The following is a 68,892-nucleotide window of genomic DNA, read 5'->3' on the forward strand; positions in this document are numbered from 1 at the left end:
CTTAATGCATTTTTTGGTGGGTTTTGATCAAGAGGAGTGACTTTTACAGAGTTGAGCGTTGATTCTCAGCAATGCCAGTTTTGCCTGAATAGTCAGATTCAGCTTTTGCTTGATGCGCCTACCAACACTTCTCAGATGACGGGACGGGTCCAGATAAGATTGCCCACATCAGTGGACCCCCGGACCGCTGCGAGCACGCTGCCCAGATCATCAGCGACCTGCTGCAAAGCATCAGGGTCAGGGAGGAGGGACAAGGGGTATGGATCACTTCCTCTCATACTGTCAACTGCTGGTGATTGGTTTTCAATCAAAATAAACGGCCATTGAAACTTTGTCTCTTGCGTCCACAGGGGCCTCCAGGTCCTCCAGGCATGCCGGCAGGCAACAGGGGTCGAGGCGGGGGACAGGGTAGCTGGGGTCCCCCTGGAGGGGAAATGACTTTCTCTATACCCGCCCACAAATGTGGGCTTGTGATTGGCCGGGGAGGGGAGAACGTCAAGGCCATCAACCAACAGACCGGGGCGTTTGTGGAAATCTCTCGACAGCCGCCCCCCAATGGGGACCCGAACTTCAAGCTGTTCATCATCCGAGGGTCGCCACAGCAGATTGACCACGCCAAACAGCTCATTGAGGAGAAGATTGAGGCACGTGCCTGTTTTTTTGTTTTGTTTTGTTTTAGTATTCAAGTATTCTCGTAAAAAGTGGCAGTTCTAGTTATTTCCAGGACAAAATGACATAAACTCCATTTGTTATTTTTAGAGATACGTGCTACTGTGTGTGTGTTTACTATCTCCACAAGTGCTGCAGCCGGTTAACCAGACGAATTGTTCCTCGGTGTAAATCCACTTGTACAACCGTGTGATGTGCTATTGTGTTGGTGTGTTTCAGGCTCCTCTGTGTCCCGTTGGTCCAGGGCCAGGTGGACCAGGTCCCGTAGGACCAATGGGTCCCTATAACCCAAACCCCTATCCTCCGGGCCCACCAGGCGCTCCGGGTCCACCACAGTGAGTCGAACAAAGACCACGTTTGAAAATAAAGCTCTCATTCATTGAAATTGCTAATGCATTAATATGGTCAAGTTTCTAACAGTGGACAACTTGTTTTACATCTTCCTCCTCAGCGGTGGACCTCCAGGTCCTCCCCAGTACACCCCTCAGGGCTGGAGCAACACCTACCAGCAGTGGCAGCCCCAGCCGCCCCACGAGCAGAGTGAGTCGCTCTCGACGTCACTGCCTCTGCTGAATCTGAGCCATAAATCTTCATCAGTCTTCATTCTAACGTTATCAAACACATTCGACTCAGCACTTATCTCAAACTGCACGTCTGCCGTACCTCCATGGAGTTATTCCTGATGAGTAATAACATGATTTTCTAAATCTGGAAAGGCCAGCAGGAGTACTGATGGAAGTGTTGTTGTGAGATGTATGTTTTGCAGCTTTGGCTAACCCTCTTTCTGTTTCCCCCCCTGGTCTCCAAGCCCGGTCTCCAGGCCAGTAGCAGGGGCTCACCCTCACCCTATGAGGACCTCACCCCTCCACCCTGCGTCTTTTCTAGGCAAGGCAGCAGCCAATGACCCCAATGCAGCCTGGGCGGCCTACTACGCTCAGTACTACCAGCAGCCGTCTGCGGGCGCTGTGCCATCCCAGTACCCCGCAAACCCAGCTGGAGGTGCTCAGACGTCTGGGGACCAGACCCAGCCTGCACAGGCTCCCGGGGGTCAGCCAGACTACACCAAGGCCTGGGAGGAGTACTACAAGAAGATGGGTGAGGCCCCAAAAGAAGAGGGAAAAAAAACCCTCTGATATACAATACCCATACAATACCAATGATTAATGATTTGAACAATTAAAAACAAATGTTTTTATTATGAGTCGTGAGCTATGACATTCTGAGTATTATATTGCCTATGAAAATGTACTTTGTTTATTTATACTGATTTAAAAATGTCATAAAGTCAAAATGTAAAAGGAAGTTAGTCTTGAAAATATCTGCATGAACATCCAGCAGTAAAAACATTTCATATCAAAATATTTTAGTGCAAAACTTTCCAGTTATACATCACTTTGCTGTTCAATTATTTGTTTTTGTTTGATTCTAAAAACCTAATGGTAAAATATGAAAGAATGTGATTTATTCACTGCATTAGAGGATATTTAGTTTACGTTCCCTGGTGTTTTGCTCCAATCTTGGAGTTCCAAATTCACGTTGCTGTTTATTGTCACTTCCAGGGCAGACAGGCGGCTCTGTGCCTGGACCGGCAGCCGGAGCCCCCGGAGCCTCGGCGGCAGCAGCAGGCTCAGCGTCCACAGCGGGGGGCCAGCCGGATTACAGCGCGGCCTGGGCCGAGTACTACAGGCAGCAGGCGGTGTACTATGGACAGACGGGACAGGCCCCTGGTCAGCCTGCAGCCGCTGCCCAGCAGGGACAGGTTGGTACAGAGCCTGCGTCGTGTGGCTTCAATCGGCCTGCAGGATTTCACACTTTTTCACAACTTTCTCCAACTGCTTGTGTTGTAGGCGCCGTGAGAGGATGTTGTGATCAAAGACGAGGACACTGAACTCTCAGCCAGGATCCAGCCATCATTTTTCATTTTTATTAATTTTTTTGTTCCAAGAAGAAAGAACATCCTTACCACTGAACAGCTGGAGGATTTGAACTGAAATGTCAATTGAACCAGTGCTTTGCTGCTGAGCGGAGGAAGAAGACTGAGAGACGCACACTAAGCTTCTCGATGCCTCTGCGTACATTTCTATTGACATGGACGCCTTGAATCGCTTACTTCGTTGACCAGGTTGCCCATGCATCCGTCTCATCTTTATTATCTTCCCACTTTAAAGCACTTACCTTCATATCGCCAGTATTATCGTATCAACTAAATTGCACAGAGCTTTTAGGATATAATCATTACTTTTTTTTTAAGGTGTTAAGCTTTTTCTTTTTTTTCGTTGGGGGGGGGGGGGGTAATTTAAAAGTCTGTGTGTTTGGATAGTTTGAACTTCTGAATGTGGGAGACGGTTATAAGTGTACAAATGTGATACTGCAGTTTTTGATTCATGCATGTGGGACGATGAGCAACCGTTGCAGTTTGTCGGGGTAGATGGGTCGAAGAATAAAGCAGAAATAAAGAGCAGGGCTGCCCTGCATTCTCCAGAGCAGCGTCCTTCAGGCTTCTAGTGATTAGTAATGTATGCTTTTGTTTCTGTGACGTCTAGGAAAGATCTACGAGTCTGGATGTGGCTACAAGTTTAGAATGAACGTGTGGTTCATGTGGCTATAATTTCAAAACTTCCTGCAGCTTATTTTAAATGATTGTCTGTCTATGCACTATACTCACCTTTTTCCAGTGTTTGAAATGTATTTTCCGCAGTGCGTTTGCGACCTTGAACTTTTGGCTTTATGGGGTTAAAAAAAAAACGTCTTGGTTTGGATGAAAGATTAAAAAGAAGAAAAGGGAATTTGTACTCATTTTGAAACTGGTTATCAGATTTTTTTTTTGAAAATTCTTACAGTACAAAACAACGTTGAACTCCTCAGGATGAAGGTGTATTCGTCTTTTTTTTTAAAGCTTGTTTTTCCATTAATGATAACATCAAGTTTTGCCATTCCAGTCATATTTGTTATGCAAACTAACGTCTTCCAACATGTCCCACTGGAGCAGATACTGTGTATATACATATATTCAGCAATATAAGGCTTTTTCTTTTAAAATCGCGGAGATTGTTTCGGGTGTGATTCATGTATTCTGATCGGCAGCTGTGAGTCTTGCCTTTGGCAGCAATGTTGATATTATTAATAGATGACCACCAGCAGCAATACTCAGAATAAATAAAACAAACAAACACTAATGTGAATTACTGTAAAACTGGTGTTGTATGATTTTGTGTTGCATAAACATAAAACTCAGGTTGTTGTGTGATAGATCCACCACTAGATGTCGCCCGTAATCCCATTCAGAGTGTAAAGATAAAATTCAGTCATACAAACCTCTTCAAGCATCCATGAATTAGTCCCTGAAATGAAATCCAGTTTCATTGGATGATCCATCCAGTTATTGTTGCAGGAAAATGTTCTGATATTGTGAGAAAATAGCATTGATTTTTATTACTTAAGGTAAAATTACATTAGAATAGAAAATTTGCTTGTAAAAAATCTAAATAAATGCAAAAATTCACTATGGACTATATATTTACATGGAAAAATGTAACCTTTCAATCTTTATAGGTCAAATCCAATGCTGCTAATGTAGAGCAATGACTCAGAATGTAGTAGATTCAATTGTTTTGTACGCATATACACTTGCAAGACATAGGCTTTTCTTTATTGTATCGTGGATTTGAGGCACGTCTCAACAGACAAGAGTTTATAACCTTTAGAAGTAATGATTTTTATTTTTTTTAATTGAAAGTATGAATCTGTCAATTTATATCAGTTAATATTTGGACAAAATATTTGAATAAAATCATAAATTGAACCATGACTAAAGTGTGCGGAGTGTCAGTTTAAAAAGTGTTTGTGCGAGTGAGTTGAAACAATGTCTATTGATGCATAACAGTGAATCCTGTGGCTTAACATAATCTAACTAATTTGATGTAGAAAAGGAGCAATAGCGGCCTAAAGGATGGAGGAGCAAGCTTGTGTTCGCAAGTTCGAATCCCGCTGCCGCATGAGTGTGGCAAACAAAGCCTTATATTTTCTAACCTTCATATATGTCTTTGTGGTAACAAAAATGACTATATTTGACATGAGCTTTTATTCATTTTATTTTATTTGTTTTCTTTTGCTGTTTACCATTTTACCATCTACTTTCATTTTTACCGTTTTGGGGCCTTTATTGCTCTCCCCATTAAATCGCATGTGTTTTTTTGTTTATCTATGAAGCTCGAATTGCAGTTAATAGTCTGAAAGTTGCTGTATAAATACAGATTGATGGGCTCATTGTTCATGGTCAAATTCAACAACATAGCTTTAGATTTAAATTTTCCTAATTACAGATGACAGTCTTATTTTGAATACTACAAAGGTAGTGGTAATAAGTTGGAATTAAGTTGACTAAAACAGTCACACAGCATTGAGTGATGCTTTTACACACACTTCAAATCTATCTTTCCGTTTTTGCAAAAATGAGCCCCACCACAAGGAACCTGTGTTTGTTCACGGCACAAACAAGCTGCCTTCTGGTGAACTGACATGTTGAAGGCGTTTGTGGTTCCTTGCTGCTACAGAAGCGGTAACAGGCTCGTGTGTGTGTGTGTGTGTGTGTGTGTGTGTGTGTGTCTCAGAGGGGAACGCAGGATGCCACAGTCTGTTTACCAACCATTTTTAGATAGTGTTCAATACGAAGATGATGAATTTCAATAGGCAGGTGTGTGTGTGTGTGTGTGTGTGCGCGTGTGTTAGTGTGTGTGTGAGTGTGTGTGTGTGTGTGTGAGAGAGTGTGTGTTTTCAGTTCATATCTGCGAGGCAAAGAAATCTACAAGACTTGATGCGAGCGCAATTTTAAAAATTACTTTAATTTATATCTTTAAAATTAAAAACATCTGAATTGCATTCTACCACCTCCAAAGGCACAGTCATACTTACAGCAGACCAAATTCATAAAACACTGCCACCGAACATCTTTTTTTTTTTCTTCTCAATTTCTTTTGTACATAAGAAACAACGCACTATAAAAATGACTGAACATTTTTTTTTTTTTTACTGGGTAAACAATGGCCATTCTGTAAGCTGTAGATCGTTAAAAGACTGGAGTGATATGTATTCAGCTGTGGTAGCATTAGACTCCATATAAAGGATGATGTGCTGGTTTGTTTAAAAATTGCACACTGCAGCTATTCAAAGACACAGAATTCAAATATTCATTCATGAAATGTTTACAATAATCAATCTGGACAAACAGTGTTTCAGAATATGAATGTCTGAAGCAAAACAAAGCCATTGGCAAGAGGATGGGAATGCAGTGAGATGAGTATTGGTGGAGGACTGTGCAGAAAGAAAAAAGCCTTCAGATCTCCCACCTTCCAAAATCTGGCACCTCCACCTGACCATTAAAAAAAAAAAGCATACCTTCAAAGGGAAATGAACAAAAATAAAAAGCCATTTCCGAAAAATTCAGAATTTTAAAGACAATAGTCAACATGTGCAAAGAGGCAGGGCCTTAGCCTGTTTGTGGAAAAAGTCATCAGATATGACGGAGGATAGAAAACTGAACGTACAATCACAAATCAATAATGCACACAGAGGTTGGTTACAATGTGTGACAACACAACACCATACACTGCACAAGAGGTTCACTTAGTGACAACAAAATTCAAAATAGTGGATAAATATACAGCAGAATATAAGTATATCACTGTTCTTACTCAGGCACAGTCCTCCCGAAAACATAGAAAGGGAATGTAAAAACAACAGGATCTGTGTTTAAAACATGTCGGTTTGGCACACACATGGAAAAAATATTCAGAAATAAGGCGAGAAAATAACACGTTAAAGGATAAGATGTGAGGCAACAAAGGAACGTATTACAGGTAGAGGAGTGAAGCACTTTGAACATAACATATGACACATAACGGTACCTCTCGTGGAACCAGATGTTCAGGAAAAGAGGATTTTTTGCAGCAACTAATGGGAGTCCCGATACCACAGACTTAGCTTCATCTTTACAAGTGTGAGCAGCAGCTGTGTTCCAGCCGGTTCAGGAGCACACTGACAATTCATTTACAAGTGGACTGAATCAAACTGGAAATTTACATACATCTCCCAGATCCCAGAAAAATCTGACCGCTTTGGAAAATATCTACAGAACAACACTTGGTTTTACATTCACACAATCAGACGCGCACAACAATCGGAAAGGGTGTTCAATCAGACTCCGGGAATAACAGCAGAGCCGTGTGACCACAGTGCTCGTACAAGCGGACAGAAAACACACACACAGACGCGCACACACAACACAAACCGAGCTAAATGTCCCCACCACCCCTTTGTATTCAACGGCTCTCGCTGACAGTTTCAACAGTTTTGCCCGAGCATTAGTAACTATCCCCAGCAGCCGTTCTTTGTAAAAAGCCCACTTTGCAGCCGCTTCCTGCAGACGTTACCTTTACACACGCGTCACAGTATTCTGAAGATCACTTAAATACGGCAGTGACAGTCTTAGGAGGATCTAGGGTGAAGACAGCAAAGCTACAGGTTGAAATGCAATGAAAGAAATTAAACATGCCCGGCTTCACTTTGTTTTGATTTTTTTTTTTTTTTTTTTTTTACAAATTCATACAACTTAAGGTTAAAATGCTATTTTTGGAGTAAGAAATAGTTGGTTTGATTTTTCAAGCCACATCTGTTTGCAATGTTAGTGATTGCAGCTTTGATCAATGATGCCATCAGGTGTTTATGCCATCTAGGCAGCAGCAGTGTCTGACAGAGTGTGCTTTGTGTGTGTGTGTGTGTGTGTGTGTGTGTGTGTGTGTGTGTGTGTGTGTGTGTGTGTACAACACACATTCAAAAGAGTATGCAGCAATGTGTGTGCACTCGCAGATTGACAAGATCTATATACATGTGTCAGGTGTAGTGTGTGTGTGTGTGTGTGTGTGTGTGTGTGTGTGTGTGTGTGTGTGTGTGTGTGTGTGTGTGTGTGTGTGTGTGTGTGTGGGAGTGAGATCAATGTGATCAGCCCACATCTGTTTTTTTTTAATCTGTGGTTAGTTGTCACCCGACTCGGTGGTGAAGAGGACCCTCTGGTCAGTTCTGGCCAGCTTGGCAGGAGGCTCCAGAGACTCTTCTCCGAGCACGACTGCGTCCGGAGGAAGAGTCAGCTCCTGGCCTTCGTCGTCACTCTCCTCCTCTTCCTCTTCTTCTTCCTCTGCCATGGAAAGGTGAACGAAAGGTTACAAACAATGCTTGGGGCATGACTGTCAGTGAGAGATAACAGAGTAAAGCAGCGCAGACCTTTGTCGGGGTCCAGCTGGTTCAAGCCTCGGCCTAAACTGGCAAACTGATGATAAGAAAGGAAGAGGTTAGTATTATAAATAAAGCCTAATATCATAGCATCAGTTTATTAATGAGAGTTTATTCAGGGTCATACCTCCCCCATAACAGCAATTGGAGTTTCTCCTTTAGCCTGGGCGACCCTGTGCTCTATAAGGTAGTACATGTACTCATCGTACAGCAGGCGGATTAGGTGAAAGGATCCAAAACTGGCCGCACTCCTCAGGGTAAGGTCTCTGATCACCATGGAGCTGGACAGCAGAACACGGTGGATAAGCCACATTTAAAAACACATAAATCATATTTCTCTTGGAAGTACAGTTTACCACTGTCTACAGATAGATGCAGATAAAATCCTCCTTTATCTCAGCTAAACTCATAGTGAGTGGTTCCTCATTCGGAAGAAAGCAGAACAAAAAAGAGGAGGCTGTATTCTAGTTTTGTGTTCACGATGAACCAAAAGGTACATGGATGAATAGTGGATCATTTCTGCAATAATGTGATTCAGGGACTTTTCGGTTGGTGTTTCCACAGGCTGTTTTATGAATGATTGAACGTATCAATGAAGCAACACCTTTCTTTTGAACCAAGGTGTAAAACAAAAAAAAGGAGTAATAAGAAGTGACCCTAATGCATTCCTGTCTGTATTTTTTACTTTTCTATTATCTTAAATCGGTATACGTACACATAGGTATACACTGGAAAACCATCCTTCAACCCAGAATTCCACATTCACAAATACAATTCATATAAAAGTGGAAAGCCCACTTTAGTAAGTCCCACTTTAACTAGAAACATTTACATAAGGAGGGAAATTGAAACAGCTCAACCCATTTTTCTGCTTTAACAATTTGTCTAAATGTTGTTTATAGCTAGTTTTTTACTTTTCTAATTGTACTTACTGTTTTCAATACAATGATCTTTTAGCAAGTTCTTGCTTGTCTGCATAAAGTATTTTGAGTTGTCTTGCTGATGAAATGTGCTATCGAAATGACGCTATTCAAGCTGCACTTGTACAAACGACCCATTGACAGCTTCATGATCGCACCTGTAAAAAGACCACTTCAGAAGAAAGAGCTTGGCGGCCTTTGGGAAGGCGGAGCTGTGTTGGTAGGGCTTTAGGACCTGGGAGACGACCCCGTCGAGCCACGCTGCCCACTGCTCCAACGAGTTCTGCTGCTGCAGGGTCAGCTTAAAGTCCTGCTCCAGCCGCTGAACAACTCTGTCTTCACAGCGGCACACCCATGAGGCCTGCTCCTGAAGACACAAGGCGTGATGAGATTAAAAATGTGGATCAGTCTGTTGCACCTGGATTTCGGTACATCAGTACAAGGCAGAAGGCTGACTTCATGCTTACACACATTTAACCTAATTAAAAACTCACCTTGCCAGGTAAAGAGTTGCCAAGAGTGCTAACCACCATACAACCATGCAGCTTATGACTCAATCACTCCCAAATTTCATACGACATTACATGAACACTGCCCGGGCTAATGGTCACGGGTTTGACCAACCTGGACGTTTGCAAAGTCAACACGGTTAAGGTCGGACAGCATCTGGTTGATCTGGGCTGTGTTCTGGAGGACGGCGCGGGCAGCCTGTGCTAGATGATTCAGACTGGTGTAGCGACGGAGGGTCTGAGCAAACGCATTAGCTGATGTGACCTGCGAGCACAAGGAGGAGCAGAGTGACTTGATTAGTCCAACTGTGGGAGAATAACCTCCATAAACACATAAGTTCACCGAACATTGCCACAATCTCGACAGTCGTAGTCCATTTGGCATGCCCATTATCTAAAAACGGTATGATGAGACAAGTTGTTCATAATAGGCGGTTTTCCGATGAGTGATTAGATTTAATATATTGCTGGGTTAATTATACAAACACCTGCAATGACTAGCACAGACACATCAACTGTGACCTAACAGAAGGGGATTGTACCTTGATGCGGACCATTTCCTCAGGGATGTTCATCATGGCGTTGGTCAGCCAGCTCTCAAGACTCTTGGCAAAGTTTCGGATGGCTTGTGTTAAGGCACCTGCGGGGAGCAGTGAGGGCAAAAGTCATTGCAGAGAACATTATCACTTTATTAGCCTCTGACATTTTCAAATCAAACACCAATCTAAATGTCATAATCTTTGCTTGAGGAACAGATTTCTTGATCATATATTTGATCATTAGATTTCCAGGTTGTCCAAATTAATTGGAAGTGTAAAACAGTCTGAAAATCATGTATTTGGCAGCATTGTGGAAGACTGAAAACCCCAACGATTCTAAAATAGAATAATGCAAGCTCTGACAAAAAACGTAATAGAAAGAGAAAGACAGAAGTGCAACTGCCAGTGATGGGCCAGAGCAGAACACTTTGTTACTACGGAGCTTGAATAAACCAGTAGAGAACCATAACAACAACAAAAATGATGAATTATTTGTAATATCAGGATGATTAATGTGCTTCTGTAGGTCAGTTCTGAATCTAACTAATTCTGGATAGAAAAACAGTTTCAGATTATCTATCCTTGTTTTTACAATTGGAAAAATATCCATTTTAACTCCTCATGATTCTTGTCAGAATATCACTGTAAATTTACTAAGCAGCCATTCTTCTTACTGGGAATGGGTCTGAGGACATCAGGGATAAGGATCTCCACCAGACCCTGGTACAGGCTGTTGTCACAGTCGCGGCTCCAGCGCAGCACAGGCTCATATTTGCACAGCAACACCAGGCAGGATTTAGGGAGTCGCTTCTCTGACTCATCATGCCTGCAAACAAAGAGAAGGTCTGAATGGAAATAGTACTGTTACAGCTATTGGGAGGACTTTCTGGCAATGTATGGGACCAGTCTGAATTTTGAATCTTTAAATTGAACCACTCACACGGCCAGTGTTGCATCTCCGCTCTGACTTTGGCTAAACCTCCAGAAGGTCTTCCAGAGAGTCTCCACCAGGGTAAATTGCAGGTTGACCATCACATCCAGTATAGCCTGAAAAAACATAGGAAAAGCTTTTCTTTTTTTTTCTATCTGGTTTCAGTAAACATTATCATATTCATAGATTGTCAGTGCAAGATAATCCTGCAACTTTTTCACTTACAACTGAAGGGTAAAACCCAGGTAATTACCTCACAGTGTTCTCTGTAAAGCAGCTGAAAGCTCTTTATGTGCTCGAGCTCAATGCCCTCTGGCAAAGACTTCCCTTGGAGATCGATGTCTGGGAACTCTGGGAGAGCTCGGGATGCATCTAGACACAGGACACCAGAACACTTAAATAAATTACATTCACATTTGAAATGCGCATGAGCTTTGAATATAAATAGTGTTTTCAGAGACACGAGTGTCTCTATTCTTTACACGTCCAAATAATAAACTGAATCAACATATTTTCATGCCGGTCATATATACGTACATCTACGACTTCTTGAGTGATTATTTTTCACTTTTACATTCTGTTTGATCATTGTTTACTGAGCTCACCGAGGAACTGCTGGTACTGCTGAACCTGGGTGCTGATGTCCACATGTCCTGACCCCTGCTGCTGCTGCTGCTGCTGCGCTGTCCCCGACGCCGTGCCATTGGTCATTCCTTCCACTTTATGCACAGGCTTCAACCTGATTGGAAGAGAGGCAAAAATGTGCATTAAACATTTAGGACTAGACAAAGGCAATAAATAATACAGTGAAATAAAATGGTCACTCGGGCTCATCATAGGCCTGGCAGGTGCCTGGAGCCACGGCAGGACGAAAAGAACATGTGTAGTGCGGAAGGGGGAAGGAGGAAAAATAAACTGTCTAGGACAAAACAATATGGAGGGCATTGATTGAAATGAGAAGAAAGAATAAATGCTGCAGTGGTATGATGATAGAGGAGGTGTGTGTGTGTGCGTGTGTGTGTGTGGGTATATACCTTTGTTTCTGTGAAAACGGCTGTTGCCTCATGGCCAGATGTTGTTGGTCCTCCATCAGACGGAGGAGTGAAGAGCCTGCCTTGATTCTCAGCCCATAATAGTGGTATTTAGAATTGCCCCTGGTGGGAACAAATAAAACGTGTTATTACAAAATCCTTTACCTGTATTAGCAAGCACGCAAACAATTTTAATCAAAGCAGAGGAGCGTTAATGTTCTCACTCCACAAATCCTACAAGTGCTAATAAAATATATTATATTCATTTAAAAAAAAAAAAAAGAAAAGCTCAATGGCATGTTATCTTTAAAACTATCTCATTTAAATCAATTTTAATTCTAAAAAGTTGTTTTTTGACTTGCTTGCTCTACCGTCCTTTGTCAAACTATCTCACCCACACACATGCTGTCCGTCTTTAGCTCTACCCACATATTTTCCTACACGAGGCGAACATGCTGCAATGCTCCAGAGAACGCTATAGATGCTCAGAGAAATATCAAATTATTCTTCAGCTGAAACTTTGGCTGAATCTGCATGCACAATTGATGATCACACATCCAGAGGATACTTGCCATGAAGAATGGCGGAACACACAGCTTGTAAACCATGTAGCATCTCTAGGGCAATCTTATTGTAGGAAGGGAGATTGATTTTCAGATGTGTCTTTTTACTGTTACCAGGCTAGTTAGGGATACCGCTTTAATTTCTATTTACCCATGTAGATACAAATTAAGCACACTCAATGCACAAAGCAGAGTAACGTGAACATGCAGATGGACTGAGTACTTTTAACCAGCTATTTTTCCAGGGGCATCAATAGTTTTATTGTGTCCTACTGTTTGTCATTTGTTTTCTTTTTTTTAATGGATCAGATTTTTGGCTGTCTTGTAGTTAAAGTTCTATAGAAATCACAAAGACAGGATTCATGGTTTGATAGCGTACACCGAGGTATCCATACATTATGTGCACGATCAAGTATCTATATGACCCATTGGATTTCCGATAACTGTGTTTGGCTGTGTGAATAACCAATCTTACCGTGTGCCCAGGCGACGAGTGCGCAGCCCCATGAACACAGATCTAATGAGCTTCCCAAAAGATGCAGCGTTCACAGGCTCCAGCTTCTGCTCCTGGCAGTGCAGCAGGTAGTGACAGTAAAGGGTTGAACGCGGCAGACTCACTCCTTCAGCTGTTTCATAGTTGTCCAGCAACCACTGTACCTGACACACAGGCAATGAAAACAAGAAAATAGCTGGTGCAGTTAGCAAAGCCAACACGTACAGAAACCAAGAAAAGACACCATGGTGTAGGCGCACACAAATGTACGCACAATTAGCAAACACATCACACACATATTCCATTTATTAACCAGTGCATGCACAAACATCTGCCTCATCGTTAAACCATACAAGCACAAACCCATTCATTGTCGGAATCTGTCGATCATTCTGACATGAAAAGACAAATACATTTGTTTGCGTGCCGTGGCATACAACTTTGGTATGCAATGAATCAATGACCTGGAGTACTGATGGGATGTCTGCCAAACACATTTTGGTCATCATTATCATATGAGATTCAATATGATGAATTTGGGATGAATAATATCGTGTTGGGACATTTCAGGCAAATTAAAAATGCCCCTCATCACATGCACTGCAATGATATGGAACTGATGAGGTCATGGTTTGTTTTCCTTAAGAAGGAAATCACAGTTAAAAATAAATACTGTGTCCTACAAGTTGGATAGCGAACAAGTAAGATTTTACATGATCTGTTCCTCATACAAACGTCCAGATTTTTTTAATTGTGCTTTCCACTTGCAAAGAACAAAACAAACTATGACATCATCACTGTGCGCCACCAAGAGGTTACGTGAATGAAAACAAAAGGAGAAGAAATTCCTGCGCTTGGCGCCTCTGCATACCTTCTTGTCTGCCGACGGCACGCTACTCTCCTCGCCTTCTGTAATACTCACAGTGGCTGGGGAGGCGCGGGCGGTGTGTGAGTAGTTCTGACTGTTGCCAGCTGCCCCTCCACTGCTACTACTGCCGAGCATGTAACCCCCCTGGATCACATAGCTGCCTGCCGCGCCACCGTTGGTGCCCCCCCCATCCCCTGACCCGTTGGTGGTACCACCTGCGGTCACCACGGTGGCCCCTCCCCCTGCTGCACTAGTTGGCTGTGCCACAAACATGGACACACCCCCCGTGGTGCCAGTGGTCACTGAGACGGTCAGAGGTGTGCCAGGGGTGGACGGCTGTGAGCCTGAGGTTGGCTGACCTTCGTAGTACTGGGCAGCAGTGGTCTGGGTGTACAGAGGGGTTTCGGTGTACGGGAAAGTGCCGGATCTACTGGATGAGAGACACAGGAAGTTGTGTTAGAGGGCAAGAAAACTGTTGGGGGAAACTCAACAGTAGAAGCAATGTTTTAGAAAACCATTGACATGATTGTATTCTAACATGGTGCTGGTGGTGTAGTTGCTGTCTCCTCCTTCAACATATTGCACTTGGTTGGTGTACACATGTTGCACCGGCACAGTTGTGAGCTGCTGGACCTGAGGAGTGAGCACACAAAAAAAAAAACTTAAACAAAATTTTTAAATTTCTTTTTCAAAATGGTATTCAATGTATCTGACAAGAATTACATACATTTCCTTTCCACTGGTGTTCTGTTCTCTCATCTTTAGAAAAGCAGTTTCTCGTGTAAAGCTGACCTACTTGGAAGGCGTCAGTTGAAGTTAGCTGAGGTAGCTGATCAGGGTATGACACGATAGCTGGAGAAAAGCCTCCTGTGTCTTTCTCAACTTGCATACACGCATACCCTGACTGAAGGGGATCGAAGAAGACGTAGAATGGATTGCTGCAGTGATCAACTACGTAGTTTCTGGGTGCCTGGCTTTCTGCCTGATCTGTCTCATGTAGCTGCAGCTGTTCTTCTAGTCTCATATCCCTCACTAACCTGGCCTCCTCAGTTCTTAGGGGAAGCTGAAATGTAGCAAGTTTGATCAGAAACATAGAAAGCTGACTCGTACTAAGCCAAAGGACAATAAAGTTGTAAAGTCTTCTTTGTGTTAGAGGTCACAGTGACAAGATATTGTATTTTGAGACACAAAAATCTGCAGATTTTAACTCAAGTACGACTGTTAAATTCCATTAATGCATTCAAATTACAAGTCAAAGTGCTGTTGTGGAAAAAAAATACCCAAGTAAACTGCAAAGTATTCTTTCCAAAAATCACCTTCAAACTAAATGTAATCACTTTGTCAATTGCAGCCATTCAAGCAAAATGTACCTGCATAAAATATCTGCATTCAGAGCACATCTGTTATACAAACAATAAAGTCCATAACAATTACTCTAAAGTGATTTGTTTTGCTTACAAATTGATATAAAGCCGGATTTTCATGTGTTAAATCAATAACCATATTGGCCAAAATCTTGCAAAGTAAAGATTTGTCTTCATTGTACTTTCAGATTGAGGCTACATCATTGAATGTAAAAAGAATACACTCAAAAATACAAGTACCCTGAGATAATACCTAATTGAAGTAGTGTCAGAATGTTTTTGGTTACTTGACAAATGAAACCGTGTTTACCTGTGATTTGTTTGTACTTGATTTCAGTAACAGCACAAAAGGTTGCTAGATGTAACTGTGATCATTTGCTGTACTTACCTCCTGTGTGATGTGAACCGGCTGTAGACTGGTAACACTGAGCTGTGTGCCTGGCTCAGTTTTGGCAATCTGGGAGGTGGCCTGCACCACAGATCTCTGTTGGAATGAAGAAACACGGAGTCTTTTGGGGTGAAGGAAAATAAATTGTAAAGTTGTGACTGACTGTGTGTTAACATTTTACCTGTTGAGCAGTTTGTACTTGCTGAACAACTTGAGTGGGAACTCCTGTCTGTATCACAGGTGGAGGGGGGCTGGAGTCCGACACGCTGTCACTCGAGTGGAGGGAGCCCTCTGAAAGATGAAGAGGAAATATGGACCGTTTCACAACTTAGTGATCTTATGTTTCATGTTCATTTGGTGTACAATAGTCTTTCTGTGGACAAATCACTCAATCATTTATCATTCCAACACTTTAATCTATGCTAGGTAGAGTTACTAAGAAGAAAACTGGTAACAATGATGATCGCAAGAAACGGCTTTGGGGTTTTCTTGAACAGGTAAAAATCTAGTGTACGCCTACAATCACTACTTGATATGATGTAATTTTGTTGAATTTTATTGCGAAAATTATAATGAATGCATACATATTTTGGAAAAACATAAATTAACCCCCTCCATAAGAAAATAGACTAGTTTCTGTCACAGTTCCCTTTACTTAGTTCACCAAGACGAGCTTGAAGAGATGCAATGCTCCTATATTTATAACATTTAGATTTTGAATCTCAATGTTAAAAAAAATATATGACATATACCGACACATATTGCCAAAGGAGAGATAAACATGAAGTACTTTCTGAAAGAGCCATATGGATCCAGTAGACATTAGTATGCATTGCTTAAGTAAAGCATTGCTTTTATGCATGTACATTCTAATGCAATGTCCTACAATAAAGCTGTTCATGCAAAAAATATACAGAATATAATATAATGTAATGTAATAGAATATAATAGAATTTAAATACTTAATTAATCCCCAAGGGGAATTCTTCATATGACATTGAGGTATTACCTGTGACTGTTACAACGATGTATTGGGGGGTATTTTGAGAATTTCCAGTCTGTGTTGGGGAGCCTTGAATCTCGGCTGTCACATACTGTGTCTGAGCGGGCTGGGCCTGTGCTGTGGACGGGGTTTGGCTACCAGCTGCAGGTTTCTGAGAGGCGATGGAGGAGGCTTGCTCGGTGGGAGTAGTTTGGCCTGTTGGCGTGACCACTGTGGGAGTGGTCACAGTCGTTTGAATCTCAGCCAAGAACTGAGGGGCCGTTGAGGGAGTGGCACTGGCATCAGGTTGACTTGGTGTGACTGTAACAACAGCCCCCTGAGTTTGGGCTGCTGGCTGGATCTCACCAACATAGCCTGTGGTGGCCATTACAAAAAGTGGAAATCGCCCTAGGCAGAAAAAAAAAAGAAAATTACTAATACATACAGATATTTAATTTCAAACTTGTGAACATATAATCTGCCTATTAAAAGGTAGATGTGTGAAGTCAATATGACATGAGACTCTGAACCCTATTCTTCAATCTGCCACATACAACTTGTATGTGACAGAAGGTGTCATGTTTCCACAGGATACCAGAAAAGAAGTCCAAGTATTAAGCAGCAATCATCAGATCTTTTTTTTTTTTGTCCACTTCAGATTCAATAACTTAAATACTTAAATCATACTTCAACATCCTCCACTGCTTTACATGAGGTGTGTTTGTGAGTTCTACTGTAGCTGACTTTGATAGTGGTGTAGTTCATGGAGGAGAAGAAGAGGAGGACAGTGTGGTGTCTCATTACCTGTAATGTGATCACATAGTCTATGACCTTTCACGTTGGCTAAATCTCTATGCTCTTTTGGCTTTTTAAAGTACCATAGACATGCAGCATGAGAAATGTATTGGTTGTCTTAGTCTACAACGTGAATGTCAAAAGGTTTTCCATAAGTGCCACGTTCCGTGTTAGTAAAACTATAGCTGGGAATTACACCTTCAATCTTCTATTGATTTTTCTGGACTGAATCTTTATTTTGCGGACAAAGGCGTTAAAGTGAAATGAGACTTGCGGAGCACCTGCAGAACGCCTTCCTTCGCCACGCCCCTCCCACGTTAAACGTCTACCACCTGCCACGGCTGCTTTTTGATTAAGATCGTCCCATTAACTGTCGGTTGTTCTAACGCTGCTCCGAAATGCCAACAGAAGGAAATAAAAACGTCCAAGTTGTGAGAGTTCACACTGGACTGCCCCAGATTCTGGCCTCCGTTTTGTGCAGTTAACATTCTGTTCCTGTGTGTTGAGTAGACTGATGGTCGAAAAAAAAAAAATCCACAAACGAGTTAAAGCACCAGGGAGTGCGCACAGCGCGTGCACTTCACAGTCGAGTGGTCATTTGTGGTCATTTGATACATTAGCCGCGTGCAGTGATGAGCACGAGCCTGTCGTGACAGCACCGATGCTAACTATCCAGCGAGGCAGCACGGACTGGAAGCTCACTGGTCTCTACAACAACCGCCATTTTGTACCTATTGCATTTGACATCGCCATAACAACGGCCTGCTTGAGTATGCATCTGTGGCTGCGTCGTCATGGCAGGCGATATTCAGTGTCACTCGACAGAGCAGCGAGCACTAAGTGCGGCATTCAATGAGGGCAGTCGACCGATTATCACAACCACGGCTAGGCTAGCGGGCTAACGCCAGTCAACACTGAGCGGGAGTTGCCTGTTATGGCTACTGAAACAACAAGGGAAAAGGCAATAGCACAAATCAGTGGAAGCACCAGAAGAAATAAAATAATCCCCCAAAATGATAAAAGCCTCACCTCTGGTTCCACGTGTGAATTTCCCACGGGTAAAATATCTTCTTTTAATTTTATGGCGGATTCAGTTGTTGTTGTTGTTGATTCTCGTTGCTGGGTTCTTGTCGCCAGGGCTACCGTGGCTATGGCGCTTCGTCCTCACCAGGGCAACTGTTGCTACCCACCCGCTCCCTGCCCTCCCCCTTCGCTGCGCTGATTGGCTGAGACGTCTTAAAGGCACAGCAGCACGAGAGAAAAAGCCACTACAAAGCCGTCCACGCCCATTTGAGGAGAATCCCTGTCTGATCCCCGTTTTTACAACTATATAGTCTGTGAAGCTAATAGGTTAATCCCAATGCTTCTCACAATTATCCAGGTAATAATGTGACAGTTTCACTCTAAAATCCAAACACTGGATGAAGCCAATGCATGAAATACAGAGGTCTGCAATTATGATAACCAAAAGGCCAAGTGTGTCTCCTCCCACTATATGCCACAACACAAGATATCTAACTTTCAATAAAGTTTTGCAACATATACCTAAGCTGATGTTTTTAGTTGCATCTATATAGATAAGGACAATGTATATCAGGAAACATCACAGGTAAACCAGCAATATGAACAATACGAAATATGAAAGCAATTTATACAGATGTTTTTAAACTTTTTCTCACTCCAAGGTTTACCAAGGGTTACACTCAATAATATATTAGCCTAACATTGATACTAGGATGCGACAAATGATTTAGTTGACAAACTACCAAAAATGTCTTCATTTTAAGTGCCACATTGGTCAACTGGGACTGCAAGACAATTGTCCATTTAAACTTTGTCTGTTAACAGGGTTGCATGGTTGAATAGTGGTTATCACTCTTGCTTCAAAGCAAGACGATCACTGGTTTGATCCCCAGTTCTTCCTGTGTGGAGTTTACATCCATGTGTTTTCCTTCATTATCTAAAGGGATATTTCATCTTAATCGGCCATCCGACATTGTATTTGGGAGAGTCTCAGATTATGTATTTTCCCTGTGATGGACTGTGATGGACTGGTTACCTGCCCAGGGTCTACCTTGCTTTCACCCATTTTCAGCTGGGATTGGCTTTAGCTCTGTGCAAATTAAATTTTGGATGAAGTGGTATTGAAAATGGATGTGTTATTTTAATTTGTTTTTACATGTAGTTTTGATAAAGCAACTGGGAGTCCCCACAGAGCACTCTGACATGCGGCAGATGCTATAATTTTATTTATTTTCTTGTTGATGACACACATACGCATTAAAGCTCAGCCGTGAATGGACTCAGTGTCTTAAAATTAGACTTAACTACTCAACATCAGTGATCTTATTCCAATTGTTTTTGTTTATACCTTATGTCTCCCTTCATGCTGGATCCATTTCATAAATATTCCAGACCCATACTAACTTTATCAAATACACATCAAGCATCTACGCCAAGCAAACAAAGAAGGTTGGTCAACAAGACAATACAGGCTGCTTTATATAAATCTTAGAGGACATGCTAGATATGAAAGCCCAAGAAACAAACCCCCCAAAAAAATTACAATTGCTGCATTCAAAATTATAATAGTAATTGCTAAACCTATTTAATTCACCTAATATTTAAATGGTCAGAAGCTTTTTGATTATGCTGCCACGACATGCACAGGTCACGTCCATGATGATGTGTAAATGAGTGTCAAGGTGAACACCCTCCTAAAATGCCATTTTGTTTGCTTCATCATCGCATTAATTACCAATTCATGATCTCTATTGTGGTATTCCAAATGACTGACCTTTGACTATATGGATACTCAGATAAAATTTGTTTTAATTTGGTCAGACTCATAGTAACACTTCTACGTTATCGGACTTTGAAAATGTCACAGGTTCTGTCTCAGTTTATCCAGCTCACCTTTGGCTCAGAGCAGACAGGATAGGTGATTTTCAAGAGAGAGAGAGGAAAACAATACATGACAAAGTTATACAGAACCATGAATACATTATGGCAAAGTTCATGTAATTAATAATGTTGCAAATATTGCGATCTGCCACATGAAATTATATCAATCTCTTCATGAAAATCAACCAAAATTTGTAAACAGACCTGAAACATTCATTGTTCAAGTACCGTATTAGCGGCTTACCATAGTAAATGTTTGCTATTTTGAATACTAACTCTTTCTTCTAAAAATTAATGTTTGTCGTTTGTTCCCAAGTGTTATGTTATATGCACACTGATAAAGTCTTTACGCTTACGTTATGTAATTGTTTTCTCAATGCTTAATTTATTTAATTGAATGAGCTTAAAAGAACAATACACAACACAGACAAAAATGCACAGTTTGTGAAACAACCATTTTGCAAACGTATGTTTTCCTATTTAGCGTCTGTGGGGATAGAACTATAAAAGATGTGTGTGCTGAGTGCCATTTTTGTGCAGTGTCTTGCTGTCTCTCTTCTTTGTCTGGATATGCTTTCCTTACAAAATCCATGACTGTAGGGCCTTTTATTAGATATGGCCTAGAGGGATCTGGTTAAATCAGAATATTGACATTGAAGATGACAAAGGTACGTCACAAACTGAAACATAATTTGATCACAGAGGCCTCCAACACGTTGGTTAATTATGCCACCTTTGGTCTGCTTTTTGTTTCCATAAAGGTCTCTGACTGTATCGCCCTTTCAGATCTGTTCATCTTGCGAAGAAGGACTGCCTGCGCACTGAGCACGCTGTTCATTCGGGGCTCTATACCCCTTTATAAACCATGTCTGGCGAACCTAAAAAGTCATAGCTCAGAGAATCAGGCAGACTGAGAGTCAGAAACTCGTCAAGCCTAAAAACGTTCTCCTAATTCACATTTTTCATTTTTAGCTTAATTTGCTCGTGGTAATATGTGGAAAGCCGCCGTGTTGGCTGTGTTTCTGCTTGTGGCTGGAGTTCAACCCATGGAAGATCCATCATATGGGGTGAAGCTCTGCGGTCGTGAGTTCATCCGGGCAGTCATCTTCACTTGTGGAGGTTCTCGATGGAAACGGTCACTCATGAGTACAGGTAGGACTGAACTTTCGTCAATTTAAGAGTGTTTATATAGTTACATTTTGAATGCCATCCTGTTGTAATGTTCAGTGTTGTCTATTTTGGTCACTAAATAATACATTGTGTAGATCAAATCATCATCAAAAACAGAATATTGTTATACTCAGGAATCTTGCAGTATTTATTGTATATTTGTGACAGACTTTTCAACATTACTTCTGGAGGTCATTTGTTGTAAATGAAAATGCAACGCAAAGTATGTAATTCACATGGGGTTGAATCTATCTCAGCCAACACAGAGCAAAAGGTAGGGTACACCGCGGACAGCACGGAAAGATATTGCAGATTAAATACAAAGTAACAGACAATCGCACAAAGGCATATTTGCATCTCTCGGCTATCTGTACGTAACCTATTTGATGGAAAAACTAGCCTATTTACCAGAAGAAATCCCACTCATTCACAGAAAGAACACGCAAACCTCAAAAAAGAAAGGTTGCTCAAGTAGCAAGTTTAAGCTTAAAGACCATTTTACCATGAGGCAAAAGTGCTAACAAAACTATTACTATGCCACTCAGGCAATAACTAAATGAAAGAAAATACATGAAAATGAAATATGATGGACAAACCTGTCATAATTGATTGTTTTAAATGTCTTGGTTGGCTTCTAAATTACTATATGCAAGGGTTAGTTTTTTTTCTCAGCTGTCAAATATAATGCATTGGTCTATGTAATCAGAATAAATTCTCCTAAATATAGATATTGGACTTTTTTGTAACTTTGTTGTGAAAATGGTAAAGTATGACCACGTTCAAATACTTGATTTGCTCTTCTTTTTTTTTTAGAAGATGTCTCAGAGGATCCATTCAGCTCACATCAGGAGGACTCCTCAGAGGGCTTGAGTCCGGACGCTGTGTTGGAGAGTCTCCTCCAAAGAAACAGAGATCTGAGCTACACATCCAGAGACAACCATAAGAGTCTGTTCAGAAGGCCTGCCCGGTCTTTTGTAACTGAAGAGATCCTGGAAGCTCTGCGCAAAGCTGATCGTAAAGGCCGGGATGTCGTTGTAGGTCTGTCCAATGCCTGCTGCAAGTGGGGCTGTAGTAAGAGTGAAATCAGCTCCCTTTGTTGAAACAAGGATAAGATAGGCAATCTAATTGCATTCATTGGCTGACATGATCTATTAATTAATCGACAAACTGACGCACACACTTGTTGTCTTCATTTCTCACAAGTCTTCAGTAATTTTATACACTGTGTTTTAATTTGAAAAATTTTTTGCACTTTCTTTTTTAAGTATATATAAATCTATGTGTGTGTCTTTCTGTAAACAATGCATTTTCATCTCTGAAAAAAGAAAACCTGGCTGATTTTGTTGATGTTGTTGAATTGTAAATGCTGCAACTTATGAAGACTCAAGGAAATAAAATTCTTTATTAAAATAATTTGACAACAACTGCATAAAAAGTCTCCCGTTATGTATAATAAGATCTTAGTGTGGGGCTGCACGGTGGGGCAGTGGTTAGCCTCACAGTGAGTATGTTCGGGTTCAAATATCAGCAAGGCCTTTCTGTGTGGAGTTTGTATGTGTGTGCCGATTTCCTCCCACTGCGTTTTCATCCCACAGACCAAAAAGAAACATTGATTTGTGAACCTATATTGCCACAAAATGTGAGTGTGTGAGTTGTCTGTTTTTGTGTCTTTGCCCTGGCAACTTTATTCTGCCCTCAACTCAACTTTTCGATTCACTGCTTCCATTTCAACATAAATATTTTGGCTTTATGATCCCTGCATTCTATAAACTTGCCCAACACTCATTTTAACCTGTTAAGATTATTCAGTTATACTGAAGGGATCAAACCAGCTGATGTTAACATTAAATACTGAAAGTACATAAATGATGAATATGACCACTCCCTGTTCCCTTTTCAGAAACCCCAAGGTTATCATAACATTTTTTTTTTTTACATTTAAGAAATAACAATCTCTGACTGAAAACTAGTTTGAAGTTAAAACATAATCTCTGCAATTGCAGATACAATTGGTGTATCCGTGGTGACATAGTATTACAATAATGTTTGTGCATGCATGCATGTTTCAGTCGATGGGGGGGGGGGAGCCAAAGTACCTCAAAATCATCAAGTAAATGTGCGCAAGCTCTTTGAGACACAAGAAACTATGGTTTGCAGTAAAGAAAAGTAAAAAAAAAAAAAGAATCCTCGAAGACCCATTTACATAGAAAGTGTTTTCACGTGCCGGCAACCAACGAGACTGTCGTAAAGTGTGCGCGCGCGTCAAATCATTGGTAATTCCAGAATTGGGCGGAGCCTGTGAGTTATCGGAAAAGCGGACCAAACTTAAACGTCACACACAGAGAAACAGTTATTTCATCATTGCAGGAACGAAGGGGAATTCAACGTGTCTTTTGAGGAGGTAAACTATCAGCACTTCAGTGTAACTACAAAATGATTCTTAGTGGAGACGAAACGATTTAGTTTTCAGACCCGCTGCTTGTATCCGGCCCCGCTGCTGTGGCTGTTCTTCTGTGTATTTCCTGTAGTATAGTGTATTACCAAGTCGATATTCGTGTATTCTTCAGTATAGCATTACATCTAACAGCTATAATGTGAGGGAGAAACACTGTGTTCGGGCTGTCGTTACACCTGTGTACGCGAGTGTACATGTGTATGTTTTTATTATTATTATTATTATTATTTTAACAGACACTAGAAGCCTGGATCCTGATGTAATGGCCACACAATCGACAAGGTGGCTCAAGTCCATCTTGGTGGTCATCACATGTGTCGCTGCAGAAGGTGGGTCTTTTCAACCCTTTGCACTAATCCTATTTATGTATTTGGTTGTGCTTTCTCTATTTTCTTCCCCCCCAGTTCAACTCACTGGATGCAGAGGAAACCAGCGCTTCTTACTAGCAGTATAATCTGAATTTAAGCTAATCGATTAGGTTCATGGAAGAGAATAGAATTGAATTGAATTGAAAATACTTCAAAAATATTGAAAAATAAAGTGTTTCATTGCTACAGTTGTACTCACAATGGCAGAAAAAGAGTTGGGTGTCACATGTGCATCGTTTGCCTCGAGAAAGGTTGACATGTTTGATATGGAGAGCTTTATTTTTTGTCAGAACATAAGCATGTCTAATGTCTAAGTGGAGACTAATCATTTATGATTGACTTATTGTCTGTGTTCAAAGGGAAGGGGTGACGAAGAAACGTTTATTTGGACTCAAAGCACTCGTTTCCTGTTAATGTTTGTGGCACTTGCTTTCCTCAAACTTGAGTGTGTGTGTGTGTGTGTGCGTGTGTGCGCGTGTGTGTTTGCACGTGCAGGTCGGTATTGAAGTGATTGCTGCGAAACGTTTACAGGCTTACAAGAAGTGGAAAAAGGTGGCAGACTGGTGACGAATAGAAAAAGGTGTTTGCGGAGATTGCGGGTTCATATACGTATGAGCGAAGTAGCTCGCTGCATTTCTTGTATGGTGAAAACGGTCTACCCTCTGTTGATTACAAACTCTTTTTTGACCTATTTCATAATTAGTTTGGGGTTTCTTGTTTCAGCATCATCATACTTGTATTGATTTTATTTGACAGTTTGTATTGAGCACCACAAAAGCAATACAACTACAACAACTGGTGTATATTTACATTCATTTTCTTAGAGCATCTGTTTTTTTTGTTGAATCATAAGCGTTTTTCTATTTCATTTTGTGCTGGCAGGATCTCGCGATGTGCCAGTCAGGGACTTTGTTTAGTGTGATTCATGGTAATTATATTTTGGGAGTCATGCTTGGGAGTCATGCTTTTGAATTTGTATAGCAGGGCTAAATTGGTATGGAAACCTGGATAACTTTCTGACTTTGATCGGTAAACCAGCAAAATATTTCAACACAACCTTTGCCTTTTTGTTCAGCTGTTTAATTCAGGTTGTATTGATTCACACTATACAAAAAAAACGCATATTGCGTTCTGAAAGTATTGTAAGTTGTTTTGTTCTTAATTGAAACCTCAGCAGAGTACTTGGAAGTGATCGATCAAGCTGTCAGATATGCGTTGACAAAGTCAGTGACAGCATGAAAGAGTCAGTTCTATAGTTTAGAGCAGAGAATACTGTAGAGAAAGGAAACCGATTCTGTAAGGTCATAAAATGGAAGGAACTTCCATCAATGTATTAATCGCGTGACTGTTTGACAAGATAAAGTCACAGTTAACTGTGGGTACTTTTATATTGTTTTGTGTCGGAGATAATGATGAGTGACATAAGCTCATCGTTTTGCAGGAAGTATACTTTAGGATATACACAGTGTGGAGTCATGATGATGATTATTACTAGAATCTTTTTCTATATATTAACTAGTTTTATGTATGCTCCTTTTTTATTGTTTTCTTCCTCTTGCACTGTGACTTTGATGTTTTAGTGACTATCAATTGACTATTGAGGATGACTTTGTCAATGTCCCCCCACCATGTTCTTCAGACATGTTCGTTGTTTATTTCTGATGTTTAAGAACGATGTTGTTTAACTCTATGAGAGTTTGTCATTGTTTGTTGTTTCTGAACTACAGGTTTTGGAGACAAAAAAACATTAGAATTAATCGGTGACTGTCACATTTTTGAAATAGAAATAGTTGTTGGTGCCAATCTGTACTAGTCGTAGAGGCATGAGTCCCGCTACTCACAGTGATTTCTCTTCTGTTGTATCCATCTTCTTGCTTTTTGAAGAATACATTTCACCATTTTCTCTCTCTGTTTTTCCAGGGTCCCATCCTCCTTCTAATCTAGTGTGCTTCATACCATGTGGTGACAGCGATTGCACAGTAGATATACACTGTACTTGGGATCAAAGGCCAGACAATAATATCTCCACTAACTACACCCTGTACTGGCACTCTGCAAATAGCAAGTAAACACAGGAATATTTTTTTTTTATTTGTCACTGTACAAGTTTCATCTCCAATTGGTTTTTACTTGTCTCATTGTGTCTTTTCTTCTATTATGTTCCAGAGAGGAGCATCTCACAAGTGGCATTCGATTCGATGGCCTAATTCCTCGTAAACATGCCCCCAGACATGAAGAACTTTTCGTCTGGGTCCGGGCTACTAACCAGGATGGCTATGCCAACTCTAAGAAGATTGTCGTCAACGCGGAAGATATCAGTGAGTCAGTTCCCTCACGAATACAAACCAAACCAAGACTGCCAATTTTGATCGATCCCTCGGATGCCCATTCGGGGAAAATAAATGTCTGTATGAGCAACTTGCAGTTTGGTTTCAAGTTACACATTTTTATTTGTTATTCCCTCTAGTCAAGCCGCCGCCTCCTAAATTGTCATCTAGCAGCCACGAGCCATTAGAAGTTCATTGGAACACCGTCTGTAGCCAACTAGATTTATCGATTGGATCCTGTGAAGTCCGACATCGAATTCAAGAAAACGAAACCTGGCTTGAGGTTTGTTACAATGGTTGTCTCCTTTCATTTCTGTCGACCAAGTCCAAATAAGGTGTAGTGAATGAATGAATGAATGAATGAATGAAAAACAATTAATTAACTATGAAAACCTGAACGAAAGCCATAATGAGCAGGAAACATCCTATTCAGCTAATCGACTTAAGCATTGGCCATTGAATTCATGTAAAAAAAAAAAAATTGTGTGTCTTCTACACAGCTTGAGGATGGATTACATGGCAGCTACACATTAATGGACCCAATTCCTGACACGGTCTATGAATTTCAAGTCCGCTGCTCCTGTCACTCATCAACAGTGACGGGGCTGATGAGTGACTGGAGTGCTGTCCATCCAATAAGAAGCGCAGAACTGGGTGAGTTTTGTCTTTATGTTTACCTGGAAACTTTAGAATAGTTTGAAAAACTGTGTGACCTGAACCAAACAGCTGAGATGTTATTTACGTTGGCTTTCCACAATTATTTAATTGTGAGGAAAGTCTTGCGAGGCGACAAGGTAAGAGTCCACACTTTTATAAAAGACAAAAGGAAAGCTGTTTGCTTCAAGGGGAATTCCTTTCAAATGACTCATTGGCGAAGTGTGAATGCACACTGCTCCCGAACAAAGTCCGGGGTTTAAAGAAAATGCAACAATAAAGCTGAAAGTGCAGCATTGAAGTATAAGGTCTCCCCTTCAATGCCACACAAAAAGTAAACAAAATCTGTATGGAAAAGTTTGAGAAAATCAACTTTTGAAACTTTAATTCATCACACCTCATCTTTTTCCCATACAATCAGTACAGTCATTACAATGACCCGTTACACTCATTGCCCTCAAACGTCTGCCCGTGGTATTGCTTTTTCTGAATGTACAACCCTTCAGGCCATTCTTTAAGGTGAGGAACGACTTTGTGGAGTTCAGCTTAGAGTTTGTTCACAACGTCCAGCTGGATGTGAAGAGCAGGAGGTTCAAGACATCAGTGGATGGATCATAGTTGCCTGAGAGAAGAGGCTCATTGGAGCAGCTGTAATAGTTCTTGAGAGTGGCTTTTTTTTTTTTTTTTTTTTACTACTTTCATCTCTGCAATGTGTTTTGGTTTTCAGAGATTTCAGCCAAAGTTCCCAGTGATGTCTGATCCTCAAAAACCATATCATATCCATCTCATGTTTCGCCATGTCGCCAAGTTCATTAGCAACCGCCAAACGCCCCTTGGCCACTTCTGTGAACCGGATGTAGAACAATGCCATGCTTCATTTGATCGGCTCTTCGATAGCTATGGGATCAAGGATATTGATCATCCTAAATACCTTTTTTGTGCAGTTGTGCACTTTAAGGCCTATCAGGTCTGAGTGTGTCCTATCGTAACTTCAGATAAGTTACAATCTGTGTGTAGGAATATTCTCATTTTGTCCTGTGAAACGTGACACGCCAACAAGTCCACTTGACCTGATTCATTTGCTTTGAGATCTCAAAGACATCTGATTTTCACTGTGTTGTTGTTGATTTGTTATATAATCTGAGCAACATTCTTCAGCGTTTGGACATTGGATCACAAGAATTGTTAGATGGATAAAATGAGGGTAGTCTTATCAATTCTGGTTTTCTCTTGATTTTATTTTTGTCCCTCTGTTGTTTAGCCCCAGTTGGCGAAGTAGACGTATGGAGGGATTGTGGGATGTTCCCGCCAACTTCTGACTGTTATCTCACATGGAAGGTAAGTTGGTGATATTTACAGCGACCCTATCTCAGTGCATGGACCCTACCTCCTGTCACAGCGGCTCTCCTTCTCTTCATCCCTTTCAGAATCTTACCGCTTCCCAGGCGCGTGGAGTCATTCTGGGTTACGAAGTCAGGATCACGTACAACAATGACACTTCGGCATCGATAAACGAGTCCACGAGTGTCCCGAGCGGCCAGTTTGTGTACGACGGGAAGAAATGGCACCTCTCTTCCCCTCTGAATGATGTGTCATCTGTCAGCGTGTCAGCGCACAATGCCCTCGGAGCCACACTTCCTTCCTATCTCGCTCTGTCATTAAAAGGTACCAGCTGCACCAACTGTCACACAAGAATGGAAATATTTGTGTCTTAGGCCTTATTGATTTGTTCCTGTCATGCTATAAAGTGTTTTTAAAATGCTGAATTACATCATCTCGGAATGAACATAAACTATTTCAACAAAATTGTAATATTTTTAAGGTTTGAATAAGTAAAATAAGTACGTTTGTGACTGTAGCCCCTTGATCTCGCTGAGATACTTTTAGTTGAGTTGAACCTGCTTTAAGTAAATGTCGCAGACATCACACATGTTTTTCTGTCCTCTGTAACTTTGCATTTTTGCATTTCCTGTGGTGCAGCACCGCTAACAGTATGTCTTATCCTAAGGTAAACGACAAACTCATCAAGCCATTTACCTCATGATGAATGAAGACAACCTCAACGTGTCCTGGGATCTCCCTGCTCAGCTGTCCGACAACCCGAAGGAATATGTAGTGCAATATAAAGAAGCAGGACGCCCAGGCGGCTTTGGCTTTGACTGGATCAAAGTTAACAAAAGCAAGAGAGCTGGATTTACTGGTATGTTTGAGTTGGATAACTAACTTGGCAGCCTTGTGTTGACATTATCTAGTCCCAAGTAACTCGAGGTCAAGGAAAAAAATAAATGATAAATGATGAGAACCACAAGGCTGCCAAGATGAAAGCAATGCTACTTTATAAACACTGCATATAATTTTAGGCCATTTATTACTTGTATTTGATCTACGAACACCATTTTGATGTAATCAGCACCCCATGCACGTTCTGTTCTGTCCAGTCTCTTGATGATGTGCCCACAGGTTCAAACTCGAAACCCTCTCATTGTGACGCAACCGTGCTAAATACTTTTCCTTTGTGTCAACCATTAAGAGGCATACATTGTCTAAAACAAATAAGCTGCCTGGTGATAATTACTGGATTTGAAAGACAAACTCTTACCAGATGCAGGTTCATTTTACACTTCACTCCAGTGTAAGTCTCCACCTACAGGTCTGTTTAAAAAGTACACTCCATACCAAGTGTCCCTGTACCAAATACCACACAGCGGAGAAGTTCGTCACCTCACGTCAGTAATCGGATTCTCTGTTGAAAAAGGTTGGTATTTCTTTGCCATTCTGATAAACATTCAAAGTATTTTCTTACAATAGACTTTGACCAACTTGGCTGATCGACTCCCTTAATATCAAATGGAAGATAAACGTCCATCCTTCTCTGTCTTTCTCTCTGTCTCTCCAACAGCTCCCCCCACAGTTCCCTCATTTAATGTGTCTGCTGTGGAAGAAAATGAAGTGTCTCTGGTTTGGAAGCCTATTCCACTCACCAGCCAGGGCGGGCTGGTCTTGTATTACCAAATAGGAATTGGTGCAAAAAGAGGTACTTTCCAAAAATGACAGTCAAAGTTATTTGTTGGGAGGTTTGGAAATCCACTGAACCAAGCCACTTAAATATAAGTAGCACAGTATATGCTATTTATAGTCGCACTGTTGCTACATGTTTTTTTTCTCACTGGCACACAGTGAGTTGAATGTTCAGAGTGAGTTTTCCTCTGCAGTTCAATTTTTTTGTTCAGCGACATATGTTTTCCTAGAATAATAGCATTTGTATTTCTATCGTTCTATTGTAATATATATTGATATTCCATATAGTAAATCAATACATTTTTAATAAAGAAGAATACACTGTCAGCTTTCTTATAATTGAGAAATGTTGACCCTACTTAATATTTAACATTTATCATGTACGTGTATCTGTGTCATTTCAGCCTCCCTTCAGCGAGTGAACAATGTGAGTGCCTCCCTGCATCATGAAAACAAGCCTTTTACGATGCAGAGACTTCATCCAGGCCAGGAATATGAGGTTTGGATCAGAGCAGTGAATGCCGCTGGGCCTGGACCAAATGTCACAACAAGAGTCACGACAAAGCACCGCAAAGACTATGGTACATTGTAGTCTCTCAGCTTGATGTTGTGTTTTTTTTTGATTCCCCAATGTAAATATTGAAGTTAAATCAATAGAATAGGCATATTTTGAAGAGGTTTCATGGTTAGCATTTTCAGAAACAATGATTAATTGTTTTTTGCTTTCTTCCTTTTTTTCTCTCTCAGGACTCTTAATAGGAGCCCTGGTAGGAACTATTTCCATGTTTATGGGAATTTGCCTTATTGTTGTCGTGCTCAGGTGAGATTGACGTCTTAATTTGGTGTCTCTCATTTTTTTTTTTGTAATCATGAGCCTTGATTTTCTCATCTTTGGTCAAACTGTAGATGTGCCACATTACCATTCTTTTGCTCATATTAGTAAATACTTTGACTATCATGCATGAATTTATTTAATTTACATTGGATGAATATTCAGTGACGATCCTCCCCCAACTTATCACCCGATTACCATATTTTTGTGCATTGAATTTTTATTTTTTTTAATAAATTTAGATTAAAATAACACAATTTCTGAATTGACTTTTAGGAGTGACTGTTTGCTTTTTGTTATGTCTGTTCCAGTGCTTGTCACAGACATAAAAACATGTCTGTTCTGCTACCTCGAGTTTTCACTGACCAAGTGCCAGATCCCAATAACAGCAACATTTTCGTAAAGATGTCACAGCAGGTGAGATACACTAAAATCCAGTACTTTCACATTCTTTTTGAGCCTCGTTCTAATAGCAAGAGGGTTTAAACTAATTGTGGGTGCTTAGTTTTGCCTGATTTTCCTGTTTCACTGGTTCTACTAGTTACATTTTGAGCCACATGCTGACTGATTGAGTCAACTTGTTTTTTTTCCCCCCTTAATAAAATTAAATCTTTGTTCTGTTTGACCTCCTTATAGATGAATGAGCCCTTCATTTTAGCTTGCATTCCCATTTCTGGCCAAGACCCCAAGATCTCTTTGCTGGAAATTGTGGGGAAAAAATCCCAGAATTTTCAACTTGATGGGTTAACTGGACCAGGGGTGTTTGATGGATGGTCGCAGATGGACTGTCCAAACACTGAAATGGGCATTTCTGCCGAAGAGGGACGTGACAGACCGGGCTGCAGATATGAAAAAGAGGAGTACAGCAAAATGATAGACTCCAATGAAGAATGTCACTCATCAGATGAAGAACGGTTCACATCAGGCTACGAACAACATTTCATGCCAACAGCAATGGAAGTACTGGATGTTTGAGGACATCTCATCAGATCGTACACTTTCATCTCAGATATGCAACATGTTGCTGATTTTCTAAGGATCTTGTATCCTCTTTCGTCAAAAGTACTAAGCTATTGAAATTAATTTCCTAAGGCTAATACCATTGGCCAAGTCAGTCCCATTCCTTCATTTATTAACATTTGCATTTGTACTGTTGTTTTTTTTATTTGCTCATGTTACATATGATTGTATTATGTTCTACCACTCACTGTTGATGTTGGGTTTTTGTGAGATTTTCTGTTTGACTCATGTTGTGACCAACTGTGAAAGTTTAAACCAAGAGCAGTGCTTTTACAAAGCAAACAATTAAATAAAATGTGATTTACAGGAGAAATATATGTAGGCCACTCCTTTTCCAAATATTTATATTTGTCAGTAACTTTCAGATGACAACTCTGAAGAACTGTAATTAGACATGAACAACAAGGGTGAAACATCTCTTATTGTTCTAAATCAGGTAACGATGCAAGAAATTCATGAGTCTGAGTCTGTGTGCCTCTGCGTCTGTGAGTTTTTTCTAGGTCTTCCAGAATCCAAAAACATGCATGTGAGATATATTGGTGATCTAACTTGCTCAAAGGGGTGAGAATGGTTGTCTCTCTATTTTTGCTCTGCGATAGTGTGTCCAGGGTACCCTGCCCTCACCCATAGTTTCCTGGAATTGACTCCAATGCCCCTTGACCCTCAAGAGGACGGATGGATGAGTGTAAATGTGTTTATTGAGGTTCTATCACAAATTAGTAATGTCCTTTGTTTTTTTTTAGTTTGCATTGTTCTAGCTTTGCTTTTTTGAATTTAAATAGAATGTTAGGTATACATATGTAAGCAACTTTCATATTTAGATAGAAAGATAGATAGATAGATAGAATTGTCTGCCCCAAGCGGTGACAGAAATCTATCTTTGACAAGGCCCCAACAAATTAATTGCCCCAAAAACTTTTTCAACATAGTCATGGTAAAGGAATATATATATGTATATATATATTTTTTTACATCTGAAAAACATGAAACAACATCTTAATATATGACTCTGTCTCGGGCAGAGCCTCCATCCATACTGGATTAAACTTTCTTACCGTTTTGAAATTGTACATACATTTTTGCCTGGAAATAAACATGCTCTATTTTTCTAAATCTTAAGTTGGAGAAGTTTTATTTGGCACAGTCGCTGTTTGTTTTGCCAGCATCTGGAAGTAGAGTATAATTTACAGAATGGATTAATTTTGTTAGACAAAGTTAAATTTAAGCGGAGATATTGGACACATGCTGGCAGCAACTGAAAAGCTGTTAATCTAAAATGAACGTTTTTCTCATTGATCCCTGAAAGTATTCTATTTCTAGACCAAAATCATTTATTAGAGGTAAGAGGAGTGTATGTAAATTTCAAATCAGATTTTAAATTAATCTGGGAAAAACGGTAGTTTTATAATTTATTTCTACTTTCAAAAAATAGCGAAAGATCGAGATTTCACGAAAATCTCGCGTTGTTCACGAAATCCTTTCCGGACGGAAGCCGCCACCGGCCAATTTCAATCGGCGTGCTCATTTGAACAAGAGGAACCGCAACGAAGCTCGGGAGAAAAGCGGCCCAGTACCGAAAATTCAACTTATAAGTCAATATTGTACGTACAGAGTTGGTACATTCTTGTTTCTTTTGACAAAATAAGTAAATACATCGAACAGATCGTCTGATCGGGTAAGGTGTTGCCGGGGCAAGTAACAAAGCAACTGTCGGTTAAATAGCATTAGCATGGGTAGTAGCGGCTTAGCGGCTAACGCCAGCTTGCAAAACGTGTTCACCAAGTTTGAACCTTTCACGGCCGCCAGTTCAGAGTAAACCGCTTTATCTTACATCCTTACTCCCGTATCTACCTATTTATAAAGCGTAACTCTCGTTAAGCTTTCGTTTCGATAGCTGGTAACGGTTTTTTTTGGTGTATTTCTCGCCGGGCACATTGCGTGTGACCACCCGGTCGGGAACTGCCCTGTCGAGCAGGCCCGAGCAAGAAGGGCAACTTCGGCAGCGGCAGGTCAACTTCAGTACAGCGTGACCAACCGGCGAATCCGCCGGTGCTGGACGCTATAACGGGAGCTGACTAACCGATACACTCCGAACAGAGTGGACGGTACCACGATATTTAGTCCGGGTGCTTTTACGTGGCGTTCCTGCCTCGTAGCGAACTCGTTTCCTCTTCATAACTTTTCTCACTCCCCGCCGGGCGCGACCCCGCCGGGCGCCGCGGCACGTCCCAACTCCACATGTCGGAACACCGGTTTGGTTCTTGGTATGTGGACCCACAAAATGTTCAGACACAAAGCGTTTCCGTAAATGAGTCCAGAGCACCGGGTGGCGTGGGGGGTCGGATTAACTTGGAGCAGTTAAGCCGGGCCACAGATTTTAGCTGGTCGTGTTGTCTAACGTCCCCGTTCGTTACGTACAATTTTAGGTGTTTCCGTGCTGGCCGTGCAAGGCCTCTCACTGCTTGTTTGACTTTAGATCCCCCACCCGCCTCAGTCCACCTCCAACCTACAGCAGAGCCGGTTTCATTTTCTTTTGTGCCATATGTCCCGACTGATAAGAGTCTGACTCGTCTTAAATATCATACAGACTGCAGGGACGCCCAGACTGGAAGCTGAAATTATTTGTAGGGGGAAACGAGGTCACAATATAGGAACCATACATGGCTCCAGCCACCATTGGTACAACTAAAGTGGAAAAAGAAAAAGCCAGGAAGTGCTGCCAATACACACATGGGTCATTCTGAATTGCCTCATGCAGAATCTTGTTCCTCTGCAAGCTTAGACTCAAGATGGCTGGAGTTTATTTAAAATAAAATAAAAAAAAATGTTGCTCAGAGCTTTGGAGTCAGCAACTGAAGACTTTCAAACCATGAAGTTCTCTGCAATCTAAAAAAAGAAAAAATCACTTTGTAATCCATACATCAGCCACCAACATTTACTCTATAGCTGTTATTTAAAGGCCAGTGTTTGGTTCAGTAAAGATTCCTCAAGTAGAATGATGGCTGGTATCTTTTACACTTAACAAGGTTACCTCAAGCCCTTATGGACACAAACTACATTTATGCATCCTGGTCTGCACCCTACTTCCTTTTAAAATGTAATTGACGCTTAAGCTTCAACCGAAATGCCTCCCTGTGCACGCCTAACGGTTGATCATAGCCACCGGGTTTGTGAACACCTTTATCAAACCGCAAACGTGAACTTATGTGATCTTGTGCAAACACACTGATTTAGAAAGACCAAACGGGCGTGTCGCCATTTTGTTTTCTTGTGCGTTTACGATTTGAATGTTACTGAGGTTAGAGCTGTGCACCACCTGGTCAACCTAGTGAACTTTGATCACTATATAGCTTTTATGTACCTCCCTCATTGAGGCTAATTTCTTAGTTTTACTTAAGTTTGTGGACTGGAGATGATGCATTTAAAACATCTGAATGTCAGTGATGGTGTTTGTATTCATACTGTCTGATCCACTGTCCACTAAACTACTTCCAGTTTGACAAATGTATATGACTAAGAGATTGATTTTAACATTTTTTTTTTTGTATTTTACAGGATGGAGTGGCAGCCAGATGAGCAGGGACTTCAGCAGGTCCTCCAGCTGCTCAAAGACTCACAGTCGCCCAATACAGTCACGCAGAGAGCTGTCCAACAAGTATCCTACAGCAGTGTTACTTATGAATGCAGACTATTTTAAAAGACTGTCATTTATAAAGTTAGGTTTGTAGTTATAACTTCAATAACGAGATCAAAGTTAAACATTTTGCTGTATTTTGAGGTGTTGCTGCTGACTTGCAGTTGTTTGAGTACTGGTATGCCACTCTTGAACTATCTACATAGCTGGGGGCCTTTGTCCTCTCCCAAAATAATTGCTTTAAAACATTTACAAGATGCTTTTGTTTGTAAATATGCACAGAATGTTAAAAATACTTTTAAGCTGATGGAAATTTGTGTGTGGCATAGAACCGTATGAAGAACTGGGGGGAAAGGACCTACATGCCAATAATTGTTTTTCCTTCAATCAAGGAAAACATTACACTTTTCAGAGTGGTGCTGTCTGTCTTATAAAGTCACAATGTCCTTAACAGCTGTTTTAGAAACTCGAGCAACTCAACCAGTTTCCTGACTTCAACAACTATCTCATCTTTGTTCTCACACGACTCAAAAGTGAAGGTGAGCTGGCTACTACAGTTTTTCTTTGACATATGTAACACTGTCGGACTGTACCAGTGACTCCTGTTAGTCGCAATTCAGTACTTTGCATCCATGTAGTTCTGGTACATGATGTGTCAGAATTTGTTTATCTGCCTTTCAAGCTATAGCTAAAACAAATGCACACACTAATAGTTATTGCTGACACCGTTCCACCAGGTGATTGCTTGTAATATTCGGTGGTTGGCTCTTTTCCAACTGAGACTTTTTCTCTGTCTCTTCTCAGATGAGCCGACTCGCTCTCTGAGTGGTCTGATCCTGAAAAACAATGTTAAGGCCCACTACCAAAACTTTCCTCCAACTGTTGCTGACTTCATTAAGCAGGAATGCCTCAACAACATCGGCGATCCCTCGCCGCTCATCCGTGCCACCATTGGTGAGTTTATCATACCATTTTGTCACATTTATTGACCTTGTTTTTCCTTCAGCCTTTGGAGATGATTAATCATAACATCTGAATTTCTGTGAAGGTGTTGTATTCATACTGTCTGATCCAGAGCCGTTATAAAGGCACCTCGCAGTGATCCAGTCTCTTCTAAACCACTAATATGAAGGCTGTATTATTTCCTTCTGTTCCTGTAGGCATCCTGATCACTACTATTGCCTCCAAAGGAGAGCTACAAACATGGCCTGAGCTGCTGCCTCAACTCTGCAATCTGCTCAACTCCGAGGACTACAACACCTGCGAGGTCTGCACTCAGTCTGCCCTTTCTTTCCTTCTTGCTCCACACAAAGCTGTTACTATTTCCAAGACTTCGACACCTGTATTTCCACCCTTTGGTTGATTTGGGATCTGCTCCAAATGTTTATTGTGGTTTTCAGGAAATATATAAAGTCTTTAGTCATTTATTGCATATGTAGGTTTGATTTGTAATTCACTTGTTTTTCCATTAAGGTGGAGTAACAGTGACTTCAGTTATTTTGCAGATTTCATGCAGCACACAACTTCATCTTGGCAAACTGAACATTGTTTGATGGGCTTGTGTTTTTACCAATATGTGAAATTGATCAAAACACCCTCACAAGTCCTCCCCTTTTTTATCCACACATATACAAATCTCAGAATTTATGACCGAGGTGTATCAAAATCCACTGGGAGACTTTCTTGTCACGGCAGAATTCTGTACTTGTGACAAAAATTGTTTCTTTCCGAATCAAATTGATAAATTCAGTCTGTACTGTTCATGTAGTCCTCTTGCTCCACTTTTATTTTCTGATGCACTCTCATTCTCTCCTCTGTCCCTGTATGTTTGCGTTTGATTTGACAGCCTCTCTGTGTATGTCCGTGTCTCAGGGTTCATTCGGTGCACTGCAGAAGATCTGCGAGGATTCGTCGGAGCTGCTGGACAGCGACGCTCTGAATAGACCCCTCAACATAATGATCCCTAAATTCCTTCAGTTCTTCAAGCATTGCAGCCCCAAGATTAGGTACAGGAGAGACCAGGAGTCATTAATGTCTTTGCGAAAGCTCCTTCTGAATGTGATGCATCGCATACTAACATCTGACTGACAATGATGGTGTTTGTATTCATACTGTCTGATTCAGATCTTGCTGTCACTCTTTGTACATCTCAACTGATTTTGACACAGATCAGTTGTTTATTTTGTTCAACATAAAGGAATCTTCAGCTACATTTAGGCCAGTGATGGTAACTACGATTTGCGAGAGCCCCAAAAACTCAGGGCCAAATTGCAGCGTGGTACTTTCATAAATTAGATGTATGAAAATATGTGAACGCTCATTTGAAACTGCTTCACAACCAAGTTTATTGATTAACTATGAGGATTTTTCATCTTATTGAATTTGTTCATACACTCATTATGGAGCTTTCTTTGTTTCTGAAATGTGGTTGTGTCAAAATTCATTGTACTGCTTACCCAATGATTTGAGATTTTTTAACTCTGCTCGTGGGCCAGAAGTGATTGGTAGGATTTGCAGGTTTATTTGCCCAAATTTTTTTTATCAATGGATCAATTCTATGGTGCTTTACACTGACGGTTTGTGACATACATATTTTCAGATGTCCAGCTAAACCCAGAAGCCCATTAATATTAAAGATGGACTTGTTAACTAGACTAATAATGCTGGTTTTGTTTTTCAAAATTGTAGCCCCACAAAAACTTGGTCTTTGTTGTTTGCTAAAGTTTTGGAAACTGTAAAATTGACATATTTTTCATTGACGTCACTCTCGTTTGCCATTTTCTTTGATTTGATCCTGCAGGTCTCATGCTATAGCCTGTGTAAACCAGTTCATCATCGGCAGAGCTCAGGCCCTGATGGACAACATTGACACCTTTATTGAGGTGAGTTGTCTCTTGTAAACAGCCAAATCAGACCGTTGCTGTGCTTTCCCTGCACTTGATGTGGACTTTTAATTTCCATTCCTCACAGTTCGTTTCTTGCTTGTATCTATCAGAGCCTGTTTGCGCTGGCAGCAGATGAGGACTCCGAGGTTCGAAAGAATGTGTGCCGAGCCCTGGTCATGTTACTAGAAGTCCGCATCGACCGCCTCATCCCTCACATGCACAGCATCATCCAGGTGAGTGTTCCTGCTTCAGGAAGCACGGGATGAGTGGACGCTTAATCTGGACATGATGAAACACCCAGCTCATTGATTCACAATGATACCTAATGTTCCTAATATTTCTGATCCAGATTCACCAAGCATGTCACCGCTGATGCACTTCAGCAATATTCTTTGCTCCCCAGGCCTGTAATGTCTGCTCTTGTGTTGCTTTTACGCATGCTGTTCTTAAACCGGTACATTTGTCACCTGCAGTACATGCTGCAGCGCACCCAGGACCCTGACGAGAATGTGGCTCTGGAGGCCTGCGAGTTTTGGCTGACTCTAGCGGAGCAGCCAATCTGTAAAGAGATGCTGTCCGGACACCTGGTGCAGTGAGTAGCTGCTCATGATCTATGTGTGCAGTATGATAGCTGTTGTGAAAAGCCAGTTACCAAACAGCATTTGTCTGGTTTTTGAATGATCTATTCTAAACATCCTCTCCAAAAGACTGTGAAAGACTTCCTGAATATACAATTGGAACAAAAATGACGCTTCGGTCTAGTTTTATATGTTGTAGTGAAATTCAGCTTTGAAGTTTAATTATAAAAAAAAACTAAACCCCTTTAGTTCCTCATTGGACTTGTATATCAAATCTGACTTCTGCATGACAATTCTCCCTTAAATGTTAATTCAACACGTGTGTTACCAGGACCATTAAAGTAGAGCTGCACGATATTGGATAGACACGAGTTTACAAATATACTCTTTGGTTCTTGATGATCATTGCTGCTGTCAGGTACAGTTTGCATAGTGAATGGAAAGAGTTTAGTGCAGTCAGTCCGTTGCTACATTTATGATGCTCGTGTTCATAATATATTTGCGATCTAGTGTGCAGCCCTCTATGGAACTTGTATTTAAATTCTTTCTTATTCCAGATTGATCCCTACCTTAGTAAATGGGATGAAGTATTCGGAGATAGACATCATACTACTGAAGGTGAGTGCAATGTCTGAAGTTTTACGGCTGTGCACTTTTAATTTAAATCCGTTCGTCTTTTAATATTTTACTTTTCTAATATTTGTGTAGCTGTCGAATATATATGTCGGTCCCACAGGGGCTCATATACCTACATGAAATATTGCAGGAGGATGATGATAAATTGAAGCCGGCGGATTTCAAAAATAGATGCTGCTCATGAAGCTCAAGTATTTGTCTTTATCCTCCAGGGCGACGTGGAGGAGGATGAGGCGGTACCAGACAGCGATCAGGACATCAAGCCTCGCTTCCACAAGTCACGCACTGTCACCTTGCAGCATGAGGGAGGCGAGGGAGAGGAGGGTGAGGACATCGAAGACGACGATGACGATGATGACGACACGTTGTCTGACTGGAACCTGCGTAAGTGATGAAAGAAAGGATGAGACTTGTTTTCAAGCCGTAGTTTTTATTGTTCTTCTTGATTGTATATCATTTTTAATTAAACTGAAGGTGTTGGTGTTTACTCACTTTAAAAGTCCTAACAAAACTGACAGAATGAAGTTTTTATGTTTTGGAGCTACGAGTTCCTGTTAGGTTGTAACTTGGCTTTTCTTTGTCATGTAGGAAAGTGTTCGGCTGCAGCGCTGGACGTGCTGGCCAATGTATTCCGGGACGAGCTTCTCCCCCACCTCCTGCCGCTCCTCAAAGGTCTCCTCTTCCACCTAGATTGGGTCGTTAAGGAGTCTGGCATCCTGGTGTTGGGGGCGATAGCTGAAGGTAAGATTTACAGGAATTAGTTTGCTTCATGAATAACAACTTTGTAACCTGCCTGTTTTTTTTGTCATTTAAACTTCAAAAGAATAAGTAATAAACCCTAAACTCTAAAGCTGCATCTGTATTTGGGGCTTTTTTTCTCAACTTTGCCCTTTGTTAAATCTTTCCTGAAGATTGCTTTTTAAAGTCAGTGTTTGTGTGGTTTAATTTTGTTTAGCTTATGTTTTTGCTCTGGTTTTTACTGCACGGTGATTGGCAAGAAATGTTTAAAATCGGAGCTCATTTCTGCCGAGGTTAAGTAAGATTGTCTCAGCATACTAAAAATAGCTGCAATATACCACTGCTTCATGGTTTTATCAGGTTTGACTGTAATCGTCTTTTCCTCATCCATGCAACGCTCTCAATCCTAACAAAAAGCACAAGTGAGATAGAGCATCTGCAGTGCAAGTCACCTTTCCTAAAATATCTTCTTCTGATGCACCAAAAAAATCTAGAGGCGTACGGATTAGTGTTTAAGTATGAGACGGGTTTCTTTAAATTCTTAATGAAAGAAGAATGAATAAAATCTCAGAACATTGTCCAATTTCATCTTATCTGCTGTTAATCTTTGGTATGTGCCTTCCTTGATTCACCAGGCTGCATGCAGGGCATGGTTCCCTACCTGCCTGAGCTCATCCCCCACCTCATTCAGTGTCTCTGTGATAAGAAGGCCCTGGTGCGCTCCATTGCCTGCTGGACTTTGAGTCGCTATGCACACTGGGTGGTCTCTCAGCCCCCCGACTCCTACCTCAAACCCCTGATGACGGAGCTCCTGAAACGTATCTTGGACAGCAACAAGAGGGTGCAGGAGGCTGCCTGCAGGTGAGCAGTTTCAGACTTGTGCTTTTTTTTTCTTCTTTTTTTTTTTTTGTGGATTTGATGAAAATCCCAGCTCATTGATAACGATGATACACTTTGTTCCCAAAAATAAGTTCTGATCCACATCCAGCATCTGTCAGTCCACAACTTTCAAAACGGATATCTGGAATTAATATTTCTAACCTCCATTGTTTTTGTTTTTTCTTTCTCAGTGCATTTGCCACCCTCGAGGAGGAGGCTTGCACGGAGCTGGTTCCTTACCTGAGTTTTATCCTGGACACGCTGGTCTTTGCCTTTGGGAAATACCAACACAAAAATCTCCTCATCTTGTATGATGCCATAGGAACTCTGGCAGACTCAGTGGGTCATCACCTCAATCAGCCTGTAAGTAAAATATGTAGTTTGTTTTTTTGTTTTCTTTTTCACCTTAACAGTTGCTTGATGGTGCAGTGACTTTATCACATCCCCGGGGGAAAAAAGTCATGTATTTTTATTTAAATGACAAATGTGGAATTTGAGCTCTTACCAGTTCATATTTTTCAACAGGAGTATATTCAGAAGTTGATGCCACCCCTAATTGCCAAGTGGAACGAGCTGAAGGATGAGGACAAGGATCTTTTCCCTCTTCTTGAGGTAATTCAAAAATGGTTTCTTCACCGAATATTTAAAGCTGTTCTGAATTGTCTTCTTGTATCTGCTGTATTTCATATTGATAAAAGTTGCATTAAATGTCTTCCAGTGTCTGTCATCAGTAGCCACCGCCCTGCAGAGTGGGTTTCTGCCTTACTGCGAGCCCGTGTATCAGCGCTGCGTCACTCTAGTTCAGAAAACACTTGCTCAGGCTATGGTGAGAGCACGACTATCTTTATGGTGGCGGCTTTTGAATGAAGGAAAAAAAGATTTCTGAAGTTCCATTTTTGCAGATGTACAACCAGCATCCAGACCAGTATGAGGCTCCAGACAAGGATTTCATGATCGTGGCCTTGGACTTGCTCAGCGGACTGGCTGAGGGTTTGGGGGGGCATGTGGAGCAACTCGTGGCTCGTTCGAACATCATGACGCTCCTCTTCCAGTGCATGCAGGTATGATGGCCTTTGTACTGCTGTTTGAGTTGTGAAAACAACAATATGTGAACGTATCAATCTCTATATATATTTGAATTTAACGTTGAGGCGCTTGATTTGGTTGCAGGACACGATGCCTGAGGTGAGGCAAAGCTCCTTCGCTCTGCTGGGGGATCTTACCAAGGCGTGTTTCCTCCATGTTAAACCCTGCATAGGTGAAGATGCTTCATCATATTGATATTATATGTAGGTTTACATAATTTAAAACGACATACTAATGCTGGTTCACTTCACCCTACAGCTGAGTTCATGCCCATACTTGGGCTTAACCTGAACCCAGAGTTTATCTCGGTGTGTAACAACGCCACCTGGGCCATTGGCGAGATCTCGATGCAAATGGGTAAGAAAGCAGTTTCTATTGTCGTTCTTTTGCTTTTGTTTTTTGTTTTTTTCATTTTGGTAATATTTCAAAACAAGTTTTCTGGATATGATGACACACCCAGCTCATTGATACAGAATGATACATTTTGTTCCTATGTGTTCTGATCCAGACTCTACCGCTTCCATTGTGTTGAACCAAATTCTGAGCATCATAGCTGAACAGTGGAGTTGGCACCTTGTGTGCATGCAGGATAATGTGTGATTTGAAATTCTTGCTTTGACCCTGCCACTAATTATTTTTAGAACTCGGGGCAGACGTATTCTCCAGCTGTGGACATCTACACACTTGCATGGAGTTGATATTTTTAACGGACTTGGAGTTGGACTTGTGAAATTGGGTTGTGCGGTGGTTAGTTGGTTTGGCCATGAGGTGGCGTTGCTGCAGAATTTCTGTTCTGCATGGAAGCATGTTGTGTGAGTGTGTGCATGCTCTAGACAGCTCGACATTCCAGTCAGCCCAGTGAACCTGTGTGTGGTATCCTTACAGGCACAAGTGTCAAGCAGCAGACAGAGAATTGTCCAGGTGAGCGTAGTACAACCGGCCGTCTGCGGTTCAGACCTGTGTAGTGACCAAGTCATACAGCTGCTGTTTTCTTATGCACCAAAGTTGAAGTTCCATTAAACTCACGATCATGTGAAAGGGCATTTTTATTCTGTTCCCTCACAGAATAGTTGTCAAAGCAGAAGATTTCTTGTTGCTTTCACTGTTATAAAAAAAACAACAACATTGACTCATCAAACACTTGCAGGAGTGTGGCAAAGTAAGAGGGAATTGGACAATACTGATGTACTGGAATTATCTGTTCTTCACTAGTGTCAGCAGTATTAAGTTCTTGGATTCGCTTTCAAGACACGTTGTCCGAGTGAGTGAATGGAGAAACTGAATGATTACATTAATTATCCAAGCTCAACTTATTTTAGTTCATACTGCTATGAGCTTTTACTTAAAATCTGTAGAACTGATGGTCTCTAAACGCCAGCTGATTTTCAGAAGTCACAATGATGTATATAGTCGACTTGTGTGGGGTTTTTGTCTTCCTCATTTGTTTGTCCAAGTTATAAGTGCAATTCTGCAGGAAACACCAACTGTTTGACAGCACATCGTCTGTGTGTCTCCAGGTGCAGAGATGCAGCCTTATGTGGGTTTGGTTCTGCCTCACCTGGTTGAGATCATCAATAGACCAAACACACCCAAGACTCTGCTGGAAAACACAGGTACACACGGTCTCCTACAGAGCATGCACCTGTTGTAGAGGAAGCGAGGCTAACTGGTTTATGTTTGTCTTTCTTTGTGTAGCCATTACGATCGGTAGACTGGGTTTCGTCTGCCCCCAGGAGGTGGCACCACAGTTACAACACTTCATTCGACCGTGGTGAGTGTTGCATGACTTCATTCATCAAGGAATGTGTACAAAAACAGCCTCCTCCTGAAAGCTTACTCCAAGTGTGAGGGCAAATCCATGAACCTTATTTGAATATTCTTCTTGTCTGTCTTGTCAGGTGTACGTCGTTGAGGAATATCCGAGACAACGAGGAGAAGGACTCGGCCTTCAGGGGGATCTGTGTGATGATCGGCGTTAACCCTGCAGGCGTGGTGCAGGTGAGTTCGTGTGCTTTGAGTCCAAGGTTTAGAGAAATGTTAGAACACCGAAGTAACAAATCCTTTCTGTGCAGGATTTCATTTTCTTCTGTGATGCTGTGGCCTCCTGGGTTAATCCCAAGGATGACCTGAGAGACATGTTTTATAAGGTGAGCGCATTAACCCCGTGCATGTACAGTAGCCAGTGTCTGAACCACACTCCGTGATGAACACTCAACAGACATTCGAAATCTGATTTCACTGTGTTGATGATTTTGAGTCTGAGAAGTGTGGTCGCACTTGGAGCATGCTTTAGGTGATGCCATTTAGTTTTTTAATTAAACGTGAAATAATGGATAACGACATAGAAGCAGACGGATTCATGGAGTATTGTGAACTGGTTGACTTCAATGGTTTGTCCGGTCCCTCAAGTTCTTAATTCTTCATGTCACAATCGGTTTAACACGTTAGGTAAGATAACTGCTTCAAAGTCTACAGTTAGTAGTTTATACCAGGACAATAAAGGCAGCTGTAGAGGTTTGACAGGATAAACAGAATAAACTGAAAAACACAAAGTTTTGAATATTATCCTTTTCCGTTTTTTTTTTTTTTTTTGTATTTTTCCTTATCTTTGTTTTCCTCTAATTGGCTGATTGAAGAGCTTTTAGTTTTGTTTTTAATGACAGACTTAATTTCTGTGGTCATGCTTTCGAAGTATTTTCATTGATTCATTGTTTAACCAAGCAGTACAGAAACTACTTGGTTTGAGCTGCTATTTGGCACATTTTTGGACTTAAAACATTTATTTATTGGTGATCTTCTTGGGCTTTTAAAATACTATTTAAAAGGCATCACTTTTAAATAACAAGTGATCTGTGTGAGTGTCTTGGTAAAATAGAAAAGCAATTAGATGATTATATTTTTGTGGTAGTGAGTTTAGGGTTGGGTGTGTTGAGTGCATCTGGATGACTGTTCTAATATAACTTAGAAGTATTTTAAAAGCAGTGAAAGTCCTATTAAAATCCTATTTCCAAAGTAAAAACCTTTCTATTCCATTTTAAAACTGCAGAACGTTTCATATACATCCCAGCCAGATATGACCTCATGGTGTTGAGTTTAATCTTCTTTTTTTTAAATTGAAGGTAGCAAAACATGCTGCAGTCGTTTCAATATCGTTTCTCTGTCGTCTCTTTCCACCTTGACAAAATGCTCCAGATTAGTTGAGTGAATAAAAGGTTCCCTCCTTGAAGAGCATGCATCAAGATTCCTCTCGAATATCGGTGCTCAGTAACGTCCAGGCTTTGCCTCCTAATGAACCTCTTCAGCATGGGACTTTTCTTCTGGAGATCTTAGTTTTGTTGTTCGTTTGTTTTTCTTTCTCCAGATCCTGCATGGCTTCAAGGACCAGGTGGGAGAGGAGAACTGGCAGCAGTTTTCAGAGCAGTTTCCTCCTCTGTTGAAGGAGCGCCTGTCAGCCTGTTATGGCGTCTAACCTGACCCCCCCCTTTCAGTCCTTGCAGGACACTGAAATGTTAGGTATGTCAGCTGGTATCTGTCACATCCACACACACACACACCTCTGGAAGTGATGACACACCCAGCTCATTGATCAACAATGATACATTTTGTTCCTAAAATAATGCTCCGATCCAGAACGAGATGTTTTCACTAATATATCAGCCGTGTTGTTTGATGTCCTGACCTGAGACGTTTGTGTCTTTCTGTTCAGGTTAACGACGGGGAGGGTAACAGGGAAACTCATTGCACTGCCCAGATCGTGGGGAGAAACTAGAACTGGAGGGATGTGACTGGCCTTGATCCTCCACTCTGCAGACGGCCTCTTTTCTCCCCCCGCGCCCTGTTTGTCTCTGAGGGAGGGAGGGTGGGAGGAGGGTGGTGGGTGTGGGAGGGTAAACTGGGGATTAACATATACCTCTCGGATTGAACGCCTCACAACATCCAACACAGTCGAAAGTGACTTTTGCCAATAGCACCGCAGGGATCTTAGGTAGGTGAGGGCAAAACAGGGGTGGAATTTAACCTCCCCCGGCTCCCCCATTTGGGTAACCTGTCGCGTAAGACGACGGCTGGGAGGGGGGTGGGGTTTCAGATTGGTACATAAACAGGAATTATCTGAACCAGCATAGTGCCACAGTCCCAAATACTACAATGCACGTAGTGAGTAGAAGACTCACACGTAGATGTGTTAAAACAGGCTCGTGTCAGAGGCTAAACAAACAAGCTTTTCACTCTTAACAATGTGCACAAAATATTTTGCACCTTTTATTGCAAAATTGCATAAAAGCATTTGTTGTGCATATTCATGGGTCTTTTTTTTTTTTTTTTTTCATATGTGCATTTAGCTGAATTTAATTTCCTTCCTCTTCCCTTGGTTGCTGAATTCCTCTCGAATCATGCATTTTCCCCCTCTGAGGACGAGGGAAAAGATGCAGTATGTCTGTCCTCCTTAAGGTTTTACTGCCGAACTACCAAAATATTGCATGGCATATTGATCACCTCTTAAGTGGAGCATGTTTGAGTGACTGTCTGTTTTCTGGATTTCTCACATTCTTGGAGGTTAGTACAGGGAGGCTGCCATAAATGAAGCTGTCAGGTGCTCGGCTCTTGTCTTCCCATTCATACACAAAGTCCAGTCGACGTTCATAATCGTTGAATCAAGGGTGTGTGTGAAGCTGTAGGTAAATGATTGCAGGAATCGGTTCACACGTGATGGTTTTGGAGAAACGTTCACTGCAAGAAGAGTTCAAATACTGTAGGCAAGTCGAGAATCATTTGCTGCTGTTGCTTTGTTTAGAGTATTTACAAAACGGACTTAATGAGAGCGATAAGACATCACCGAGAATGAATTGGTTCTTACCGGTATAAATGCACTTTTTCTTTTGTAAGAAATTTAGAATTTCTAATGTAAGACGTACAGTAATATACTGAAATTTATATAGTTTGTTTTTTTTTGATAAGTGATTTTTAGGACTGTTAAAGGCTTGTTAAGCGTAATGTTAAGCAATGGTAAAGAAAATAACTTGGGTAAGACTCTATGCCTCTTAACATAGTTTTACAATGTAGCTCCTTCTAAAAATGGACTGATTAGGAATTAAGAGGAGGGAGACGTCTTATTTACAGTATTTTGGATCCATGTCCCACTGCACCTCTGCATTTTCAGGACGCCCTCGCACTGAAGCTTCTCAACAAGTGACGGCTGTCTGAGCCATCAAGTCTCATGAACATTGCATGCTTTCCAACAAGTTCTGCTTGTTTAGTTTTTTTTATTTTGATGTTTTTTTGTTTAGTTTTTTTTTTATTAAGAGGTCCCTATGGAGGGATCTAAAGTGTAAGAGCGTCATCAATGGCAATGCAACTTACTGCTGGACCAATAAGGTACTTCTCCAGCTCACGATCAAACTCGGGATTGTTGTCGCCATATATTTACCCGTTGATACTGTGTAGGAAATGCCTGGGAATACACTGACTGAGTCCTAATAGTTTTCTTTCCCCGACACTGGTTAACTTTTTGTGAGTGAGTGGGTGGTCTTTATTCAGCTTTATCTCTTTAGTCATTGTCCACAGTGGACGCTTGAAATGGAAGTGGCTGTTTTGCCTGTCGGTGTTTGACTTTAAAAGTGTGCACCCAAGTACTTTGTTGTATTTTTTATTTTATTTTTTGCACCAGCCCTACTCTCAGTTGTGTTTGGAAGTGAAGTTTGAATCAGGTCTGCTTTCATGCAGCCACAGTCTTCATCAATAGCCGCCCGCCTGTTCAGTTGTCTGGATGCTCTGAACATATAAGACTAATGGAAAGTGTCTAAATGTCTCTCAGCATAGAGACGTCAGCTTTCTTTCTGTAAATTGTCTTTGTTTAGATTATGATTTGGATGATAGGATGTTGTATGGCATCCTCTTCTGGTCTAAAAGACGAGCAATGGCTATAGAAAAGTTGCCGCTGGATGATCTCACAGACCTGATAGTTGGTGCTGCAGCTGGTTGTGATGCGTTCGAAGGATGCAGCTCCTGTAACTCGGAGAACTGGCGAGAGGCTGAAGGTTTACCACTCTTTACTCAGTAGTCGACTCAAGTCATTTTAAGAAGTAAAATTCACTGCAGGTTTTCCACAGGTTTCTTTTTTTTTTGTGTGTTTATGTGACAGGTTTCTTTTTTTTTATATTTTATTTTTGTGCCATTGTGCACAAATTGTTTTGGACTTTAAAAGTTTTTTTTTTTCCCTTTTTTTATTCTTTTTATTTAAAGAACAATTTGTTTTCGTTGTTTTATAGCGGACCATCTGATTATGTCAAATTTTGACGTGGTTCAACTGAAGGAGAGTCGGTGTTCGGTGCAAACTTGAGGGAAGAATGTGGAAAGCAAATTCATAACTTTGTTTATTTCTGATATCAAGGCTGGCAATTGAATTCAATGTAGTACTTTTTTTTTTGCTGAACTGTGGTGCAGGTGGGATGTTATCTGATGTATCCCTTTTTATTTAATTTTTGTGAATAGGGGAAAATAAAAAGTTTTTTCTATCAAGCTTTGAGTTGGCTGAAAATTGTGTTCTTTATAATCGTATATTAAAATGTTCGCCTGAGCTACCACTTGAGAAGGCAGAGTACACACCTACAGTTTGTGAATCACAACATGTCCAGATCCACTAATTCACTTAATGTTCACTGCTAAGAATTATACAGGGAACACTTAAGACATTCTAGATCTCAAATAAAATGTCTCTCTTTGTTTACACAGTGTAATTCATTAATGGCAAAAAATTATTTCAGAACAATCCATGGAAATATGTTTTATCTGCATTTGATCCGTCCTATTCATGGTTAACCGTTACACGTCCTGGGAGTGGTGGACTGACACAGTACGGTGTTTAGAAAACAGTGGGCTCAAGGGCCAACAGTGGGATTCAAACCTGTGAACTTCTGATAAGTTGGCTTCTTAAATTAGAGACTCAAAGTGCAGATTGTTTCCCAATATCTGTCAGAGATAACCTGTTTTATCTTTTGGATGTGGGGACATGTAAGTTTGTATAAAGTGTTATTAAGAACTTCATGTAGGTACAGCGTTAAAGTATTCAGCGCTTCACTTTTTCCACATTTTTTCATGTTAGAGCTTTAACCCAAAATAGATTCAATAAAGTTTTCCCTTCAAATATCGGCACACTCCTGTAATAACAACGGGACAAGGAATGTTGACAAATTTATTTGAAAAAACAAAACCTGAAGAAGTTTGCCATGAGGCTCAAAATTGAGCTTGGCTACGTCCTGCTTCTCCTGAACACCCTTCAGATTGTGACCAGATTGTTTGTTTATTATTGTAAGTGTGGGATGGGCTCTTGTCATTATTTTGGAAATCCACACACAATCCCCCAGAAGTAATTTAATTACCTGTAAATACTATGTTTTGTTTATGTATGACTCCCACTTTGACTCAAATAGACCCTTTGCTCATTAGGGTCTGAGCGCTGAGAGTGCCGAAGGACCTGACTGACACTGCCTGGTTCATTATTATTATGGTCATGGAATTTTCTGGCGTGAACTAGTCCGAGGTGGTAATTCCAATTTACCTGAAAGTTGGCCTGGAGATAAAAAAAAAGAGATTGGTGAGCCAAGCTTATGTACATCGTTGCAAAATATCCGAAGGCGTGGCCAAGAGTTTACGTTTCGCCACGAAACAGGAAGTATAGTGCAACAACATATATGTTTGAGTTCATGCAAAACCTTCCTGATCAGCAGGTTTTGAAAAAGTGTGTCAAAATAAAGCACAGGAGACTGGACACTGCTATTTCTTCCAGCATTCACACAGTTCTGTATAAATATCTGTTAAAGAGACTGAATCGGAGGTGGGTCGTTTTTTTGTTTTTGTTTTTGTTTGTAATTCTAGGGGCGTGGCCTGATTTGCATATGATGTTGCATTTTGTGACTTAATTTGCATATATCACGAGATGCAAATTATAATATTCACATATTTAAAAAATCTCAATGACCCACTTTAAAAAAAAAAACCGGCACCCACTCTGCTGGTGTCGCCCCCATAATGGCCTGGAGGAAAATAACCTCCAGCTACATATGAGAATAGAGGGATGAAAACAAACAGATCCTCATCACTCATACACACACGAGTACATTCCATTGCACTGTTCCCTAATAGTCTCTCTGGGATGCTGTTCTTCCTCAACACCCTCAGGAAGCGGAGTCTCTGCTGGGCCTTCTCGACCAGCCCAGTGGTGTTCACGCTCCACATCATTAATGTATTGTATATTCTCCCTCTCATCTTGGCAACTCGAGCTCAGCGTGCAGGCTGGAGTTCTCGCCAGAGCCTCAGGGAGTGGAAACGTGGAGGTCTGGAGGTCCAGAAGATGAAATGACAACATGTGCAAATGACATGGAAAGACTCACCAAACCCTGAAGCCTCTCATTCCTGATACAATTCTTTTGAGCTACAGGCTTGTAAAAGTAAGGAAGTCATTTAGATCATAAATGTGCAAAAGAAAGAGCTGTGGTGCTCATGGAGAAATTAATGTCTTTGTTTGGCTGCATCACACATATTCAGGGGTGTTTTTTTTTTGCAATTATGTTTTACTTTTTGGTAACATTTTTAATCAATTTCAATGCAGTGCTGACTTTGTTTTATGGCAGATGTGTGAGAACTGAAGGTGTGTTGTTGCTGTGACAAGTTCTCATGTTTTCCTTAACTTTAGTTATTCCTTGTTTTATCCTTTCATAAGAACATTCCCATCAAAAGAAGAGACAGATTTGTTATGCAGCACTTGTTTATTACTCATTTATTATTTATTATTTTAATCATTGGCTGAATTTGAAGATATGATATTGCTCGGTGTCGTAGCCGAGTCGTACGTTAATAAGTTGATTATTTTTTTTCCACAATTTACGAAATTTGCCTTCTCAAAGCAGCACACAAGTCTTCTTGTCTTTAAAAGGATTTGATGAGGCAGCGATCCCAGTGAGAAGAGGGTCACTACGCCGGTGTTCCTGACAGTATCGGACCAAATTGGCTGCTGTTAGTGAGATCTGTTGAGACAAAGGACATTTCACTGGTCATAGAAATGGAAATGAAGAAAAAACAAACAAACAGGGAACTCTGTGTTAAATATTGTGGCTTGTTGATCAATTCAGTCTCTATATAAAAGACTACAACTACAATTTGTGAAATGTGTCATAATCATTTAAGTTCTTCCATACCTTGAATCTCTCCATGCTCGCTTCCACCCGAAGTTGATCCACCAGTTTCTGAGCCTGAATAATGCTGCTGCTGCCACTGCACATCTGTCCTGACATGACCTTCAGCAGAAAAGCACAGAAAAACATGTCCTGTTTAGACTAAAGATTGTCCTTCAAGCTTTTCAGCAGAAAATGGTAATTTACTGGTAGTTTACCTCTTCCGAAGAGTCGGCTTGGTGTTTACAGGAGAGTCTGCTCTGAGAGGAGCTTTTCTTTGTCATCTGAACCTCCTTTTATTTACTGCTGAGGGCAGTTCAAAGGCCCTGTGAAGGGAAAGGTCATACAGCACAGTGCTGGAGATGCTGTACAGACATCACACATCACTTCACAGTCACTATTGATGAAGAGATTACTGGTGTGTGTGTGTGTGTGTGTGTGTGTGTGTGTGTGTGTGTGTGTACTTTTTCAGCAAAGGTTCATTAACTTTAGCTGGAAAAGATTCCTAATTATTTAGTGTGTTCTGTTTGCACTTCACCCAACAGGGACCACAACACTTTATCTGCAACCCACCAGAACCCAGCCTAACTTTTAATAATCTCCTCCTGAAGCAGCTGAGCCAACGGTGCTCACAGCACCACCTCGAGGTGTAACTACAACCTTTAGCAGTCAGTTAGGCGTCATGTATTATAATATTAAAGAGTGCCTTACTGCGAACAAGAGGATAGCGCTGAACATCTCAAGCTTATTTAGTTTCCAGGCACAAATGGTATCACCTCTGGATTTAATAAAACATTCTCCAAACAGCTGGCACCCTTCCTCCATTGTCTTTCACCTGAATGTATTGACAATGAATCGCTGCCCCTTGCCTTCACAGTACTAGATTTCATTGACAATTCAAATTAATGCTCTGAAAGTTTCCTCCTTGTGTGGACGCACACACCAATAATCTCTTCATCAATAGTGACTGTGAAGTGATGTGTGATGTCTGTACAGCATCTCCAGCACTGTGCTGTATGACCTTTCCCTTCACAGGGCCTTTGAACTGCCCTCAGCAGTAAATAAAAGGAGGTTCAGATGACAAAGAAAAGCTCCTCTCAGAGCAGACTCTCCTGTAAACACCAAGCCGACTCTTCGGAAGAGGTAAACTACCAGTAAATTACCATTTTCTGCTGAAAAGCTTGAAGGACAATCTTTAGTCTACACAGGACATGTTTTTCTGTGCTTTTCTGCTGAAGGTCATGTCAGGACAGATGTGCAGTGGCAGCGGCAGCATTATTCAGGCTCAGAAACTGGTGGATCAACTTCGGGTGGAAGCGAGCATGGAGAGATTCAAGGTATGGAAGAACTTAAATAATTATGACACATTTCACAAATTGTAGTTGTAGTCTTTTATATAGACTGAATTGATCAACAAGCCACAATATTTAACGCAGAGTTCCCTGTTTGTTTGTTTTTTCTTCATTTCCATTTCTATGACCAGTGAAATGTTCTTTGTCTCAACAGATCTCACTAACAGCAGCCAATTTGGTCCGATACTGTCAGGAACACCGGCGTAGTGACCCTCTTCTCACTGGGATCGCTGCCTCATCAAATCCTTTTAAAGACAAGAAGACTTGTGTGCTGCTTTGAGAAGGCAAATTTCATAAATTGTGAAAATAAAAATCAAGCTTTGAGAGCACTTATTAACCTACGACTCAGCCATGACACAGAGAGATATTACATCTTCAAATCCAGCCAATGTCATTAATACAGCAGGAACAACAAAAAAAAAAAGTTACACCAGTTAATATGAATATGGTTTAAATTATAATGTGGTTTATTCATCACTGGAGCTTTTAAACAATCAATGCACAATACAAGTGAGGACTAATATTTCTGGTGAAATAATTATTAAAATGAATTGAGTATTCACGTTTCCAATAGTTTGAATGTACAAAAAAAGAACGGAGTAAAATTGCTGTATGTAGGGTGAGTGTGAAATGCACCGTATTAAAAAGTGATCGAACTGTAATAAATAAGTGCTGCATAACTAAACTATCTCGTCTCTTCACGTGAATATACTCATCAAAGTGTAACTGCCACTTTTTCGTTTCCAAGTGTTTTCTGTGTAGTTTTTGTTGTTGTGGTTGAGCTCCACCAGGGGGCGCAGTGATTCCAAGTGAGCCTTTTTGTGCCGAGAAGAGGGAAAGCAGAAAAGAAGCGCTCTTAAGTAGGACGTGTGAGGCATGGGACTGACGCCGAAGTTTAAAAGTAAGTCAAAGTAAAAGAAGAGAGAAGAAAGAAGAAACCTAATCCTAATTCCTCTATCGGTACTCGGCCAACGAGGCATTGCGTTTGTCAGTTTATTTGCGGTCAAAGTTTTGCTTGTCAATCGTCTTTATTTTCATTTAAACCTCATTATTGTCTTCTCCCTGCTTTTTAGTTTTCACGGTGAGCCAGTGCATTGAGTCGGCTGATTCAATAAACCCGTCAGTGAGGAAACCGCTTGTGCCCGTCCGTACCTGGAGGAGTTATACAAAGAATAAAACAAGGAGTTAGAAAAGTTAAGAGAAAGTCGTCAACTTTTGGCAGCACCAACACACCTTCACTTCTCAAACATCTGCCCTAAAACCAAGTCAGCCAGCACTGGACGGAAAGTGAATAAAAATCCAAACAAATAGTTAAACATAATTGTAACTAGAAGGAGTACTTGGCAGAGAGCGCACCTTTGCCAACGCCACATTTGTTTATAAACTACCTATAGGTAGGTCAGGGAGCAGGTTCAGGATGTGAAACACTGAGCGTCTCCATGGCAACAGATGCTGATCTTTGATCTCCTCCACGAGGTGCTTCTCCCATCTGCTTTGAATGGAAACATTTTTTCGCAGTTTTTTGGGACGTGTCGGCTGTGAACATCCCAAAATGGAGTTGACTGGTCCTTGGATGATGGCAAAGCATCCCTTCAAATTTCATGCGATCCAGGTGAGTAGTTTTTGCGAACAGTTGGTAAAATAAATACAAACATACATAACCTTCTTGGTCAACTTTGTTGGCGATGGTAAAAAAAAACCCCACCCCTGAACATGTGTGATGCAGCCAAATAAAGACATTAAATTCTCCATGAGTACCACAGCTCTTTCCTTTGCACATTTATGAACTAAATGACTTCATTACTTTTACAAGCCTGTAGCTCAAAAGAATTGTATCAGGAATGAGAGGCTTGGTAAGTCTTTCCATGTCATTTGCACATGTTGTCATTTCATCTTCTGGACCTCCAGACCTCCACGTTTCCACTCCCTGAGGCTATGGCGAGAACTCCAGCCTGCACGCTGAGCTAGAGTTGCCAAGATGAGAGGGATGACAGGGAGAATATACAATACATTAATAATAATAATAATAACATACCTCTCTATAAATCAGAACAATATTGATAAAAGATAAAAAATAATGATGTGTCTACCCTGTGAACTCCTGCTTCATGGTGCAGAGTACATAATGTCTTCGGAGGGGCACAGGGAATATGTATCTGCAGCACAGAAAAGAAATGACCATCTGAGGCAAAGTCAGAGCGTTGAGTAGTGCAACAAGGACTGTAAGTCATCCTACCTTGACGGTACTGTCAGATGAACTGGTGTAGAGGCTTCCAGATGATTTATGGATCCCAGTGATCAGGTCTGTGTGTCCCACATCAAAGTTTGACACAAGCTCTAAAGTACCAGACTGCATGGAGAAGGAATGGAGCATGCCCCTGCTGTCTCCTCCCCACACCTCATTGCCACTGTAGCTCATGGACATCAAATAAGACTTCAGCTACAAGTAGAAAAGTCCGTTAGTTTTGATGTATATGTACATGCAATTACAAACATCTAAAATTACCTATTGTTTGTTTCAAAGATATATTCTTTTGTACTTTAGTGCTTCATGTGATTAGGTTTTCCATAATTCGATGAAATAACATTTTTCTACTGAACCTCAGTTCATCTTCTCTCCGAAGCCGTTTCAGTTTTTCTGAAAAAGGCCAGTATGCCGAGAACTGATTGTACAGCTTCTATTATAAATCTTTTTCTAACAGAGATAAGCTTGCTGACATACAGCATCAAGTGTTTGTAATTGGACACCAGCGTCATCATCTTGCAAGCCACTGCAATTGTGCCGGGTAAGGATGATAATATGAAATCAGTAATGAAAAAAATAATTGAAAAAGCCATTCATCCACCCAAATTACCCGAATTTTGTTCAAGGTCTTATCTGCCCTGCGGTCGTAGACAGCCACAGTGTGGCCTTTACCCCCAGAGATGATGTATTTGTCATCTGCCGCAAGCGACATCACAGGGCTACCATGAAGATCGAGGCTTTTAATGAGCGAGTTACCAGCTGCGGAAAAATCAGAATGAAATTAGTCTCAGGACAAAGTATTTTGTCTTGATAAGGAGTTTCCTTATGAAAAACAGAATCTCACACATAATTATTAATTAGACTTCCTCTGAGAATTCCATCACATGACACTGCTCTTATGCATTTGTAAAATGAGTGACCTTCGTCAGCCTCACCTCTGTGGTCATACATGGTGACTCTCTTGTCGAACGAACCGGCCAGCAACACATCAGTCTGAAAGGACAAGCAGAGGACTGCAGCATTGCTTTTCATCACGCCCCTCTCTTCACCGCCTGCCTGCAGGTCCCACAACCTCACAGTGTTGTCAAAGCCCCCCGAGGCCAGCAGAGGTCCCTGAGAGTCCAGGCACCAGACCCAGCCTCGATGTGCACTGAAGCCACACTTCCCCGCCAGTGTATTCAGCTCCATTCCCCTCGTGCCTGCCTCCAGATCCCACAGCTTCACATTCCAGTCTCTGGAGGCTGTGGCACACACTCTCCCCTCTCCCCCCAGGAGCAGGACGGAGTTGATCTGAGCAATGTGGCTTGTAGATAAGGACATGTACTCCAGGGCTGGGGGCGGGCTCCGGCTTCTGGAGGGCTGCTGTTGCAATAATGCTGCATCCCTTCCATTAGGCTCATTCCTGGGATCAACAAAACCATCTTGGGCGTCAACAACTGCATCAAGTCCTTGGCGAGCAACAGGAACCATCCTGTGGTTCCTTTCCTCTTCTGCTGCGTCACTCCTCCGCCTCACCTCCAACTCCCTCAGTTGTGCTTCAAGGGCCCGAGCTAACATCGGCTGCATCTCATCTCCATCGTATGCTATCTCCTGAGCCGCCGCTCCCACAGCTTCTAACTCATTCTCTGAGCCATCCCTCTGTCTTTCTGCAGCTGGTTCTACACCCTGCTCTGCCTGTTGTTGTGGCATGTCTGGTCCCTTTTCCTCCTCATGATACGGGAGTTGTCTGTCCACACGATGTACATCTATTGTCCAGTCTGATATTAACTGCTCAATGTCTATACAGGCTGCAGGCCAGTCAAAGTCCTCCTTCGGCCCCACTGGAAAGCTTCTGGATCCTATTATCTTCCTTGCACGGAGCTGCCAGGCTGTGCTGTCGTTTGCCACATTAGCCAGAGCATGACAGACCTGAAAAGACAAAGAAGATGATTCAAGGCTGACAGTCCTCTATTATCACTTCTTCATACTTCAATTGTCAGGACTTATAAATGAACAACTATTAATTAATTCTGGCACATGGTGATTAAGGCAATGCAAACAAGAATCGTGACATTCTCAATGGAAATTTAGAAAGCAGCAAGTCAAAATATGTTGAGGACTAACCTTTGGCAGCACATTGAGGACACACTGAGCAGGAAGGTGCGAGGTGATGTTGGCTATTATCTCCCATGGTAAGGACAACAAGCCACTTGCCTCAGAAGGCGAAGGGCTAACGTCTGTGGAGGATGAGGGCCCAGCAGGGAGCAGCCTGAAACAAATTTAAAGTTGTAATTAATTGAAATATTCATCTTTGATCCTTTGCCATGTAAACAGCATAGCAGCGGTAAAGTTAAGGTGCATCTTAGCAACTCATTGAAAACCATACTAGGGTATTCTCTGATTTTAACAACCTCTTCACATTCTGTTGACCACTATTGTGCAGCCGAAAACAAACTTTCACAGATTCAACAAGGTGTTCTTAACTTAGTCCAGACTACCTTGCTTTATATCAATGACTAGAATAACCCAGTGCAAATGAGATAAATTCATACGAGTGTTTTCCATTTAACCAGTTTTCATTGTGGAATACACACGATAGAAACGTCCAAATGTTATTTTTTCATGCTTGGAGTGATACAATATGTCACAAATCAATGTTTTAATGAGTCCATGGCTCGTCTTTTTCATGCATATTTACATACAAGGGCAGGATACCCTATTTTTCTACATTAATATATCATAAACACATGATTCAATCCACATCTGATTACACAATATGGACTGACCCAAAACACTACATTCTTTATTGAATCCGTATTTTGGGAGAATTTTTTTCTTTTGCTTTTAGCATTATGGAGATAATGCAAAGTTCAGGCTCACATTTCTTTTTAACAGCAGTAGAGTTTCCTCTGGTGTCCCTCCTTCGACAGCTTGCCTGCTCAAAGTTTAGGTAATGATGGACGACTAAACCGAAATCTCAAACTGCAAATATGGCACTGTAAATGTAGGTTTTGCCCTAAACTTATTGAAGATGGAGGAAAGTCTTACCCATGGAGGTCCAGTCTGGATGCTTCGCCACTGAGGGCCTGCATGGAGGGAGTCGATAATGCCTCATTGTCTTCGTGTTTTCCTGCCTTCTGCTCAGACTGAGCAGCACTGACCTCAGACATCACCTTTCACCTTTGAGCACATAATCACAATTCATGTATGGCATGGCAAAATACCACTGTCAACAAATCACGATGGACTATGTAGCCGTTATCTTAACAAGGGCTATACTGAGAGAGATAATAGGCAACGTTTTAGTTACTTACTGTGAATATAGATCCTGTAATGTCGGTTACAACAGACAGATGTAATCCCAGAAGAAAACAGAGATGACTAAACTAAACGGACTATGGGAGACAGCGGTTGTGTTGCCTTTACTGTTACTGAGTCACCGGATCGCACTGGATCGCCCGAATCAGTAAAGAAAGTCGTGACCGCTGTCTGACGAAAATCAAGTAAAATCAATAATCTAGTGTGCGTTATAAACCAAAAACAATCCGGTGTTCCCACTTCTTCAGTTTTGTATGCTATAGAACTACAAACACAATCGCAACTTCCGTCGTAGGATGACGTCGTCATCAACATGGCCTATATGCAAATACACATTTTCGTGCGAATTTGTCCCTTCGCGGTTTCCGTAGTCCGAGTTGCTCCTTCGCCTGTGGCACATTGCGTGTTTACTGTTTACAGGAAGATAAACCTCCAGTCTGTAACACACCGGGTTGTGCTGCTTCAACCCTTTCATCAACTGACGCTTCTATTACGATCGGTATGATTTCATCTCCACTTTCCGACTCTTAGTTGAGATTTAATCCGGTTCCCTGATTGCAACTAGCGTCATTATTCGCAGCTAACACGAGATTCCATGCGTTTGTCACGTTTTCATCATTATATACGTGATTCATATTCATGAAGTTGTGTTGCATTATGTAATAACATCTACCTTCCCGGAGACAGCTGATCAAAAATGCTTTTTTAAGCTAAATGCGGGAGCCTACGAATGTGATATAATGCTTAAGTAGTGTTAATGTTCCTCAGATTTAATCTGATTGAATTTCTCATCTTAGTAGGCCCTCCAGGAAGAATTAAGATATACATTTATTAGTCCCACAAGTGAGAAATTGCATCTCTGATGAAATCATACCCCTTATGAGCTTATCTGTATGAACCCAACATCCATCTATTTATCTTTTTGGTTCATTCCACTTGTGGGGAAGGCAGGGTGCACCCTGGATGAGTGGCCAAATATCATACAGCTCTGTCAGTGATCACTATTCCAGAGGTACCGCAGTTTATTGGAAGGACTGTTGTTGTCTGATCACCTTTGTCATGTTTTTCCAGATAAAATGGCAGATCACGCCCCTTCTGTGGCAATGGAAGCTGTTCTGAAGCCAAGCTGCGACCTACCTGAGGACATGCTCAAAATCAAGGGCTATGACTTCAACCAGGGCGTTGATTATCCCGCACTGCTGAAATCCTACGTCACCACAGGCTTTCAGGGCAGCAGCTTGGGCTTGGCCATTCAGGAGATCAACCGCATGGTGAGAGGAATGGCTGTCACGAATAAGTACAAGGGTTTCATGAGGCACATCAAACAAACGTTCCTACTTAACAACAGTAGATTCACAAACCTAGGATTTACAACATCTATGATATTTATTGCTTCAATACAATCTGAAAGTTCATGTGTGTGACGTTAACTCTTGTCCAATAATATCACACTCACAGATAGAGAAGCGTCTTGAACCAGTGGAGGCATGCGAAGGAAACGAGGGTGAACAGGTATATGAAACCTCCAACAAGACAGGCTGCACCATCTTCCTGGGATATACCTCCAACCTCATCAGCTCCGGAGTCAGAGAGAGCATCCGCTACCTGGCCGAGCACAAAATGGTACAGACTTGTAACTAATTAGGATCCTTCTCAAGTTAATTGATGAAATATTCCTAAATGTTTTATTATGTAGGCACTGTAATGGAGACGCGTTGTCCTCGTTTTAGGTGGATGTGATAGTAACCACAGCTGGAGGTATTGAGGAGGATTTGATCAAGTGTCTGGCTCACACGTACCTGGGAGACTTCAGTCTGCCAGGGAAGGAGCTCCGTCTCAAAGGCATCAACAGGTTTTTATTTGAATTTTTTTGCATCGTTTGGAGTCACTCCATACACCATAATGCCAAACGTATGTGTTCCAATTACTTCCATTGCCACAGGTGTAAAATGAAGCACCTCGGCATGCAGACTATTCCTTCAAACATTAGTGAAAGGAAGAGTCGCTCTCAGGAGCTCAGTGAATTCCAGCGTGGCACTGTGACAGGATGCCACCTGTTCAGCCTTAAATTTCCTCACGACTAAAGAGTCCACAATCAACTGTTGGTGGTTGTAACAATGTGCAAGCGATTGGGAACAACAGCAGCTCGGCCACGGAGTGGTCGGGCCAGCGGATGCCGAGGCGGATAGTGTGCAGAGGTGGACAACTTTCTGGAGCGTCAATGGCTACAGACCTCCAAACTTCATGTAATCTTCGAATTAGCTTTGCAACAGTGCGTAAAGAGCTCCCTGGAGGGTTCAAGGTGCAGCAGTTGCATCCAAGCCACACACTATTTGGACAATTTGATTTTGTGGCAACAGTTTGGAGATGGCCCCTTCTTGTTCCAATGTGACTGTGCACAAAGCAGGTTCCATAAAGACATGGATGAGCCAGTTCATTGGTGAAGAATTTGACTCGTCAGCACAGACTCCTGACCTCAACCCGATAGAACACCTTTGTGATAAATTAGAGTGGAAACTGAAGGAATTCCCATAAAGACTCCAAAACCTTGTGGAAAACCTTCCTGGAAGACCTGAAGCTGTTATATATAGTGTATGTAGGATCTATCGTTTGTGTTTTGCTGGAACTGTGTCACTCCTACTCTTTGTTTGTGTAGAATTGGAAACCTGCTGGTGCCCAATGACAACTACTGTAAATTTGAAGACTGGTTGATGCCCATCCTGGATCAGATGTTGCTGGAGCAGAACACAGAGGTGGGTCCCCCCCCCCCCATCCCCACTCATATAGCAGTGACGTGCTGGATCCATTCATCCTCTAATTCCAGTTTATATCAGGAAGGCCCACCCTAGTAAGTTGGGGTCATCCAATATTGAGTTAACCATAGAAAGTAATTGGTGGGAGATGAGCGAGCCGAGCTTCCTGGGGAAGTCCAGCCTCTGCCGGGCCTCTTAACTTGATGAGAGATGTTTGCACTCCAGGTAAAATCAACTTTAGACAGAGAAGAATTCTCCCCAACCTCCCGACTACCAGACAATCCACATCCACGCCCAGGGTTGAATTGGGTGGTGCTATTCGGTTTGCGTTCTCGTGTGTTGACATGTTTGTTTGTTGTTGTTTTTTTTTCTTTCATTGTAATTTTTCAACTGGTTTTTCAAGGGCACCCGTTGGACTCCCTCCAAAATGATCCATCGCCTTGGCAAAGAGATAAATAACACTGACTCTGTCTACTACTGGGCTTACAAGGTGAATCCTTCATGATATCATACACAAACTGTCAGTCTCACTTCATCCTCCTCTCTCGAACTGTTTACTTTGTGCCAATCAGCATGCTGCAATGTTCTGTTTCAGAATAACATCCCAGTGTTCAGTCCTGCCATTACAGATGGATCGTTGGGCGACATGATCTACTTTCACTCATATAAGAACCCTGGCTTGGTTCTGGACATAGTCGAAGGTAGGCGCAAGCAGCGTTGCAGAATTTGGTCGGCACTATGTTAACAGTAAAAACCATTCATGTGGTCTTTATTTCAGATATTCGCAAGGTCAACAGCCAGGCAGTATTTGCCAAGAGAACAGGAATGATCATTCTTGGAGGAGGGCTGGTCAAACATCATATAGCCAATGCTAATCTCATGGTAACTATCGTCTGTCCTCCTTTTATTGACTCACACATGACTTTGCAACCGCTTAAGTGAATAATTCAATAAAAAAAACCTGTTGAACTCAGATGGCTGTCAGTATTTGACATCACCTAAACACCAAAGTGAGATGCGTGTAATGTTGAGCTATTCTCCTTCAGCGTGTGTCAAATGGATTTCAGTGAGGAACTAATTTACTCTCTCCACTCCCACATTAATCTGTACATTTAAAATACTAATTTAAATTCTGAAATTAGTCGTTTCAAAACAGTCGCTATTTTTTTCCACCTCCAACTGGAGCGGTGATTCTTATTCCAGTTCACAAAAATTGTGCCACACGATTTTGATTCCGCACAAATTTAAGACACTGCTGTTCCTCTTCTCGTCTCCCCGCAGAGGAATGGAGCCGACTACTCGGTGTACGTGAACACGGGTCAGGAGTTCGATGGCTCCGACTCCGGAGCGAGACCCGACGAAGCCGTGTCCTGGGGCAAGATCAGAACGGATGCCAAACCCGTTAAGGTACCAATGGTGTTCCCGGTGATTCTGGCAATAATCTAACCAGGATTTGTGCCAACATGACTTATCAATACTTGTAGTAATGTTCCCAGGAAAAAGTGTAGTTAATTACATTGATTCTTTAAAGGTCGGATCCCGTTTCATACAGTCCCCAGATCGGTCGCTAATAAAATAAAGTAAAAAGTTAGTTCAATGGTGCAGCTGCAAACAGAATTATGTGACAAACTAAACATGTTGAGTTTAATGCATTTTAAGGTGTGCTTGATAAACAGTGTAATTCATTTCCTTTTGAAATGTAACTTAATGCAGATGAATGTCAATACTCTGACTTTATTCTATTTCATTTGACTGTCCCATATTTTCTCATCTGACTCTCAATTTGACATCGTTTTGTCACTGAAATGTATTTTAGGAGGATTACATACATTTAGATATAATCATATACACCATGAAAAAGGGCCACAGGGTTTCTGAAGAGTTGAAAAAAGAAACAAAGGACTGTTTTTCACACATTTGCTTGTGTTCATAAAGAATGTATTTGCTGCAGTTCATTTGAAGACGAACAACATCTAGAATTTCAGATACCACTTGCAAGGCATATTAGAACACAAATCCAAGGAAGAACAGAATAAATCTACTGGAATAAATGAAAGCAAAGAACTTGGAAGAGGAAGTGTATGTCCGCCTCGCTGGCGTGAACCTTTATTGCCCCAAGAAACACCTGCCAGAGGCGATCCGTTGAAAGCGGTGGTGACTGCAGGAAGTTGGCGTTCAGGAAACTCCGTGTGATGCCAGCTTCGGCCTCACAGTGGCAGTACAGGCGCAGCGTTTGCAGCGTAGCACCCTGGCGCCACCAGAATGTATGAAGGCTGAAGCTCTGCTCTGGGTTTGAGTGCACCCAGTAACTTAATTATATCCAGGAATATTCTTGTCAACACAGCTCTGTTTATGGTTCCAGGTGTACGCAGATGCCACTTTGGTCTTCCCTCTGATTGTGGCCGAGACCTTCGCCCAGCACGCCGACAAGCTGACAGGCAGCAAGAAATCCGATTCATAGGTCCACTCCTTTAATGCTCCTTAAACAACAAGCGGCTTTCTTCCTCCGATTGTTCTGTTTGCTGCTCAGCCGATCTTCTGAACGTCTCAGTCTTAACTTGAAGCTGGCTCAGTCCGATGAAGCAGTGCTTCAAGGTTATCATGCATTCTCATGCTCGAACCACGAAGCCGGGTGAACGGGTCAAAGAATGTTGAGGGATTGCTCTTTTAATGCTTTCCAGATCAATATTTATTTGTTTTAAAAAAAAAAAGTGCTTTATTCTTTTCATTTTCCTCACTCTGCCAGCTGAAATGGCATTAGTATCATGCTGCTGGATACGCCAAAGATTGTCTGCGGTACATCAGGGTTGAGCTGAGGTGTGTGAGTGACTGGAGCAAACTTGTTAGTTTATTTCAGTTTAGCCACGGGATGATGCATAGGGAATTACTATTATTATTCTTAAAAGTTGTCAATTTTTTTTTATTACCCCTTATGCTTATTATCACTGCTGTGGCATACAAGTGATTCCCATGTAGGGTAATACATCATGGGAACATATTTTTTTGCTTTGATGGTTTTACTATAGCAAATATAAACAAAGGCGACTTTATTTGTCTACAGCAGCTCAACAACAAGGCAATGAAATGTGCTTTTCTTTAAATAATAAAAATACGAACAACAACAAATGGAAAATAAGCACTTCCTGTATGAAAGGTGAATTTACAACAAAGAGAAACATAAAAGCATCGTTGAAAAATGTAAATTGATGGTTCCCAACGTTGCAAAGTGCAACGTTTGTCATTGATTTTACAAAGTCGTCCATCAGATTTAGTCAAAATGTCACTCAGTGAGTTGAAGCCTAATGACTCCAAAAATCTCATCACATTTACAGGTAGACGTTTCTTCCTATTTGCTTGGGTTTCTCAGGTTTTTCTCTGTTGAGATTGCATGTTGTCCCTCTGCCCATGTGGCTACATGAGAGTAAATGTGTGTGTGGGCGGGAAGTTTGTCACTGTGTGATGGACCGACAGGCTGTCCAGCATTTTATTTTGTTACGTTTGTTCTTTCATTGTGAACTGGGATTGAGTCCCAACTCCAGCAGTCTTTAGTCCGGGCAAAGTAGTGTTCGTTGAATGTTGAGGAGAATTTCTGTATAGAAAGCCATACAACTTAGCATCTAACTGGATTTAAAGCTCCTCAGTTGCATTGCAGGAGCGCAAACGCTGAATGACTGTTGGCGCGTGTGAGGCGATGCGTACAGTCGTCACTGTATTACCGTTAGAGTAAATCAGAGTAACAGCTCTGATCTAAAAATCTGCCATTACTCATGGCACAAGAGCATATGATAGTTCAGAATATAGTGCAGTCCTGGACAAGAACACCACTGACCAGTATGAGAACTTAAAATGTATTTAACCCATTTAAAACACAGTATGAAAACTATACAGAGAATGTGTAGCCATCAAGTGGCACTGGATTATTGTAAACTCTACCCGATACAATAAACCTTGAATTTTATACCCTGTTTGTTTTGCGTTTGTGAGACTCAAAAACCCTTCTGTGTTACAGCTCACAAACAATCGAACGCTCAGTTCTAAATAAACAGTCGTCTTGCTGCAGCCTGAAGGGGGGGGGGGGGGGGATATGTTGAAAGCGTCTCGTTCACACTTACAAGCTGTGGCAGACTTACTCGGTTGAAACCCAGTGAGTGATGAATGCTGGGTGAAAAAAAATGCTTGTTGAGCTCCCCTTAATCACTTTGAAGCCTCTTGTGAGAATCCAATGAGGGCATGTAGGAGCACTTCCCCTTGTACATGTGTGGTTAGTGCTGGCTCATAACACACACACACACACACACACACACACACACACACACACACACACACACACACACACACACACACACACACACACACACACACACACACACACACACACAGGCACAGGGTATACTATGTAGGTGGAGCTCTCAGTCTCTTGCCTTTGTGTTGACAGCAGAATCTTCCACAATAAAAACTAAAGTGACTGATAGAGACATTTCCCATTGCGATACATCAGTCTGCTATTACGGTAATGGATACTTCCTGTTGCCAATGAGGGCTCCTGTATCCTCCACTCAGTCAGTGCTGTTCTTGCAGTCCCCAGAAGGGAAATATGATATTCTATGTTTAAAATCTGTGTTCACTAAGTCCTGTTTTCCAAGAGTAGTTTCAATATTCCCCTTAGAAAAAAAAAAAGGAGCGGTGACCTTTTCTCACATTTCTTTGAATTGGACCTGGACTAAGGTCAACCGTCATGAAACCGTAGTTTCATGTGCTCCACCACACGAACTGGGCGTTCAGGTTCAAACTGCTTTTCCATTCAGTCCTCCTATCGTTTCCTATTGGTGCTGGCGCTGTGCCAGTGTGTGTTTACCCAAGGCTTGACAGTAAAGAGACGTTTCTTTAAAGGCAGTGTAGGGATGTTTATTCCTATAGAAACAGCCTGTTTGCTCTGTGCTTAACTGTAAGATTAGTGAGGGCTGAAAAAAACCCGAGGAAGAGACCCTGTCTGAGTCTGTGGATGAGCTGTAGTCACGCTATGATAATATTGTGTGGCGTCTGCACAGAGCAGACAGACCCCCCCCCCCCCCCCCGCAGAACAATCAGTACACTGTGTGATGTGCAGCTCTGCAGCAGTCATAATGGTAATTATGTCTTCTCTTGGCCAGATTGGCAGCTTATTTCACGAGAACTAAAAATGGGAGGTTGGAAGCAGGTGAAGCGGAGGGAGAGCTGACCCGCTGCCCCGCTGCAGGGTGGGGTAGGGTGGAGGGTGAAAAGGGGAAAAAAAATACAGAGCATATATATCGGCACATTTTCCATCTGTGAATCACTGTGTGGAACTGCCCATGTCTACCTGATTCAGGTCAGATGTACACTGCTGCTTGTTTTTTTTTTGTCTTGGCAGCTGTTTCAGTGTGTTTAGTCATGCTAGGCCCTTCTTAAAAAAATAATTATGATTCCCAGTTTCCAGAAGAAAATTGGAGTATTTTAATAGATACTATACAATTTTGTCTGAGTCATCTTAAATTAGCTGTTGAGCAAGCCTGCAAGATTTTTTCTTTTTTTCTTTTTGTGCCATGTGTATTGTTGCTCGGGCTGAATTCCAGTTCTACACTGGAGTGTCTGTCTGTCTCAGCAACTTGTTACTATTAAAACAAATAAGACAATATGTGACGTCATTGTATCTTCTCCACTCCTGAACCCAAACCCACACCCACCTTGTACTGTCTGCGCACTGCCGCGGCTTCTTATCTCCACCTTTGTTTACCTGTTGTGTTGCCATTGGGAACCCACACCTCGGCAGCTCATTGGCCAGCGCGCGCAGGTAGCGGCAGGTGAGGGAGTGCATGTGCGTGGGTGTGACGACGGGGGAGAGACATGTGCAGGAGCAGGGAGGGGCAGGCTGCGGTGGAAAGATAAACATGTACAGGGGGAAACAATAGAGCAATAAATGTATAGAAAGCGGGTAAAGATTAGCTTGGACGGCAGGTGGAGGTAAGAGGTGATGGAGGTGAAGGTTGCGGTGTTTTATTTTCATATTTTCCCTGAAAAACGGGAACTCGTCGGTTGAACCGCCGTCTCTTCCTCTGACGCAGCCGGCGGAGGCTGATGACGGCCATATGTCTCTGTTGCCGTGGCAACCACCGGGCGAGGACAAACACCGTGACGACAGCTGACTTTTGTAACCATGGCAAACCCGGGTTGTTTCGGGTTACCATGGTGACGGGAAAGTGAACTCACGGTAGGGCAGACCTGAGATAAAATTCCAAGCTTTGTTCATTTATCTTTTTAAGAAATTGCAATGTCATAAAGTGACAAGTGAGAATAATAATATTTATTTTACCAAGTTATTTTGTTTTAGAACTAATGCACTGTAGCGAACTATAAGTTATTACAGTTTATCAAAATATCACTCAACACAACTCAATTCAAAACATTGATTTATTTTTATATGTGTCTGCTAGTTTACCTAGTTGCTCTGAACTTAAGGACGCCATAAAAAACTAGTTATTGATATGTAAATTGGGACACTTATGTAAAATAAAATAAAATACTTCCTACTAGCTTTAATTTAGTTTTTCACGACCTAAAAATTCATGGTGTCTAATATCCAAATCACTGTGAAAAAACACATTATTGCGATATTTTCTATCTTAAATTCTCAAATCAAAAAAATAGAACTGCTTCTGTATTGTATTATTACAATATATATAAACTACATTCTTTGTAGTTTGCTTTTCAAGCAAAGCAAAAATCTGAATCTGAAACATTGAAAGCTCAGCAAGAGGAACAGAGAACGGAGGAGTGTTGACTTCATTAATGTACTGCATTAATTATATTTTCACAATTTATACAACTGCACAATTTACTGTACATGATTAAAAAATTTTTTTACCTTCATCTGCATAATTTGATCAAAACGGAAATGCATATGAATGAAGCTAAAATTGATGATAAAATTCTCTTTAAAGGGAATTGAATAGTTAAAAAAAAAGAAATCAGGTAAGTATAACACAATTAGGAAAATAGGATTTGACAGTTCAATGTTCATTATGCTGACAGTTGAGTTTCAGCTTGGAGTGCGTTATGCAAAACCTTTTGTATGCATTAAGAAGGTTGAAACCTGATTTCCATTATTTGTCTTGACTTTTTTGGAGTCCCCGAGTCATGGCAGCTAATGTACAGAGTGTGTCAAAATCCAAAGGCCTAACATTGATTCTTGAGTTGTTTGACAATCTTAACGTACAAAGTGAACCAACAATAGGAACAGATGAATTAGGCTAATTAAAGTTAGGACTAATTTCATTGGTGAACTGGTGCAGAGATGGACAACTTAGGGATATTTCTGGTGTAATTTCTCAATGACAATCAATTATTGGTGACATTACAGACACAGTTGTAATAAAATATGGGACACAATATGCAATTGAAATAGATTTTATTTTTAATTTTCATGGAACCTCATAAAAATGACAAAATCACACAAAAAAAAATCATCCACAAAATGTATTTTATTTCATTTCAGTTTGAATGTGATGAATGTCCAACTTTGTCCCACTAATGATTTCTACAT

The 68,892-nt window shown here is 41.3% G+C and overlaps 7 protein-coding genes across 9 annotated transcripts in view; 5 read left to right on the plus strand and 2 right to left on the minus strand.

Annotated features, from left to right (window-relative positions):
• The window catches only part of LOC308124982 (far upstream element-binding protein 2-like), an 8,256-nt gene extending 4,398 nt beyond the window's left edge, over positions 1-3,858 (plus strand). The window contains exons 12-18 of the mRNA XM_080488420.1: positions 136-257; positions 351-644; positions 889-1,004; positions 1,121-1,209; positions 1,555-1,764; positions 2,229-2,428; positions 2,517-3,858. Coding sequence (XP_080344546.1) covers positions 136-257; positions 351-644; positions 889-1,004; positions 1,121-1,209; positions 1,555-1,764; positions 2,229-2,428; positions 2,517-2,525 — 1,040 coding nt within the window. The 3' untranslated portion in view covers positions 2,526-3,858. The remainder of the gene's footprint in view (positions 1-135; positions 258-350; positions 645-888; positions 1,005-1,120; positions 1,210-1,554; positions 1,765-2,228; positions 2,429-2,516) is intronic.
• A 3,403-nt stretch (positions 3,859-7,261) lies between these two features.
• On the minus strand, positions 7,262-18,510 carry rfx1a (regulatory factor X, 1a (influences HLA class II expression)). Its single transcript, XM_080487277.1, has 18 exons — positions 18,366-18,510; positions 16,569-16,949; positions 15,741-15,850; positions 15,560-15,655; positions 14,346-14,440; positions 13,811-14,237; positions 12,922-13,097; positions 11,887-12,006; positions 11,458-11,591; positions 11,106-11,224; positions 10,862-10,968; positions 10,596-10,747; positions 9,925-10,022; positions 9,498-9,647; positions 9,032-9,240; positions 8,081-8,234; positions 7,945-7,990; positions 7,262-7,858 (listed from the first exon to the last, which is right to left on the minus strand). Exons 2-18 carry the CDS (start codon positions 16,927-16,929, stop codon positions 7,698-7,700), a joined length of 2,715 nt encoding a protein of 904 aa, XP_080343403.1. The 5' UTR covers positions 16,930-16,949; positions 18,366-18,510; the 3' UTR covers positions 7,262-7,697.
• Positions 18,511-21,232: 2,722 nt separating this feature from the next.
• rln3a (relaxin 3a) lies at positions 21,233-22,510 on the plus strand (the record flags this gene model as incomplete). Its single annotated transcript, XM_080487238.1, has 2 exons — positions 21,233-21,392; positions 22,224-22,510. The coding sequence occupies 2 exons, from the start codon at positions 21,233-21,235 to the stop codon at positions 22,508-22,510; spliced, it is 447 nt and encodes a 148-aa protein (XP_080343364.1).
• A 1,192-nt stretch (positions 22,511-23,702) lies between these two features.
• il12rb2l (interleukin 12 receptor, beta 2a, like) lies at positions 23,703-34,884 on the plus strand. The gene is made up of 15 exons (XM_080487546.1): positions 23,703-23,811; positions 24,102-24,194; positions 26,154-26,298; positions 26,400-26,551; positions 26,701-26,843; positions 27,061-27,214; positions 28,476-28,552; positions 28,642-28,879; positions 29,223-29,414; positions 29,865-29,969; positions 30,114-30,248; positions 30,637-30,813; positions 30,980-31,052; positions 31,376-31,481; positions 31,701-34,884. Exons 2-15 carry the CDS (start codon positions 24,128-24,130, stop codon positions 32,037-32,039), a joined length of 2,103 nt encoding a protein of 700 aa, XP_080343672.1. The 5' UTR covers positions 23,703-23,811; positions 24,102-24,127; the 3' UTR covers positions 32,040-34,884.
• Positions 33,618-46,365, plus strand: LOC308124513 (transportin-2-like). 2 transcript variants are annotated; one of them, XM_080487542.1, is made up of 25 exons: positions 33,618-33,685; positions 35,640-35,739; positions 36,182-36,257; positions 36,523-36,672; positions 36,879-36,985; positions 37,591-37,724; positions 38,519-38,600; positions 38,714-38,836; positions 39,077-39,195; positions 39,739-39,799; positions 40,030-40,201; positions 40,406-40,558; positions 41,191-41,416; positions 41,626-41,797; positions 41,960-42,046; positions 42,153-42,260; positions 42,337-42,495; positions 42,605-42,692; positions 42,779-42,877; positions 44,038-44,133; positions 44,216-44,291; positions 44,419-44,518; positions 44,593-44,667; positions 45,882-46,033; positions 46,227-46,365. In XM_080487542.1, exons 2-24 carry the CDS (start codon positions 35,641-35,643, stop codon positions 45,987-45,989), a joined length of 2,670 nt encoding a protein of 889 aa, XP_080343668.1. In that variant the 5' UTR covers positions 33,618-33,685; position 35,640; the 3' UTR covers positions 45,990-46,033; positions 46,227-46,365. The 2 variants fall into 2 exon arrangements, with proteins under 2 accessions (XP_080343668.1, XP_080343669.1); XM_080487543.1 differs by lacking the exons at positions 44,038-44,133; positions 44,216-44,291; positions 44,419-44,518; ... (1 more) ...; positions 45,882-46,033; positions 46,227-46,365 and adding an exon at positions 43,162-43,257.
• A 6,699-nt stretch (positions 46,366-53,064) lies between these two features.
• fbxw9 (F-box and WD repeat domain containing 9) lies at positions 53,065-58,866 on the minus strand. 2 transcript variants are annotated; one of them, XR_013936288.1, is made up of 9 exons: positions 58,578-58,862; positions 58,312-58,443; positions 57,388-57,532; positions 56,220-57,192; positions 55,895-56,043; positions 55,276-55,479; positions 55,130-55,195; positions 54,844-55,003; positions 54,053-54,191 (listed from the first exon to the last, which is right to left on the minus strand). XR_013936288.1 is itself a non-coding variant. In XM_080487174.1 (8 exons), exons 2-8 carry the CDS (start codon positions 58,431-58,433, stop codon positions 54,929-54,931), a joined length of 1,734 nt encoding a protein of 577 aa, XP_080343300.1. In that variant the 5' UTR covers positions 58,434-58,443; positions 58,578-58,866; the 3' UTR covers positions 53,065-54,928. The 2 variants fall into 2 exon arrangements, 1 of the variants encoding a protein (XP_080343300.1); XM_080487174.1 differs by having other exon boundaries at positions 53,065-55,003; positions 58,578-58,866.
• A 93-nt stretch (positions 58,867-58,959) lies between these two features.
• dhps (deoxyhypusine synthase) lies at positions 58,960-65,301 on the plus strand. The gene is made up of 10 exons (XM_080488427.1): positions 58,960-59,080; positions 59,653-59,852; positions 60,040-60,204; positions 60,312-60,433; positions 61,238-61,334; positions 61,738-61,824; positions 61,930-62,035; positions 62,113-62,216; positions 62,616-62,741; positions 63,697-65,301. The coding sequence occupies exons 2-10, from the start codon at positions 59,658-59,660 to the stop codon at positions 63,793-63,795; spliced, it is 1,101 nt and encodes a 366-aa protein (XP_080344553.1). The 5' UTR covers positions 58,960-59,080; positions 59,653-59,657; the 3' UTR covers positions 63,796-65,301.
• Positions 65,302-68,892: the final 3,591 nt, after the last annotated feature.

This window comes from Lipophrys pholis (genome assembly GCF_963383615.2).
Source record: "Lipophrys pholis genome assembly, chromosome: 19".
Taxonomy (NCBI): Eukaryota; Metazoa; Chordata; class Actinopteri; order Blenniiformes; family Blenniidae; genus Lipophrys; species Lipophrys pholis.

Excerpts from the sequence above, each read along its gene's own strand:
- rfx1a (XM_080487277.1), bottom strand. The coding sequence starts at position 16,929 with ATGGCCACCACAGGCTATGTTGGTGAGATCCAGCCAGCAGCCCAAACT. Across the intron at positions 10,023-10,595 it reads TGTCCTCAGACCCATTCCCA|GTGCCTTAACACAAGCCATC; the intron begins GTAAGAAGAATG and ends TGCTCCCCGCAG. Across the intron at positions 9,648-9,924 it reads AGGAAATGGTCCGCATCAAG|GTCACATCAGCTAATGCGTT; the intron begins GTACAATCCCCT and ends TTGTGCTCGCAG.
- il12rb2l (XM_080487546.1), top strand. The coding sequence starts at position 24,128 with ATGGCCACACAATCGACAAGGTGGCTCAAGTCCATCTTGGTGGTCATC. Across the intron at positions 26,552-26,700 it reads CGTCAACGCGGAAGATATCA|TCAAGCCGCCGCCTCCTAAA; the intron begins GTGAGTCAGTTC and ends TATTCCCTCTAG. Across the intron at positions 28,880-29,222 it reads TCTCGCTCTGTCATTAAAAG|GTAAACGACAAACTCATCAA; the intron begins GTACCAGCTGCA and ends TCTTATCCTAAG.
- LOC308124513 (XM_080487542.1), top strand. The coding sequence starts at position 35,641 with ATGGAGTGGCAGCCAGATGAGCAGGGACTTCAGCAGGTCCTCCAGCTG. Across the intron at positions 42,878-44,037 it reads CGAGATCTCGATGCAAATGG|GTGCAGAGATGCAGCCTTAT; the intron begins GTAAGAAAGCAG and ends GTGTGTCTCCAG. Across the intron at positions 44,292-44,418 it reads CAACACTTCATTCGACCGTG|GTGTACGTCGTTGAGGAATA; the intron begins GTGAGTGTTGCA and ends CTGTCTTGTCAG.
- fbxw9 (XM_080487174.1), bottom strand. The coding sequence starts at position 58,433 with ATGTCTGAGGTCAGTGCTGCTCAGTCTGAGCAGAAGGCAGGAAAACAC. Across the intron at positions 57,533-58,311 it reads TCCAGACTGGACCTCCATGG|GCTGCTCCCTGCTGGGCCCT; the intron begins GTAAGACTTTCC and ends AATTTGTTTCAG. Across the intron at positions 55,004-55,129 it reads ATGAAGCAGGAGTTCACAGG|CTCAGCGTGCAGGCTGGAGT; the intron begins GTAGACACATCA and ends TGGCAACTCTAG.
- dhps (XM_080488427.1), top strand. The coding sequence starts at position 59,658 with ATGGCAGATCACGCCCCTTCTGTGGCAATGGAAGCTGTTCTGAAGCCA. Across the intron at positions 60,205-60,311 it reads ACCTGGCCGAGCACAAAATG|GTGGATGTGATAGTAACCAC; the intron begins GTACAGACTTGT and ends TCCTCGTTTTAG. Across the intron at positions 60,434-61,237 it reads CGTCTCAAAGGCATCAACAG|AATTGGAAACCTGCTGGTGC; the intron begins GTTTTTATTTGA and ends TTGTTTGTGTAG.